Source organism: Rattus rattus, chromosome 5, assembly GCF_011064425.1.
Source record: "Rattus rattus isolate New Zealand chromosome 5, Rrattus_CSIRO_v1, whole genome shotgun sequence".
Taxonomy (NCBI): Eukaryota; Metazoa; Chordata; class Mammalia; order Rodentia; family Muridae; genus Rattus; species Rattus rattus.
In genome coordinates, this window is record NC_046158.1 from 111,216,214 (window position 1) to 111,268,713 (window position 52,500).

Here is a 52,500-nt window from a genome sequence, read left to right on the forward strand (position 1 = left end):
TTTAGTTGGTGGGTGGCACAGCCATCAGCCCATCCTGTTTACTCCATATTGACACACAGGTTGTGGTGCAAGCCTGTCAACAAGACCCCCCCACCCCCACCCCCGAGTGTGGGAGGGGTCAGGTTGCTGACACACACTGTGACCAGATTTGTTTGTTTCACCGGAGCCTAGGATGTGCAGTGTTCTGAATGCACCCGTGTTTGGGACAGTCATCGATGCTGATGACATCAATGGCCCAGCATGCTGGGTGGGTATGGTTCAGGAATCAGAACAGACCTCCTGAGTGAGTGCATATTCCACAGATCTTCAGAACATGGGGGTTACCTCAGCAGTGAGAAGAGCTGTGCATGGTGTGGGAACATTGAAAGGCCTCTTGTTCCACGTGTCTATTTCTTTTGAGGTACTTGGGTCCATATGAGGAAAGGAGCTGAATGAGTGAGTGCCTTCTCCATTCTCCATATTCCCTCTCTGCCCGCCTTCCCTTGACCGAGTCTCTCTCTCTCTTTTTTTTTTTTAAAGATTTATTCATTTATTATATGTAAGTACACTGTAGCTGTCTTCAGACACACCAGAAGAGGGCATCAGATCTCCTTACGGATGGCTGTGAGCCACCATGTGGTTACTGGGATTTGAACTCAGGACCTCTGGAAGAGCAGTCAGTGCTCTTAACCACTGAGCCATCTCTCCAGCCCCGACTGAGTCTCTTTTAATTAATGTGATTTGAGGCACCATCCTTAGGTTGGTATTTTTTTTTACCCCCCAAATCCCAGGTAATGGCTATGATTTAGGCTGTAAGTGGATGAAAATTTCTGGTTGGGTGACAGGAAGACGACATGCCCATGGAAGGATAGATGGTGGCAGTGATGGCCATTGACAAGGAGGCATGGTTCTTGCCCAAGACCACATTCCTAAACTCTGAGTAGAAGGGTCTGAATAAACAAAGATGGTCAGACAAAAAGCCAGGGCACAAACAACACTCATGTAAGCAAATCTAGGTGAGAGGCTTTGAGAAACGTGAGGGAGAGAGGTCTGGGGTTCCTACAGTCATTCAGAGCTTTCCAGGCCACTGGCTTTCTGGCCTGGTTGTACGCCACGTATGAAGGGGGAAATGTCAAACTGTCCTGACTTCCTTGTAGAAGGGAGAGCCCATATTGTGTCTCTTCTGCTTCCTCTGGTGGGAGAGAAGAAACAGTCTGTAACGGAGGGTGCTGCTGCTGCTGGTACTGCTCACTAGGATTCGGTATAAAGTTCCTGGCTTTAACGTAAACCTGCCTGCCCCAGCAATCTGTTCCTGAAGGTAAGAGAGAAGCATCCCTTGGGAATTTTCCTCTCTTGTCAATGACCTGCAAAGATGGCTGCCAAGGCTTCCTGCTACTTCTCTCTCCATATCTGTTACATGTCTGCCTGTGTTTTCCCAAAAATGATATGTTGGAATCCTATTCCCCAGTACTGCCAAGTCTGACAGTATTTGAAAAAATATATATATTCATCCCTAGAAATTATGCACGCACGCACGCACACACACACACACACACACACACACACACACACACACATACACACACACCTGGAAATATATATAGTCAGGGTCTATCTACATAGCCCTGGCTTTGGTGGACATCTCTATGTAAACCAGGCTGCCCTCAAACTCACAGAGTTTGTCTCTGCCTTCCTCCTGAGTGCTGGGAATAAAGGCATGTACCACTATGCCCTATTCTTTACAGACATAATCAAGGTGAGATGAAGTTATTACAGCCATTGTAGATGATATCTAAGACTTAGGATATGCATCTTGAAGTCACCCAAAGACAGCAGTTGCTTATACCTTCTAGAAGCCAGGCAAGAAGTGTGGGATGGATTCCCCCTCCTCAAAGAAACCAGTCTTGCTGACACCTTGATTCTGGGCCTTTACCTGCCACAGCTCTGAGACAGTGACAGTTATTTAAATGATCAAATCTGAGCTATTTCATAATCGTGGCCTTAGAAAACGCTCAATGCTACTGCAAGTGCTGCAGTGGGTTTACCTGTCGTCCTTTCTGCGTTTTCTTTTCTTTTTGATATTATAATATCAGTACACCGGTTCTCCCCTTCTTTCCTCCCTCCATTACCTTTCTTTTGGGAGTCCTAGCCGGCTTTCTGACTTTTGGCATAGAGTGCAGTAGAATTGATTACTTGGCAGACCTGGGCCTATGTCTTAAGATGCTTGGCAGCTTCTGTTTTCATCCAGCGAGGAACCAGGTTGCCGTGTTATAAGGAAGTGTGGGCTATTCTGCTGGAGATGTTCTGTGTGCAGCCAGGTTTCCGTTTGCTGGGCCTAATTGATACCATATGGCCGCCAATCTGTCCAGTGGGGTCCAGTCAACCCAAAGAATTGTGAGAAATAACTTTTCCTTAAGGTTTTGGAGGACTTAGGTGGTCGTAGACTCCCGAAAGTGCATTTTCATTTATCGTGGCAAAAACCACCGTTTCTACCCTTGCTGCTTTTCTTCTGAAGATGCTGGGTTTTCCGGCCCTTTGTTTTAGTTCCTTTTACATACAAACATTCAGTGATTTATCTCATTGGCAGTGTCTGCATTATGTGATCATCTTAGCTGCAAAGGAGCCTGGGAAAAGGCAGTTCTGGCTTTGGAGCAGGGACGTGGAGAAGGATTTGTGGCTTGGGAAGTTACTCGAACACAGATATTCTAAAAGTTCTGGCACCTTGTGCTACAGTCGTCTGGTTGGAGCCTTTTGTTTTACCCAAATAGAAATCCCAGGTAACTACGTCCACTTGGGATCTCTGGCAGCTTTTAGATCCCCCAATCCCGCCAGCCCAGGGCATTGGGGACCGTTAGCTTTGCAAATATTGGGGTGGCTATTTTTGGTGGTCAACTTGACCACAAAAAAAAAAAAAAAAAAAAAAAAAGCATGCCTACTGTGTAGGGAGTGGTTCTAATGCTTTGATCAGGAACCTGTGTGTGAACTCTGAGGGTCCTGTTCTCCAATTGGGTCTTAACTGATCAATAAAGATGCCAGTGGCTAATGGTAGGGTGGGAGAGGTGGGACTTCCAGGTTCACGAAGGCAGGCTAGGAGATGCAGGAGGGAAAAGGGCATTTGCCACGCTTTGGAGGGAGAGAGATCACCAGCCACGTGAGAGCTCGGGTGGAGTGATCATTGGCCGCTTCCCCAAGTAAGAGATTGGAAAGGCAACCAAGCTGAGGGCAGATGTAGGGCGTTGAGCAAAGAGTAAAGGAAAAGGCACGGTAGCCGAGGGAGACTTGGAAGGGCCCAGCCACTGAGCCACAAGGCAGGGTAAAATGAGCTACGTGTGCCTTTCATCTGAGGATTCACGGGAACCAGGGCGGTGGCTGCTAGCGCGGTTCTCCTAGAGCTTAACGTAGGGTAATAGAAACTACTCGCCACACTTACGAGGATTAAGCGGGAAGATTTACTTCTAATCCAGATCTTTTGAGGTGGGAAGACACACTTTTAATCCAGATCGTTAATTTAGATCTAATCGGGGCCACGCTTTCTGCTGGAAGCCTATGTAAGGACCTGGAAGAAGGAAGCTTCTGCTCTTTGCCTGCTTGGCCTCACCTTGCCAGCAAGTCCGTTCCTTCACTGGTATTAGAACGTACTCCTTCGGGATTCCAGAATATATCGAACACCAACTAAGATATCCAGCCTCAGGGACTGAGCAACTACTGGATTCTGGGACTTTCTGTTCATAGCCAGCCATTGTTGTATGCTATTCTAGTAAATGCCATATATATATATATATATATATATATATATGTATATATGTATATATGTATATATGTATATATGTGAATATATGAATATATGAAAATATATATAAAGAGATATTAATTTTATAAATTCTGATACTCTAGAGAACCCTGACTAACACAACTCCATAGCTCTTGGATAGGTCTAGGAAGTCGGGATTTCCTAGTCCTGGATAGCAGCTACTACAGCATCTGAGCCTTGGGTTAAAACCGTTGACTAAAACTCAAGACCAGACAGCCCCCTAGAACTCCTCGGTGACTGGGCTTGTGGTTTCTCGTCTCTGCCTTCTCACAGCTGGAGAGAATGCTGGCTCCTACTGCAACCTTCTCTAAAGCTCTTTAGCTCTCTGCCTCTTCAGCTGAGGAGCTGCTAGCTGCCTGGTCACGTTTGCAGCTTGGCAGGCTGATTGCTGAGCTATGGCTGCCACGGTCACTGCTGCTCTGGTCTTTCTGCCATCACTGCCTCCTACTGTGCCTACTGCTTCTCTCAGCTCCATTAAAAGAAGACAAAGCCACTTGAGAGACGCCTCTTACTGAGTTTAATGCTGCAACACCAGCGGAGGGAGCACGGGAAGGCATCTCTCAGATGATGAACGAAGAAGCGAGCCTGTTTTTAGCTAGAAAAAAAGAGCATTTGGACCAATGACAGCATATCTCGTGTACCAATGATGCTTTGTGTTTCCACCCAGAATTTACCCAAGAGCTTCAGCCCGTAAAGCCATCCCTACCCATTCCACTCTTTGGTGGAAGGAGACAGTCACAGAGGAGAGTGTGATGTACATACACCTGACATAATACAAATGGGTATTTTTGTTTACAGGCCCAGTATAGGTCATGACAGTGCCTCTGCTAGGCCACTAGGGGAAGTGTGCTCCCTCTGTCCTGGGTGGAGGTGGTTATAGGATCATCTGAGTTCATTTGAGCTTCTGATAGCAAAAAGTCTGTTACAAACTGAAACAATCTTGCCTGAGTTTGTGCCAGAAAAACCAGCCCATTCTTTGTGTCCACGGTGTGTTCCAAACAGCTGCAACCGGCCTAAGGGTAGTGTAGTCCGGCGCTTGACTGATAGCCTTTTGCTTAAAGCAATGAAGCCAGTGAGATAGAATCCAATAATTGCTAATTAAGGAGCAAAATCTCCCCATTCCCCAACATCTTTCTGACAAGAACATAAATATCAGCAGTATTTTCAACAAGAACGTAAAAACATCATTAAGAGTAATAGGGACGGTTTTCCCCTTGAGACAAGGTTTCTCCGTGTAGCCCACGCTGTCCTGGAACTTGCGTGCAGTTTGAGGATGGCCTCAAACTCAGAGATCTGCCTACCTCTGAAGTGCTGGGAATAAGGCATGTGCCAACATGTCCAGCTAGTAACAGCAATTTTAAAAACAGTTTGAACAATGCTGAACACTTGCAGTGCCCCAGGAATAGGTGGATCTTTTTTATCTGTCTCAATTGGAACATGAGTGTCCTACGAGTACCTTTAATGGCTTTTGGAGGGGAACTCAGTACAACTTTGGCACACGTAGCTTGGCACACATAGCTTGGCACACGTAGCTCTGGGGCCATTCACCTTCTGGTAGTAAACAGGGCCCTGTAATAATAATAATAATAATAATAATAATAATAATAATAATAATAATTCTCCTCCTCCTCTTCCTCCTCTTCCTCCTCCTCCTCCTCCTCCTCCTCCTCCTCCTCCTCCTTCTTCTTCTCTCTCTATCCATATGGCTTAGAATAGATGGACTGGCTCCAGGCATCACCTCAGTGACTGCCTTGGGATGACAAACAAACCAGTCAGAGCCAACTATTATTACTGAAAGACATGAGGGTGAGGTCTGTGAAGATGGAGCCCAGAGCTGCTGCCATGTTCCCACTGTAAAGAGCAGATAGGGATAGGAAGACCAAGTTTGGCTATTTATTTATTTATTTATTTATTTTGAGCTTGTGCATACCCAAGTCGGTTATACTGCTGGGCTTTTAACTGTTAATACGCGTAACTAAATTCCCTGATTGCTTGCAAGAAGTCCATTTGAATAGTTTTCTAAACAACGAGACCAGATTAATATTTTTGTGTAAAACAACTCCTTGGAGCAGATACTATTTACAAAGGAGAAGGGGATGGAAACAACAAGGCAGGAAGTAACTTGCCGACGACCAAGCAACTACACAGAGAGAGGCAGAATTTACCCAAGGGCTTCAGCCCTTAAAGCCATCCCTAACCGTTCCACTCTTTGTGACAGAGTCACAGAGGAGAGTGTGATGTCTACCTGAGTTTAACCCCAGGAGTGCGTGGTGTTTAACAGAGGGGTGGGAAGAGGGACTTCAAGTGTGGTGAATGACTAGACCCTTTCTGATGAGAAGAAACTTCATCTGAAATTCATTTGTCCCCTACTGAAGCTGGCTTTTAGGTGGGTCCGTTTGGCAGGGACCATCAACGCCCTTTTATGCGGGGCCACCTCTCTCTGGGCCATTTATTTATTTATTTATTTTTTAATTCAGTTTTGGGGATTGGCGCCAGAGCCTTGGATATGTTGAGAAGTGCTTTACTGGTGAGCCACATCTCCACTCCTTGTTTCTTTGAGGCAGGCTTTCACTGTGTGTCTCAGCCTGGCCTTGAGGTTGGTATGTAGCCAAGGCTAGCCTTGAACTCTGTGGCTCTCCTGACATGGCCTCCTGAGGTTGGGATCACAAGCATGTGATTCACATCCAGTTTCTCTCCTGGCTGAACCCATAGTGACCTGCGATCAGCCTTGGCTGGTTTCAGGTTGAAGTTAGGGGAGGGCACCCTCCTGAGACACAGTTCAGAGTAGGGACTTTGCTGCCACCAAGGGCTTGTATCCCCTTGGATCATGTGTTGACCTGGTGTAGTGCCAGCAAAACATGAAAAACTGATTAGGGGATACAGAGATGAATAAACAAATAATTTTCTTTTGGGTGGATGGGTGCGGGTTCAAGACAGGATTTCTCTGTTTGACTCTGGCTGTCCTGAACTTACTCTGTGGTCCAGGCTGACTTTGAACTCAGAGATCCACCTGCCTGTTCTACAGGAAATACGCAGCAGTCCTTAACCTGTGGGTCGCAAACCCTTTCGGGTCCAACGACCTTTCTTAGGGGTTGCATTCCAGATGTTTACATTACAATTCATGACACTAGCAACATTACAGCTATGAAGTAGCAACAATTTTATGGTTGGGGGGGTCACCACACGAGGAAATGTATTAAATTGTGTCAGCATTAGAAAGTTTGAGAATCACCGAATTGAAGGCATGTGCCACTACCACCGGCTAAAAATAATTTCTAAACAATTATATTTTTTTTAAAAAAGGAAAAAGTATTAACGTTGGCTTTTATTAAAAGTTTTGGGGGTTTTACTAGGGTAATGCACTTTTTAAAAAGGGCCACTTCAGACTATGGGCTGTGCATTCTTTTCCTTTCACCTGAGGTTCCTGGTTCACGCGGACACCCAACTGTGATCTGCAGGAGAGATAGCCCTGGACAAGAGGGGCCCTTTCTCCCTTCCTTTCGAAAGGGCGGCAGTGTCTAGGTAAACTGAGGCGGGCGCGGCGCTCCTACAGTGCCAGAAGACCTCTTCGGCCTCGCAGGGCGGGGCAGCGTGGGGCTGGCTCTGTTCCTGGGCGGATAGGTGGGTGAGGCGTCCCATTTGCGAGATAGGGGAGCGCAGGTGCCTGTGCCGCCGGCAACTCCAGGCTGGGTGGCCTCCGGCTCCCCGCCCCCGGTGGGCGGGCCCGGGGCGGAGCGCACAGGCGGGGTGGGCCGGGGACGCGAGGCGGAGCGGGGCCCCGCACAGGCCGCGGCGGCTGGCTCGGCCCTACGGTCCCGGCGGCGGCTGCAGGAGGAAGCCCGGTGGCTGCGGAGGAGGGGAGGCGGAGAGGCCGAGGCCGCTCGCGAAGACGCTCCCCCGCTCCGCAGGGAAAGGTACGGCGCGGCCTCCCGGACCCGGGCGCAGGCAGCCGCGGAGCGGCGCAGGCGAGGGGCTCCGGATGGAGGCCGGCGGCGAACGGTGGGCAGAGGAGGCTGCCCCGGCTGGCCCCGACCCCGGGGTCCGGGCCGCATCCCCCGGACGCCCCGCGCCGCGGCGCAGACAAAGCCGGCGAGGCATTCGGGCGGCTCGGAGGGTGTGCGCTGTGGAGGGGAGGGAACACAGTTTGTGGCGGCGGTGGCTGGGCTTCTGCCGGTCTCCTTGGGACAGCTGGAGGAATGGGGAGCAGCTCTTCCGCGGGCTGCCCCGGGGCTCGCAGGCTGCCCCGGGGCTCGCAGGCTGCCCGGCTTGGCCGGAGCCAGGCTGACGAACGGTAGGGCGCGTTGGAGCAGTGGCTTCGCCGGGAATGGGTGCGGAGGCCGGCCACCGGCTTGGAGGTGGCGCGGCTGTGGAGCAGGTGAGCGGTGTGCGGACCTTTGGGTCTTGTACCAGGAGCAAACCGCGCAGTGGCTGGCCCTTGGCGAGCCCTGCCCATAGGTTGTTGGAGGAACCTACTGTAGTGGCAGGCAGGGTCCCGCTTGGTGTTCACTTGACCGAGCTTGGGGGAAACAGCAGGTGTCACCCGGGCTGGGGGTAAAGAGAAGGTCAAGAAAGTGTGTGAATGGTCCTCATTTATTTGTGTTCTGCTACCTCTGTCCCTTTCCTCTTCCAGAGGAAGGAGCGTTACAGGGCTTGAGGGGCCGCTTCCTCTTGGGCTCTTGGGCCCCATGACCATCCCCTTATGTGTCCCTGGCATTTCTCACCCAGCAGGTCTTGAGAACAGTCATTGTCCGCCCTCTCATTTCAGTCTCCCCTTTTGGCTTTGAACCTCACCCCTCTTCAGCCAAGGACCCAATTCCCATCACAATGATCTTCTCGGAAGTGCTGACTTTAGCAGTGTCCCTAAGAGACAAGCACCCTTTCCTCCTCGCAGTCCATCCAGGGCCGCTCTAGCAGGTTTTGCTTGCCTTGCAGCGTCTCCTAGAAAGCTCTGTCCTAGAGTTGTATCTTTCTCTGTGTGCTCCAGTTCCTCCCTCCTGCCAGCCTGCCTTAACCTGCTCCTTTCCCCTTCATTTCGCTGTTAAATGTTGGAGGACCCCAGGGTTCTGTTCCCAGTACCTACTCTCCCCAACTTCCCTTCTCTCCATCCTCCGATCACTTTTTGCCTGTTTTCATTCTTTCTTATCATTAAAAAACAATTAATTTATGAACACAAAGATCTCTGTTTTGACTTATTTTATGCGCACTAGTATTTTGCCTGCATGTCTGTTTGTGAGGTTGTCAGATCCCTGGAACTGCATTTACAAGTAAGCTGTCATGTGGGTGCTGGGAACTGAACTCCTGGTTCCCTGGAAGAGCAGCTAGTGCGCTTAACCCATGAGCCACCTCTCTAGCCCAGAACACAAAGATCTTAAATGATTTCGTGCTCCCGATATTCAGTGGCAGATTTTGTCTCTGGCTTCAGCTGGTTCCTACCAGTCTTCTGATGTCCAAACGTGGACGGAAGCAGAATCCTAACAATCCGTGGGGCCGGATCCTCTTGGGTCCTGACATCTGAGAGTGGCTGGTAATCTACCCATCTCTTAGGACAGGCAGCACGGACTCCTTTCTACCCACCTTTCACAACCAGTCCTAGAACAAGGCCTTTTGGTCCTTTCCACAGAGCCCACCTAGGGCCTGTTCTCCATGCTGCGATTCCATTTCTCTCCCCTCAGGCTACTGCCCCATGCCGAGCCACCTTTTTAGTCTTCCTAAATATCGTAGTAGCCCTCTCCCAGTGCACACACACTTATCGCCTTCGCATCTATTTTTAACGGAGCAGCAAGAATAACATAGAACATTTTGATCAGATCATTTTATGCCTTGATGGCTTCTTATTACACTTGAATAAAAATCTCAGAGCTTTCCCTTGGCCTAGTTGACCCTCTGTCATGTGGCCACTGATGACCTCCCAGCCTTATTTGACTCTTGACACCTTTATATTCTCCCTAAGGGATACATTGAGTCACTTCTATCTCTTCAACACCCTAAACTTTTTCCTGACCTAGGGATTTTGCTTGTGGTATCTTCTTTGACTTGAAGATTTTTTTTTTCCTCAGTGCTTTTACTGGGCATACTTTGCTTATAATTTTTTAGTTCTAAATTTAAGTATACCTTCCCCCAGACACCATTCTAGCCTGTGTAGAGAGCCCCCCCAACATGACTCATTATAGAACTTGATGTATATGTAACTTTATTTTATGTGTAAGAGCTGATAACCCTTTGTTCTAGTTGTCTTGATTTTGTTTGGCTTCTTAAGGGCTAGAACCTTGACTGGTTGGTTGGCCCATGGCCATACCTGGGGCCTCCTGATTAGTGCCTTGTAGGTAACACTCAGGAAACCCTGAGTAGTACAGTTAGCACAGGAGACTCCTGTAGCTTTAAGTGATCCTGAAGGTTTTTATTTTGTTTCCACAAAAGCAGTTGTGAAAATTGATGCAAGAACGTGAGCCAGCCAGTAGGATGTGAAAAGGGGAAGCAGAGAAGATGTGGGTGCTTTGGGGTCATTCCTGTCTAACAAGGGGAGACCAGTCACATGGGGATCACTGTCAATTGCAGCTAAAAAGATTTCCTTTGCTTTCTTGTGTGTGTGTGTGTGTGTGTGTGTGTGTGTGTGTGTGTGTGTGTGTGTGTGTGTGTGTGAGAGAGAGAGAGAGAGAGAGAGACAGAGACAGAGAGAGACAGAGAGACAGACAGAGAGAGAGACAGGGGGCGGGGGAGATTGAAGCAGTGGGTATTAGCAATGTAGAAAGCAGGCTCTCTAATTCAGGACATGGGGACAGCCTGGTATTTATTTTCAGCCCATTCCCTTGGGTAGCTGCTGCATGCTCAGACCCAGGGTGGCAGGGAGTTGAGGGGGAGAAGAAGCTGGGTTTGAGGGGTATGCCTCTTTATGAACCCTCATCGTGGTATCCACAACTTTCCAGTTCATACAGAATAGTTACTGGAGTGTTGAGTCATGGGGCCAACACTTCAGGGTAGAGGGGGAGAGCCAGGGGACCGATGATATAGAAGGAAAGGGAGTTGGGATCTTGATGGATGAATCTAGGATGGACCCAAAGGTCACTCTGGGTCAGGTGCTGGACTAGGAGCTGACAATTCATATCTGAGGCTGGCATATCTAGAAAGGGCCATGAACTGGCATAGGTGTGAGCAAGAGGGCATCCCGAGGAAGGGGAACCGTAGCCAAGGGCAAGTGGGTAGGGCAAGGTCCTAGTGTGCTCAGTGGGCACTAGATATCGTTTTAAGGACTCTGCAGGTATTGACTCTTTCAATGCTCTTAGCAACTTACATGGTTGCCTTTTCTTCATTTGATTGAGGGCAGACTGGAGGCACAGTATTCCGATTAAGAGTGTCAGAGTGAGAGGTCTGGCTCTGGAATCCAGGCCACTTCTCCCATGGCTCTAGGATTTGGGCCAGTGGAGGGCTTCCTAATAAGCAAGGGCCTTTCCTGCCTGCAGGGTGCCTGATACCCTCTAAAGCTGGAGTTACTGCTTGGAGTGGGCTACCAAGTCTCTGCTTCTGACCTCACTTTCTCTTCTGCAATGAATTCGAGACCCAGGTCAAGTAATAGGGGTTCATGTACACTGAGAGCAGGTCTTTTTTTTTTTTTTTTTTTTTTTGGTGGTAGTGGGACTCTGTGATTCTAAACACTAATTAAATGTCACCTCTTGGTTTAGGTCCCTGTCTTTGCTTCTTTGAATTCCCCCTCCGTGGAGAGGACAGGGTTTAGGGGGCTCTGTAGACATCCAGCCTCTTTCTGACTCTGCCTAGAGCAGTGAGGTAGTGCTTCCATCTTGGCTCTGGAGCCCAGCTGGGGTCTGAGGTGGGCTATGCGGATACAGAGCTGAGGGATAGAGGAGGACTGCAAGTGCCATTGGCCTCTTTCTGCCTTTCTGTAAAATGGGGTGAGAGAGACTTTTTGCCCCTGGAGGCTGTGGAGGTCAGCAGTTTTGTAGGACTATGTTCTCAGGGGTTTTCTAAGGGGTACAGGTTCTGAGACCCAGGCCAGGACAGCAGTGTCTGGGAGCCTTTTCCAGGACACGTCTAGACATGACCACCCCTAGGGCCCTGGCTGGCTAAGGAGGGGCTGCTCACCACACAGACATGATGTTTATTACAAATCTTGAGCCCCAGTGTTTAGGGATTTATTTCCCCACTTGGGCAGATCCCCCATCCTAAGAAGGGAAAGTAGGACTGTTGGACATTCTCTTCTGCATTTAGGGAAACTGAGACATACACCAAGCACATCGCTATGGTTGTCAGGAAGTTGGAGGAGGGGAGAGGGAGGAGGAGGAGGGGGAGGAAGGGGTGACTGCCTGTTTATGCCTGTATCCTACTTTGCTGAATTGGAGGCGAGGGCAGAGTCTGAGCTGGACACTGGGACTTCTTAGATGTCATTGGCACTTGGGATCTTCCGTGCCCAGTCTGGTGTTCAGAGGCAGCAGGGACAAAGGGTGTGGTCCTCACTGTTCAGGAAATAAAGAGCCATGCCAGGTGTAGTTCGGAGACGCTTCCTGGAAGAAGTGGTGCTTTGAGGGTGTCCTGAAGTCCGAGGACATTACAGGGTGGGCAGGGAGGTCAAACCTGGCCAAGTGGGTTGAGCCAGGCTGGGAAGAGACTTGATTGCTCAGCTGCAAAGTCTGGACTTCTACCAGGCCCCAGGAAACCACCAAAGGTTCTAGGCCACGGCTGCCATGATATGATTAGAGCTGTGGTTTAAAAAAAAAATGGTTCTCAAACATGAACACAGATGTACCACCTGCTCAACTTACTAAAATGCAAGTCCTGTCTGATTGAGTGAGTGGGTCTGGAGTGAGGCCTGGGAGTCTACATGTACACATCTCTCTCTGTCTCTCTCTCTCTGTCTCTCTGTCTCTCTGTCTCTGTCTCTCTTTGTCTCTCTCTCTCTCTCTCTCTCTCTCTCTCTCTCTCTCTCTCTGTCTCTGTCTCTCTCTGTCTCTGTCTGTCTCTCTCCCTCTCTTTCTCTCTCACACACACACACACACACACACACACACACTCTCTCTCTCTCAATCTCTCTCTCTCTCTCTCTCTCTCTCTCTTTTCTCTGAGACCCGCCTGCCTCTGTCTGCAGAGTGCTGGGATTAAAGGTGTGCACTATGCCCGACTGGGACTCTGCATTTGTAAGTGCTTATGCAGAATTGCTAATCCATTGTTCACTGTCTGTGCAGTGAATTTAGATCTGTGTCCTGTGGGACAGACTCAATTTAGATGGGACCTAAAACGGGTCCCCTCAGTCCCTTGTGGACTGTTTGGCAGACTTCAGAGCTACCTTTGTGGGGAAAGGAGGGTACAGGATGCTTGGGTGGCCTGCGTGAAGTAGGGCTAGATGAAGGACCTATGGGGAGTGGGACTCAGAGGCTGGCAGCTCAGGCCTGATTTCTTAGAGCTTCAGGAGCAAAATGGGGTTTCTAGGGTGACTGGGTCTGACAGGGCGATGTGTCGATGGTAGGCAGGGCACCTTATCTCTGCTTGCAGCATAGTCTGGTAGGGTAGCCAATCTGGGGTGAGCACCCTTCCTCTAGCCAGGGCGGAGTGAGAGATGGGGCGGTAGCTGGCTTCAGCTCCAGCACAGCTCTGACACTTCTGACAAGCCCTCTGTCATTCTCCTTCCCTTTGGGAAACCCTGTGGCTGCTGTCCGTGGTCACGTGAGCTGCGGCTGTGGTCTTACTCTGCTCAGGTCACCTCCCCAGTGTCTTTGGGAGTCAGGGCCTGACTGAAGCACTGCAGACAAGTGTCTGCTTCCTTTGCCATCTCAGCTTCCTTGTCTGTAAACAGAGAGGTTCTGTTCCCCCATGGAGTGATGTCACAGAGTTTGTTGGGTGGGGCGCTGTGTATTTCCAGAGTAGCAGCTTAATACACCTAAGTTCTGGTTGACCATTAAAAGTTGTGTGCTAATGAGGCAGGAGACTGACTAATTTGTGTGGAAAACTGTCTGTCTTGCTTTGGGCTCTCCCAAGGCTCCTTGCTGTCCTGGCTCAGCACAGCCTAAAGTCAGTTGAGGTCCTATTAGATGCTGGCATCACCAGCATGGAGTCACCACTCTCCGGCAAAAGGTGGGAAGACGGACACTGAAGGTGAATGCCACCCTGTGCCCAGAGGGGCTGGCAGGGCTGGGGTTGGCCTGCTTTAATGTTAAGCTCTACAGGTGTTCTACCAACTCTTCAAAGAAGGGTACAGCCAAACCTGTCTCCCCACTTTGCCAGGCCTTCCTGAGGGGTGAGGGGGCAACATTTCTCAAAGGCTGCTCCAAGTCTCCTTAGGGATAAGAGAAGAAATGGGCGGGTCTTGTGGGAGGGTCACGCTGTGTTCATGAGAACTGGAGGTCCAGACAAGTTGTATAGGAAAGAAAGACGATCTCATGTTTCTCAGGATGATTTGGCTAAGGGAATATGTGTTTTCAAAGATCTCCTAATTATCTTACTGGCAGGAAAATTCTCTGTGGGGATGGCTGGTGTGGAAGGATGCTGCTCACTGGAGACCACAAACACCGTGGGAGGAAAGGAAGGTTGAGGGCTAGTTTCCTGAGAGAGGGAGGCTTGGTAGGACAGGCACAATCCACAGTCGGGCTTTGCAGGAGGGTTCTCAGCCCAGAGCTGGTCTTTGCCTCCTCTGCTCATTGCTGTCTTCGTCAGGTGAGTGACTGAGGGACCCAGAACGCCTAATGTGATGTCCAGGGCAGGGTGATAGCAGGCCCGGATCTTCTGATCCGGAAGGGGCTTCTGCCTGTGTTACACCACCCACCCTGCTGCTTTTTTGATGTTCTACTCCTCACCCTCTTATTCAGAAGTTACTTGAGCAAGGTTGTGATCTTTGGGCACGAAGCTGACGCTCCCTGTGACTCAGTTTCTTACTTATGCCATGGGGTAATATTGTCGCCTTTGAAGGGCTGTGTTGGAACACCGGCTTGAAGTTTTGACTAGTGTGATCAACACACGGATGGAGGGCAAGGTGGCTCAGTGGTTAAGAGCAATGACCGCTCTTCCAGAGGTCCTGAGTTCAAATCCCAGCAACCACATGGTGGCTCACAATCATCTATAATGAGATCTAGTGCCCTCTTCTGGTGTGTCTGAAGACAGCCACAGTGTGCTCATATAAATAAAATAAATCTTTAAAAAGAAAAACAGATGGAAGTGATGTCTCCAGGCAGAACCCAGGATAAGAGAGGCATAAAAGCTAGCAGAGATACCCCCAAGGTGGTGGATCCCTGCTGAACCAGTACATTGCTTAGGAAGAGGAAGAGTGGGAACTGTGCCACAGGGACTGGCTTCAGGAGTAGTGGCCAGTAGGGTGAGGATATAGGAGAGAGGGGTAAGACATCACAGGCTTGGGGCTGGGAGTCAGAGGATCCCTGAGAGAAGACAGTGACCAAGCAGGACATGTGTTAACTGTGTGCCATCCCAGGGCTAGGAAGCTGCCGAGAGTTTCAGGTTGGGTTATAGAGTGAGACCCTACCTCAGAACTTAAACAACAACAACAAAAAATTAGTAGCAATAACAGACAATAAAATATAAGAGACTGGTAGGAACCTTATTAGTTACTTAGGCCCTGGGGAGCCATTGAGGACAGTGATTTAGTGAGAATCACTTTTAGGGTACACAGTGAACAGGTGGGGTACAGGGTTCCTTGGTAGCTGTTGGATTGCTAATGTGACCCATATCCTCAGAGGCAGAATATTAGGATCTCACTCTGGCTTTCCCAGAGTGGGTGTAGTCAGCACAGGAGGGGGAAGAGGTGGTGTTCAGGGTGCCTGCCCCCCCACCTCCCTGTGACTGGTGGGGACAGCTCCGACACCTTTTCCCTCCAACAAAGTGTGAAGACTCTTTGTTGATCAGCTCAGGTTGAGAGACGAGGTGTGGCGTCCCAGCAGTCCTGGAGGAGGGTCCAGACTTCGCAGCGTCAGGTGATCACCCCCTGGTGCTGCTGCTTTGGTTCCACAGGAAAATCTTGGAAGAGGATGCTCAGTGGGACTTCCCGCCAGCCTCAGCCCAGCCCTGTGGTGTGTCTCCCCATTGTGTCCTTTGCCCTTGCTCTTGTCTCCTCAAACAGGCTGGAGCCCTGGGCTCTCTGTAAGTCCAGGGGTGAAGGACCAAGGTTAGAGGTTGAAGAAAAGCATTTGCATCATTTAAGCATAGCTGACTGGCCTGGTGTAGGGCATCATACCCCTGCCATTCATTCTCTGCCTGCTTCTTGGGGTTTATTAGAAAACACAACAAAGAACATAGCCACTGATGCTAGCTATGAGCTAGTGCCCCCACCCCTCAAGCTGAGTCCTGGGCTACTCTCTTGATAAAGGGGACACTGGTCAAACCCAGGTTCTGGGCCATCTGGCTTGATTCTCCTTATCAACTCCTCCCCACCCTAGAACCTGCACCCAAACCTTCAACTGTGCCCCACCCCTACTTGGCTCATATGTTTGCTGTCTTGATTCAGGAGCTAAGGTTGTTGGCCTTGGAAGGCTGGTAAAATCCTAGTTCCCAGTCAGATAGATTTTAGGATGATGCTGGCAGGAGACACCTAGGGTGTCGTGTGGGCAAACACTCTGAAGAAAGTGTAAGAGGAGGCTCTCGTTATTCGGTACATTATTACGGACTCACTATCCTTAACTTTGGTAAATGAACTTAGAAAGCATGCATCATGCAGGAAGGTTTGGAGCTTGAAGGGTAGTTTTGGGAAGGAGTCCAATGTGACTCTCATGAAAGTAAGAGTGAAGACCAGGCTTAGCAGCGTCTCCTAGGATGACTTATATAACCTTTCTGAACTCCCATTTCCTCCTCTGTGATATGGAAGGTTGCTGTGCAGACCAACTGGGACATTCAGCAGGAAGAAGGGGTTTGGCACTATTCTCTGAACCTTCAACTTGCTCGGTGACAATATTGGCAGAGTGTCTTGAGCAGACCTGACTTCAAAAGCAGGGAGTTGCTCAGTCTCTTTGAACTTAACAAAAGGACTCAGCGCCCTAACTCCCCAGGTGTTTTATGGGATCTGTCACAGGCCCTGGACCCGGCTGTAGGCTTTGCTGGGAACACCATTGAGTTTAGCCTGCTTGTTTGTGTGTGGGTTATGCTACCTGCTTGCATATTGTGAAGGGCCCTTTGGTGGCTGGTCCTGTGCACTTGTTAGCAGCCTGAAGTCACCAGGAGGGGGAAGTCTTGGGCTAGTGAGAGGAGGTGAATGACTTTTAGTGGGGGTCGTGGGTTGTCTTGGAGTTTCCATTTGGCCAGGCAAAGCAACATTGCCATACCCCATACCCTGTTTATGAAGGAGGAACCAAGGCTAAAGACTGAGTCCGACATGGTGTTTGCCTGTCTAGCCTAAGCTAGCCCCAGGGGCGGGGAGACTAGAGTGCCCTATGGCCCACCCTGATAGGTACCCAGGCCAAGAGGTGGCCTTCTAGTGACAGTCCCAGGTTTTGTCTGTGCCACTGGGTGAACTGCCAGGCTTTGAGAGGATTCTTCCTAGCCCCAAGTGCCTGGGATAATGTGTGCAGTGACAGTCCATGGAGAGAGAGAGAGAGAGAGAGAGAGAGAGCCATGAGCATGAGAGAATAGCTTGCCTGGGACAGCCCTTGGGATTGTTTCTCAGGGTGGGGTGGTGAGGGTGAGGGTCGGAGACCTGAATAAAGATCAGAATCTGGCCCTGGGTAGTCTCCACCTGTCTCATCTTTACCTGTTTCCTCATCTGTACAATGGGTGGCAGGGTGCTTGTGACCGTGAAGGATGCAGTGAACGGAGAGTCTAGCAGAGGGCTTGGTACAGAATATTAAAACCCAATAGCAGTCTGTTTGCTTTGGTGTTCATTTCTCGTTGGATTGGGGGGTGGGGGGTGGTTAGTTTGTTAATGCAAATGCTGTGTGTGATCACATACCTCAACTTTGTAGTTCATGGTGTAATGAGTGGACCTTTGAGCGGTGGTTTTGCTAGAAAGGGGTTTATTGAAGACAAGAACTCCCTCCTTGCAAATGCTCTCCAGATCCAGCCAACCTTAGACAGCTCTGTACTTTGCATGCAGGGAGCACAAGTCTTCAGCTGGGTGAGGTGGCGGCCCTGTGACTCAGGGGAGAGGATAGGCTTGTTGGAGACCCCTCCCCCGGGGCTACAGTCACGCACAGTTGGGCTTTGTGCAGAGTCACGAGGGCCACTGAGGGTGAGGGGGAGCTGAGTGGCTGAGTTGTGTTCACGGCTTCGTTTCTTTTTGCAAGTGGTTTTAAAGAGTCAGCAGAACGTGCTGACTGTGCTGGTCTCCTTTGTCCCAGCGCCAGCCTGTGGGGAAGCCACCCCTTCACCTGCCAGTTTACGTGTCCTAGGTGTCGGTCTTTCAGGACACCAAGGATGGGTCTGTTGTATCTGGCCGTGGGCCGGATGACTCACATCCGGAGTGGGTTGGCCTGTGTCTGCAGGTGATGGTGGGTACGTTTGCCTCTCGAGGTAGTGCCATGTCACTGCAGGTGACACCCAGCACAGCTCTATTGTGTTTTGGGGGTGTGCTGCAGACTGTGACTTGTAGAAGCTTGCCCATCTTTGGTGACGACCCTGGCAGGAGAACAGGGCTCAGGGACAGAGTCCAGGCTTTTTACCCCTTAGCCAGTGGGGCCTGTAGCAGGTATTTGGCCTTGGGTAGTTTTTTTTTTTTTTTTTTTTTTATCTCACTCACACCCTAGACTTATCACAAGGGGTAAAAGGGTCAGCTAGACAGATAACAAAGAATTAGTCTGGGTTTATCCCTGCAGTGTCATGACTGGTCACTGTGGTCATGCTGGCCTGCCTCGGCTCCACATCCTGCCTCTCAGTAAGTTCCGGGAGGTTCACACAGCATTCTCACTTCCTGTGTGCCAGTGCTGCCCCTGCCCTCCACCCTGACCTCTTTGTTTGTGGGCCTTGTAAGATCTGACTTGTCTAGCTTTTCTGTAGTCCTGGTGCCCAGGGCGGCCACAGAGTGACACTCAATAAAACTTGCTCAACGAATGCCCCTTCTACCTGGCGTTGGCTCAACATAGTTTTTCTCAGACTTGTTTTGTGCTATATATCCAGTCGCTTAAGATCTGCCCAGCCCAGGCCTAGAATACCCATGTGCTTTAACAAGAAACTTACCACATCCCACCCACATGTCCCGTGCCCACCCAGACTCCACATCCACTGGAACACAGCCTGTGGAGACTGAGGCCTGTATGCCCTTGTTTGAGTGACTCTATGACTCCTTTTCTTTTGGAGAGAAGGGGTGGGGATGCTGTTCATAGGGTATCCTATCATCCAGTGGGAGGGTGGGGTGGGCATGGGGCTGGTCTCTCCCTAGGAATAGCACAGGGCTTGTCTGTACCTCTTGTCTCCACGAGACTCATGGGTGTGGCTGAAGACTCTGAGGAGAAGGTGGGATGTGTCCTCCCCACTCATGTTGACATGTCTCTTCCCAACTCTTGAGGCATAGAAGGAAGGTCAGGTATGTGCGTCTGGGACCCAGAGCCTCGGGGCTCAGCAGGAGATCTTGGGTAGGGAAGACAGTCAGCAGTCTTGGTCTCGTGAGTTATTCGCATCAGCAGTATCTCTAAGTGCCACCATCTAGGAACGGAACCGACTCCTTCCCTGCCTGTATTAGGTTCCCCAGTCTGGCTCTCAGCTGCCTGCTGTACCTCTGAGTTAACCAGCTCTGAGCCTCAGCGCTGTCTCCATAATTTGATGTTCTGTCCTCCACAGGGTCAAATGCAGTACAAGGCCAGTGAATCTTACATGCAAATATAGATCTCACCGAGTACTTCTGACAGGGAGCATAGGAGCAGGCAGGCCAACTGTTACAGCTGTTTCTACTTTAGGGATGAGAAAGGGCTTTCCGGGCTTGTTCGGTTAGACTCCAGCCCGATGTCTTGGGGCCATTCCTGCAGAGGAAGAGGCAGTAGACGAGGGTGAAGAAGACATGGATGAGTGTGGTGTTATATGTAAGGGCAGTCATGGCCTGAGGGGTATTCCAGACCTGGGCTACCGAGGACTTCGGGAGCTAGACAATGCCAACATCAAAGGGGACCTTGACCATGGCCTGGCCTCAGCTCTGTCACCCTCCTCCTCTGATAATATCATCAGTCACCTGGCGTCTCTGCATTTGAAGTCTGCTCTAGAGCCTTGGTTTGAAATTAGCTTCACAGGTGATCCTAAAATAATACCCGTGTTTGTGTTCCTAGTCTGTGGAGTCTGACTTAAGTGAGTCAGTGTGAGTATAGGTGTTTGTAGACATCTCTTGGCAACTGTAATGTTCCTGTCAGAGGGGCTTGTAAACCATTAGGCTTGGTTTCTAGTTCTGGTTTTCAGACCGGTGGGGATGGAGCCCCCACGTGATGGAGGTATTACCTGGGGATCTCCCCCTTAAGGCTTCCTAGATAGGAGACCGAAGGCTATTCAGGGCAACAAATTGTCTCAAAGTTAGCAGTTTTAAAACAGTGAAACCATCACCCGTAGCTCTTCCGTGAGTCAGGAATGAGGATGCAGAAAATGAGCTGGGTTCGTTCTAGCTCAGGATCTCCCAGGAGGTACCGGCATCTGAAGTCTCTGGAGCTGGAGAATCTGCTCCCAAGCCAGGCCACTTCTGCTTGTCAAGGTGGCACGACCACTGTGTCTTTCATAACCCACGTGTAGGTGTCACATTATTTCTGCAATATCCTCTTAGCTACAGAGGTCACCTCAAGAGGAGAGGACTTCAGTAGGGGCATCTGGGAAGCCAGCGCCCATGCACTCAGGGACCTGGGGCAGGTGGGATACGGGCTGACCTTTCTCTTCTACCTTATATAAAACAGCAATTTTCCAAGTGGGGAGCCCTGTCAAGCTTCATATTCCTGCTTTTAAATTAATTAGTGTGAGGGGAGGATCTGAGACCTTTACTGGATGGTCTCCTTCAAGCTCCACCCACGTCTTTTCACCTGGTTCAGTCTTCTCCTGCGGAAGAATGAAGAACTCTTGCTGTTATGTGCGGGCTCTAGGCCTCTGCGTGCACTGTAGCACAGCCCATTTTGCTGATGAGGTCACGTACCAAAAACTAACTTGGGGAGAAAGGGTTTATTTGGCCCACATGTCCAGAGTCGCAGTCCGAGAAAGGAAGCCAAGGCAGGAACTGACAATGGGGCATACTGCTTACTGACTTACTCCTCAGGCTTGCTGGCCTGCTTTCTTACAGTAAGAACCCGAGACCACCCACACAGTGGTGACCCCACCCACAATGGACGTGACCCCTTTACGTCATTAATCAGGACAATGCGTTACAGACTTGCCCACAGGCAGTTTGGTCAGGCGAGGTCTTTTACCAATGACTCTAACTTGTGTCAAATTAACAAAACCCAAAAGTCAGTTAATCTGTCACCCATCCAGTAAGTGATGGTAGAAATTCCAGTAACCGGTATTGAAAAGTTGGTGACCACATCTCAGAACGTACATGACAACTGTGGTGGAGGGGCTATTTGTGATTATCAGTGAGTGAGAGCTATCTTTTCTTGGTGATCCCCCAGCTGGGCTTCCCTTTGGACCTGCCCTTTCAGGGAGCTATAAAAGTACTTGATGTCCATTTCTACTTTGCAGTGTAGCAGGGAACTGAGTCTGGCCCAGGGTGATCACCTCTCCCAGTGCACCTCCCACGCCTGCCTACTGCTTCCATGAGGGGGTGTGTACACTCTGTCCCTTCCACTCCAGTCAGAGCTGCCATGGGGGTAGGGGTGGGGGTGGGGTGGGCGTGGGGGCCGGCTCTTCTCTCCTTCTGAAACAGGTTTACCAGAAACTTTTTAGAACTTTTTAGAAACTTTTCAGAACTACATTTTGAGGGAAGATGTGCATAACAAAGGCTCGGTGCTTGGAGAGAAGCCAGGCACCAGGAGGAAGTTAGGGCTGTAGTCCTCATCAGGGCCGTCATGAGGGACGCTGCTGGTCTGTGAAGTGAGGTACCTGCTTCCTTGTTGCGAATTTGGAGTTGCTCAATGGCCATGGATTCTGCGTAGGATGGTCAGGCAGAGTCAGGGTTGAGGGGCTCTGACATAGACAGGATTGGGCTGGGAGTCAAGTCGTCAGGATTTGATTGACCTCAAGGTGAAGATCCTGTTTGCATTGGGGCTAGAACTGATGCTGGACTCTTGAGCTCAGAGCTCTGGGTTATTTTACATGCAGTGGGGCTTTGGGATCTTAGAGGGTGCCCCAGCCTCTGTAAGGGTCCTCTGGGGACCTCCTTTCTTCATGCTCCCTTTGTGAGATAGCACATTTCTCTCCTGTGCTGTCTTGTTTTAATTCTCCCAGAAGTTCACATGAAGGTGGACTTGCCCCATAGACAGATAGAGAAACTCAAAGACTGGCAGTGGTGTCAGGTGGGGCTGAGATATGTAACCCCAGGAGGTGGGAGCATATTTGATATTCTTGGGGTGAGTTCAGAAGCGTTGGCCAGATGAGGCCTAGGGAAAGGCAGGCCCTGGCCTAGGTATCCCTTAGCCAGCAAGTAGGATACTGAGCCTGGCTGCCCTATTCTGCCCACTGTGTTTACATCTCTATTCCTGTCCATTGGCCTGGCCCCTCTGGTTTGGTGGTGCTGTGCCTTGTACTCACTGTGACTGGCTGAGAAGGCTGGGAAGGGTCTGGCAGGGAGGCTGGGGCGGCCTGCCCCAGACTGGAGGGTGGGAGGAGCCCTGCACAGACACAGAGCCCCTTTGTTTGCCAGCACAGCAAGGCAGCTGGTGTGGGATTTCTGGGAGTGTTTTTCCCCCCTTCTTTCTTTCTTTTTTACCTTAGAAGAATAATTTCATTGTCTGGGGGGTCTCAAGATTCCAAATCCTCGGCAGCCCTGCCAGGCAGGCCGAAGATGTCCCCCTGGACGAGCCCCAGCTTCCTCCTTTCACCCTTTCCTCCTGCTAGAAGCTTGGAAAGAGCTTCCTGTAAGGAAGAAGCAGCTGGCCGTTAGTCCTACCTGTTGGAGAGTCACAAAGTCCAGGGTGCAGATACACTGGCTCCCACAGCTGAGGTCACCCGTGGCCTGGGTAGAACTCTCACGAGTGAGCACAGGGCTTCAGGGAGAGGAGGGATGCTGGTGAGAAGGGATGACCTAGTTCGGAGGGTTTCAGCTGGTGTGATTCTGGATTCTAAGGAGGTGAAGTGAGGAGGGGTCTGGTGACCTTGGCGCCTTCCTCTTCTGTAGGCAGCAGTGAGGAAATCCAGACTGGGTGACCTGAGAAGCACCTCATCTCAGGTGCCCGATGGAGGGAATACAAACAAACAGAAAACAAACATCCAAAAAACAGAAAACCAAAACAACAAAAAGCCTTGTGTTCAGAGGGTCCCAGGATGGGCAGGATGTTTTGTGTCTTTGAAAGGTGGAGGTAGTTGCCAGTGGCATCGTATTTGCAGCAGTAATCACAGTCAGTGACACGGTGACCTGTGGATAAGCGGGAGAGGCAAAGGTGGTCCCTTGCTGAGGAAGGGGTGTCTACACAGACTGGGCTGCTGAGCTGCAAGGTAGTGTCTCTCAGGCTGTGGCCATGCTCACTTCCTGTAGAATTACCAGTCCAGCCCGGAATCCAGCCTCGCTCAGTGACCAGGAAGCTGCAGCCTCAGTTCTGAGACACGAGACAGTAATCGATCTCCCCAGTGAGACACCCGTGTCCTGGGGACCGCTAGGTAGTTGTTCTTAAGAGCCAGTATGTGGGGCCTGCGGTCCACAGCTCCACAGTCCTGGTGAGAACTGTGTGGTCAGAACCTAGAGGCGGCTTCTTCGATGTAGGGCAAGGAAAGTGAATGCTTGCTTCCGGCCATTAGGTGGTGGTGGTGGTGGTGGTGGGGGAAGCCCAAGGCTTTGGAGGAGAGCTAGGGGTTTATGTTGTGTGTGGAGGGGAGTATTTTGTGAGAACTGAAGTCAGCAGAGCCTGAGGATAAATGGCTTTCCTGTGTTTGTTGTAGAGTAGGTGCTCAATGAATTGCTGGGTTGTAGTCTGGTCTTATTAGTGAGGTCTCGCCATAGCTCTCTTAGAGCATAGTTAGAGCAGGGGTTCTCAATCTATGGGTTGCAACCCCTTTGGGGTCGAATGACCCTTTCATAGGGGTCACCTAAGACAGTCAGAAAACGCAAATATTTACGTAATGATTCATAACCAGTCGCAAAACTACAGTTAAGAAGTAGCGATGAGATAATTTTATGGTGGGGAGGTCACTGTGGCATGAGGAACTGTATTGAAGGGTCACACCATTAGGAAGGTTGAGTTCAGAGAGAGTGAGCTGGAGGGTCAGTCCCTGAGGACATTGGGGTTAGAGGCGACATTGTTTGGCCTGTAAGGATGACATGGGTTGGCTCAGTGGACAAAGGGGATCTTCTGCTAAGGACACCCACAACTTTGACTCCGGGGGCTGTGGATGGGGTGAGAGCAGGAATATGTGTGCTACCCCAGCTGAGTTCTGGCATTTCTGGGCTCAGCAAGATCAGGTGTGGAGGAGGGGCTGACACTGGGAAGCTGGGGCCTGTGGCTGGGAAAGTGCTGTCTGGAGGCAGTGGGGTATTTTGAAGACAGGTATTCATGCTCTGGCTGACTCAATTTCTTGAAGCTTTGGGGCTTGGCCTGCTCGGGGATATGGATGCTGGGCAGGAAGCCCTAGACACCCCCCTTCCCGCCCCAATTTACCATGGAGGCCGGAGCAAGAAGGCAAGTGTCTATTGTTCAGAGCTCTCAGCTCCCCTCCTCCTCCCTCACTGCCTGGCTGAGCCAGCACTTTTTCTTCATTCCTTTATCTGTGGGCTGGTACAGGCCGTTCTGTTTCTCCTGTGCATACAGATCAAGGCGAAAAGGGGACAGGCATGCACCAAGGACTGTTTAAATTCTTCCTCAGTAAGACAGTTTCTCTCCTTCCCTCCCTTTCTCCCTCCCTCCCTCTCCCTTTCTCCCTCCCTCTCCCTCTCTCCCCCCTCTCTCCTTCTATCCCTCCCTCTCTCTACCTTCCTCCCTCTCTCTGCCCCCTCAAAGAAAAGAAAAACAAAACAAACATAAAAACAAACCCCAAAACAACCCAAGTGGGGAAAATGATAAAAACCAACAGCAAAGGTTGACTGAGCCCAGCACTGCAGGCTTTCTGGATATGTCTTCTCCTATTTTTTAGTTGGGTCTCAGGTTGTATAGACATAAGGTGGTAAGAGGGCCACGGTAGACATTCCTGTCATCTGTGGCTCTGTGTGTGTGGTGCCTCTGGCTTCTTGTGGGCAGCAAGGGTGGATGGAACCGGTTTGGGACAAGACTTACGGAAGACCGGTACTGTGGAGTTAGCTGTGAAGGGAAGGTCAGTGGTTCAGGGACCCGTAGGTCCTGTGCTGTTTGCATCTGATACCCATGTTCAAGGTCTCTGAGATGGTGTTGGGAGTGGAGGGTTCTTTCTGCAGTCATATTTAAGGTGGCCTGTGGTCCATTTCAGAACCCTGTCACAGTGTATCTGCAGCACACGTCCTTCATGTGTCAGGTCCTTAAATGCTGACAGTCAGCCTATGACAACTGCATTTGACAGTCACAGCAGTGTAGTGGGGAACATCCAGTCATGCTTAGGGGAAGAGTAGACTGTTCTGGTTTAGAAGGTAGTCTCAGGGATCCTGTGATAAACAGGACCCACCTCCCTAGTTTTTTTCTTTTTCTTTTTAGATAATATCTTTCCATATAGCCCAGGTTAGCTTGAACCTCATGATCTTCCTTCCTTCCCAGTACTGGAATTACTGGTATATGTGGCCACAGTCAGTGTGGGAATTCTAGTTCAATCCTTGTTACACCTGCTCTACAAAGTAGCATTTCAAGTCGTGGCTCCACTCATAAGCTTTACAAACACTGCCGCCTTTCCGCCCCTTTATTGCAAAAAAAACAAAAAACAAAAACAAAAAAACAAAAAAACAAAACAAAACAAAAAAAAAAAAACAAAAAAAAAAAAAAAAAAAAAACAAAAAAAACTAGGCTGTTGGAGTGTCCCTGGGGCAGGGGTGCTGTAAAGGGGAATCCCCACTCTTCCAGAATGTGGGCTGGAGCACGCAGCCGTGTCAGGTCTCACCTGGTGCATGGGCACTCTGGTATCCTTACAGCTGACGCAGGCCCTCCGCAGTGCTCTGTTTACTAGCTTGTCACGGCGTTGGCGGTGACTGGCAGACTTCCGGTGGCATCACCACTGACCCTGCCAGCGCGTGCAATCCGCCACATCCTCACCTCTAAATTTAGTGCACAGGAACCTGGGCCTCTAAAGGGGGGAGGGAGAGACTCCAGACAGTCCTGCTTGGCATGTTCCCTGGAGGGTGGGGGCCTAAAAGAAGGGGAAGAGGGTAGCGGAGGAGGAGGAAGCAGGAAAGGCTCGTGCCCACCTATTAGTGGCCGGCAAAGCCTGGATTGCCTGGGCGGGATTCTGGTTCTCTAGCGCCATCTGCCTGTAGTCTACCCTGACTTGACCAGTTGAGTCTGGGAGTGGAATAGGAGGTGCACTAGGAGAGGAGGCACTTCTGTCGAGGCCCATACATCACGTGGAATAAGTTGGGGGAGAAGCAGCCTCTTAGCCTGAGCATATTTAGGAAGCAAAGCACCTATTTTGCTAAACCTGCAAGTGTTAGAGGACACTGTCTCGGGGAAAATGGAAACGTCAGCTGGAAGTGGACATATCTTGACATGCCGTGTAACCTCCGTTCAGACCAAGGTAGATATGCTCCCTCCACTGCAGGAAGCTCCCTCCTTCTCATTCACCTCCACTTTCCTTTAATCTGTCCCCAACAGATTGCTTGCCTTTCCCCGAACTTCATGTAAATGGAGCCATACAGTAAGTGCTGCTAGGTGTCTGACCTCTGGTTCGGTCACATGTTTGTAGGTGCATCTGTGCTGTTGGAGCACAGCAGCTCTTTTCTGTGGTTGCTGAGTTTTGCATGGGATGAGAGTACTACATAGCCCATGCATCTGTTATGAGTCACCACTTTTGGGTAATTTTCCAGGTTTGGTTAGTGTGATAAAGCTATAAATGTCTTTGACATGTCTATTTGGTGGGATGTGCCCTGCATCTCCAGTTGATTCTTTTTTTTTTTTTTTTTTTTTTTTTGGTTTTTTTTTTTTCGGAGCTGGGGACCAACCCAGGGCCTTGCACTTCCTAGGTAAGCGCTCTACTGCTGAGCTAAATCCCCAGCCCCTCCAGTTGATTCTTAAAAGTGGATTGCTTTGTCTGGAAAAAGCCATGCTTGCTTCATGGGTGTGGGTGACAGGTTTTTATTTGCTTCTTGGTCTGTAGTCTAGCAGCTTCCATCCACCTGCATTTATTTCCTTGTTCGATCTTGGTGCTATTAAGTTCTGCAGCATCTCTGACTCAAACCTTAGCAAAGATAACTGGACTTTGACGTTGCTTGAGTCAGGGAATGTAAGGGATAGGGTAGGAGCTGAGTTCCAAAGCAGCTTGGTCTTTCTGGGACTAGAGGAGCAGTGCATTGCAGCCTGGGCCACCTTCTTGCCCCTCATTACCAGCTGCCCAGTCTGGCGTCTCTCAGCTGGCAGTGTGTAACTGTCAATTTGATGTCTGCTGTCTGGTGCCACGGGTCATCACAGTCCAGTGTTTCCTGGGTTCATTGCTGCTTTGTGGTGACTGGGGGCCTGGGTGGATGGGGAAAGGACCTGCCCAGAATAGCAAGGATTGTTGGATACTAGCACTTTCTGGAGGAACAGGGAGGTGAAGACTTTGTCCTTCCCACCACATTGCCACCTCACTGATACTCAGAAGGCCAGCCAAAAAGCAGAGAGGAGAAAGACGTAAGGGGGAAGAGCGTACTAGGGAGGTGCCAGGTGAGAGCCAGGGACAGAGCCCAGCGCTGTGTGTAAGAGTGTCCTGGGCTGGTGTGATCATTCTGGAGCCCGTGCAAGTATTTCTGGTATGTGTGAGTATCCTGATGTCTGTGTGAGTAGCCTGGGGTTGGCACAGAGAGCAGACACTCAGGGTTGAACAGTTGAACAGGACCTCGGGACTTGGTCATCTCTTCTCAGGTCACCTCTTGTCCTACTTTAGACTTGTGGCCAGGGAACAGGCACAGCTTAAAGAGATTTGAGAGTGGGATTGATGGATTTCACCTCTTGTTGGTAGATCCTAAAACACATTTCCTCCTTGGCTGTCCTATCTCTCTGCCCTTTCCTGTCTCCCTTTCTGCATTTTTGGAGGGTCTCTCTTCTTGATCAGGTCTTTAGGGAGTGAGGGCAGCTTGCAGTGAGAGCCGACCCCTACCCCTCCCCTCTCTTGTCACAGGCTCCTAGAAAGTGAGCACGGACGGTATGCAAAGTTGTGAATCCAGTGGCGACAGTGCGGATGACCCTCTCAGTCGTGGCCTACGGAGAAGGGGACAGCCTCGTGTGGTGGTGATCGGCGCCGGCTTGGCTGGCCTGGCTGCAGCTCGAGCACTTCTGGAGCAGGGCTTCACGGATGTCACTGTGCTTGAGGCTTCCAGCCACATTGGGGGCCGTGTGCAGAGCGTGAAACTTGGTAAGCATCACTCAGACCCAGGTACTGCTGTAGGCCACCTTTCCCCCCCAACCCCAGTCCTACCTCAAATCTTACTAATTTAATCTTTCCTTGGGATAAGTATTTGATCATGCACCCATGTGGGTGCTTTCCAGAAGCTTCCTTAGCCCCTTGCTCTGACATCCCATTTTGGAGAATGCTGCTTGGTGTTAGAGTTGGAGTTGGCAATGTTTGTTGGGGAGGACATACTATCTAAGAACTGTGGGTACTTACTTCTAATGTCACAGGAGGGAGGGTACATGTGTAAGTTCTGATTAGTCTTTAGTACAAGTTAGTGTATCATGACTGAGGACCAGGCAACAGGACTAGGGTTATTAGAGTGGAAGGGGGATTTTAGGCTTCCTTGTGGGCGATGTGTGTTAGGATTGTCTGTAAAGAAGATCTGTCCATGTTGCAGCCAGAGGAGAGACTTGCCCCTGGGCTGGGAAGAAAGTGCTCGGGTTCTAGATATTTTCTGAAATGGAGCTGGAGATCAGGGCTCCCACGGCCACAGCCTGTGTGAGGTGTTCGGCCAGTAGTGAGTCAAGTGAGTTGGGAGTATGAATATGACCCATTGAGAAAACGTGCAGTGACCTGGAGTATGTGAGAGATTTGGCTCCTGTGTGTGTGTGTGTGTGTGTGTGTGTGTGTGTGTGTGTGTGTGTGTGTGTGTGTGTGTGTGTGTCTGTGTGTGTCTGTGTGTGTGTGTGTCTGTCTGTCTGTGTGTGTGTGTGGGTTGGTGTGAAAGTGTGCTGCATGAGTGTGTGTGTGCTGTGCATGAGTGAATGTGTATGTGTGCTATGTGTAAGTATGTGTACATGCTATATGTGTGTGTGTGTCTGTGTATATGTGAGTGAACGTGTATGTGTCCGTGAGTGTGTGTGTGAGCATGTATGAGTTTGTGTGCTATGTATGAGTGTGAACTCTGTGAGTGTGTGTGTGAGTGTGCTGTACATGAGTGAATGTGTATGGTCTGTGTGTGTGTGTGCGCGTGCACGTGCGTGTGTTTAGACACTAGAGTGACGACATTGGTTGCCTTCCTCAATTGCTTTCTAACTTAATGTTTTGAGACAGTGTCTCTGTTTCCTCAGTGAACCTGGAACTAAAGTTTTCTGCTAGTCTGGCTGGCCAGTAAGCCCTAAGGGTCTTCCTGCTTCTACTGACTATAGGTGTGGAGTTTTTACATGGGTTTGGGGGATCTAACTGAGGCCCGCATGTTTTTGTGGAAGCGCTTTCAGCTGAGCCATCTCCCAGCTTCGTCTTCCGTTTCGAGACGGGTCAGTCCGTCTCCAGGGCAGGTGGGCCTTGGAGCTCCAGTTCTTTGCCTCCTAAGGCCTGAGCTGCCGCAGTTGCTCTCTAGAGGGTTTTGTGCTCCCGTGCACAGTGTGCATACTCACTTGCTTACACAGGTGGTCAGGCAGGGAGCCAGCGGGCATCAAGGACACACTCTCCTCTCATAGATCTCTTGGTCACAGGAACAGTCTTCCCCAGAGCCATGAGGTTTTGTCTCTCCTTCTCAGGCACAAACTTGGGTGACACTTGGCAGTAAGAATGAAAGTGCCGTCCAAAGTTCTTGTCAGGCTGGGGCAGCCAACGAGCCCCAGTGCTCTTTGCTCACTGTTGATTGGCTGGCTGGCAGCCTCAGGGAAGAGCAGTCCCATTTATGATTCTTGTGAGCTCTTCAGAGTTTGACATAGAAACAGAAGATGGGGAGATAGGTGGCCCAGTCCCTGGGGCAGCTGACAACTGAGACCATTCAGGGAGGGCACAGGGTGGCAGAAGACCAGATGGGAAACTTGCAGGGCAGAGAAGAGGGAGAGACTATCTGTGTGGAAAATACATGTGAAGGGATAGGGGAGAACATGCTGGGCAGGGCACCTGTGTTGTATGTAGACAGGTAGGCCAGAACCCAGTGTGTCGATGGCAGCATGGCATGGTGGCCATGTCCCTGTCAGTAGTGAGAGCAGGGGTCCAGAGCCAGCTCTGAGGACACCACTTGCTAGGAGGTGAGGAGGCACGAGGTGGTGCCTGGTGCCCTTGGGAATACAGGTGTGGCGGAGATGGAAGTGAGTGGGAGAAGCATCCTTGGTGGTGGCCATATTCTGTTCCTCTCACTCCTGGCAAACCTTGACCTGGCCCTGCTCTTCTCCTCATCTCACAGTTGAAGAACATCTAGAGACAGGAAAGGCCGCTCCTTGCTTTAACCCTGCCCAGTCTCTGTGTGGTTTGGAGCTCCCTACTGTGCCAGGGTAAGGGTTCGGTTCCTTCTCAAATGGCTGTTTTCCCTCTCAACTGTTAGCTGTTAATAGACTCTGGGAGAGAGAGCAACTACTGTGTTCACTCATTCTCACTGCTGAGCCCACCAGGCTCCCGCAGATAGCTCTGGACCTCTGGTCTCACCACAGAGTCCTGGTCAACCTCAGTCCAGTGGGTCACAAAGCAAGATGAGTAGTCATGAGTGAACAGTCAGGAGGGTTTCTGGAGAGGAGTGGGTGGCTGGTACCGTACTGCCTACATGTGCAGCACTGGCTAAAAACAAATTCATAGTAATTGTAATAGCAATAATAATATTGGTATTCTCGCTCTGCTCCTGTTGGGAGCTCAAAGTAGAACAGACACTCAGGGGACTTCCAGGCCTGAGGCTCTGGAGTGCCCTCCCTGGCCAGCAGGCAGCTCCTGTGGGCAAGGTCCTGGACTTTTTGTTTTTGGTGTCCTTTAGTCTGCCTACTTTTCCTACACAAGGGGGCCTGCCTCTTTCCGAGACACCAGGCAACTCTTCTAGCTACAGCATGAGGCTGTTGTAGGCACATTCATGTTGCAGGGCTATTTTTAGGAACTGGGGCTTAATTAGAAACATTCCAAGAAAGGGAAGGCATGCAAATAAGGAGGACCTGCTTACTCCTTGGGGCGAGGGCAAAACTACTGCCCTTAGGCTGTGTCAGACAGCTATGGAACAAGCCACCCCAGATATAAGAGCTTACGAAGTCAGTTTGTTTACTCAGAATCTGTGGAATGGACATGTGGGCAGGATTCAGGTAGCTGGGTCTTTTGGTGGCTTTGCCTTGATTCCTGCATGTCGGGGTCACTTGGAAATGTCACTCAAGTTGGTTAGCATCTCGAAGACGGCCTTACTGTCTTGTCTGGTAGGAAGTGTAGGCTTTGGTCTGGGCTCATATTCCTAGCAAGGTGAACCTCTGTTTCTTTCTATAGTTGTTAGTTTAGAGTGCTGGCTAGTTTTTTGTCAGCTTGACACAAGCTGGAGCCATTTTGGAGGAGGGAACATCAATTTTGAAGCCACCCCACACCCTCCACTAAATTGGCCTGTGGTACATCTTGATTGATGACTGACGTGGAAGGGCTCAGCTCTCTGTAGGTGATACCACCGTGTGCAGGTGGTCCCGGGCGCTATAAGAAAGCAGGCTGGGCAAAGCATGGAGCAAGCCAGTAAGCAACGCCCCTCTGTTGCCTCTGCATCAGCTCCTGCCTCCAGGTTCCTGCCCTGTTTGGGTTGCTGTCCTGACTTCCCTCAGTGATGGGCTGTGAGGTGGAAGAGTAAGCTGAAGCAAACCCTTTCCTTCCTGAGTTGTTTATGGCCGTGGTGTTTTATATCAACAATAGAAAGACTAATAACTAAGTCAGGCCCCTCGAGCTCTAGGCTCTGAGGCTGCAAATACAACTCCTACCACATTCTGCTAGTCAGAGCAAGTCGTGAGTTTAACCCAAATTCAGGGGGTAGACCCTGCCTCTCAGTGGAAGGCAGGACAGTTACTTTTGTCCAGAGGAGTATACATGAAGTAGGAGACATTATTGTGAATTTGACAGAAAGTTTACCATCTTGAGCCTGACCACTACAAACTGTTTCTCTGCTCTCTGCACTATTTTAACCTCTCTGGAAGCTAGGCAGGGAAAGCTGCCTCACAGCTTTATGGCATCTGAAGAAGAAACTGAGGCTCAGGTCAGAGACAGTTACCTCAGATCTGCTGCTATTGCTGTTGTGGCCAGGGATGAGAAGGTGGGGTGGATTCCTAGGCCCCTTACCTCTTGAATCCAGGAGTACTCTTAGCCCTCCTTGACAGAATCTCAGGGCCAGCCCCACGGTGTGGAAGGATCTCCCTGGAGATTGGGATTGTATTCCTCCATCCTAGGAAAATGGAGTTGTCCTCTCTTCTGTCCTAGAAGTGTTGGAAGGGGGCATCTTGTGCTGGGAGGAAGGCTTGGACTTTGGAGCCATGGGCTGTTGAGGTGCTAGAATAATGGTGGGGAATATCCTCTTGAGGAGGATAGTCGGGTGTCTGGCATGTAGTACTGTCTTAGAAGAAGGTTAAGACTAGAAAAGGAGAGGCTTCTAACTGATGTCTCGAGGTGATGCTGGGGCACACTCAGGAGTCACTCTGGCCAGTGCTTCTCCCTGATGGACAGCACTTCATCTGCTGTCAGGTGTCCTCTGTGGGCTTTGGCTGTTCCTCAGAGAGAGCTGCCAAACCCCTTCCTGCCCTGTTGTGTATATGTGGGTGGGGCCCTCTTAGAGAAGGAAGGGAGGCAGTCCTGTCCTTCTCTAAAGAAACCTCTGCCCTTCTAAGGGTCTGTTGTCACCACCAGGACACGCCACCTTTGAGCTGGGAGCCACCTGGATCCATGGATCCCACGGGAACCCTATCTATCAACTAGCAGAAGCCAATGGCCTTTTGGAAGAGACAACAGATGGGGAGCGCAGCGTGGGCCGCATCAGCCTCTACTCCAAGAATGGCGTGGCCTGCTACCTTACCAACCGTGGCCGCCGCATCCCCAAGGACGTGGTTGAGGAATTCAGTGATTTATACAACGAGGTAAGGGGAACATCAGGACAGTGTAGGGATACCACTACACTGTGAGCTAGGCAAGACACTGGTAGATTTTCTCAAAAAGGCCTTTAATGTCATTTGCTAGACTCTACTAAGTGTTTGGGTTGTGGTAATTGTTGTCACTATTTTTTAAAATAGATATTCAATATTTTTAGAAAGCATTCTAATTATTCCTAGTTTATAGCAATAGAACTGATTTTTGTGCATTGATCTCAATTCTCTGGTGATTATTTTAGTAATTCATTTATTTATTTAGTTATTATTAGGATGCTAATAATAATTTTGTTATTATGAGTAACCAGCACTGTTCAGGAGACCCTTTTGTACTGATGGAGCTGTTTCAGAGCTGCACCATTCCGTATGGTAGCTTCTAGTCATTTGTGGTTTTTGAGAGTAGCTGAATGTAGGTAGTGAAACCATGCAGGAACTAATATAAAACTCCGAATCTCAACAGGTATCTAGTGGTTACGATAGTGAGAGTCCAGCCTCAGAGTCCTTACTACTCTTAGTGTATTGGTGAGCATTGCAGTCTATTTTAGATAGAAGTAGCAATTCTGTACATCATTGAAATATCCAAGCCTTAAAAAATGACCAGTGTCCTTAGTATCTCTCAGGAGCACTGTAAGCTGCACTGTGAAAGCAGGTAAAGAATAAGAAGTGTTATTGTTGTAACGACCCCACTCCAGGTCAGTAAATGGACTGCTAAGCACTCATTGCACACTTGCCTTTGTACACTTGTGGCACTCCCTGGTGCCTGGAGGATGTGCACACCTGTTTTGTGTATGGACCGACAAGATACGTGAGGCAGTTCAGATAGTAACCTGCGTTCTTCAAAGTAGACCTTACTGGCCTACAGGCTGACTCCTGGCTATTGTAAGTGCTTTAAGCACGAATACTTGTGTTTTTATTTTTTATTATTTTTTAGATAGGTCTCATATAGCTCATCCTGGCCTTAAATTTGCTATGTAGCCAAAGCTGGCCTTGAAGTCCTGATTCTTTTTTTTTTTTTTTTTTTTTTTTTTACCTTCCAAGTACTGGGATTATAAATGTGTGCCACCATGCCTGGCTATCTGGATACTTCCTGAGAATAACCCTCAGTGGCTGTGACTTGTTCTCCTTCCTGTTGGTTAGTTTCACTTCTGAAAACCAAGACAGGGGGCTGTGGAGGATAAAATGAACAAAGTAGTTATCAAATTGCAGTGCTGCTTAGTGTCTGAAGGAAGAAATGTAGGTCAGGATTTACTTGTGGCTTTTAGTCGATACTCGGTGACCATTCTAAGTTGCCAGGTGAAGCCATGCCTAAAGTTAGCTTTATAGTAAATGTTTCCAGCAAAGATGGCTCTGAAGGGCCATTCATATGGGTACATTTTAGTGTATGTGTGTGGGCCCATAGGTCAGAGGTCACCATTGTTCCTCCTTACATTTTGAGACAAAGTCTCTTAGTGAATTTGAAGCTCACAGTTTCAACCAGAACAGCTGGCTGGTGAACCCTCTAGATCTACCCTAGTCGAGCTGCCCAGGGCTAGGTTTGCAGGTACATGCTAGGGGTCTGAACTCAGATCCTCATGATTGAACAGGAAGTACTTTACTTGTTGAGCCATTTCCCCTGCCCTGCTTTATTTGTTTGTTTTCCCTCAGTGCTGATTGAGCCCAGGGTCTTGTTTGCGCTAGGCAAGTGTTATCAGGCTGAGCTGTGTTCCCAGCATTAGATAGAGACTATTGAACACTTAAGCTATAGCCTCTTGGATCCCCAGTTTTCTCATCTGTAAAATATACATGGCTGTGTCTACATCCCAGTGTTCAAGGATTGTAATCCCAGTGAAAAGTATTTAAGAATTGGTGTAGTGGTCGTAGACCTGTGCCCTACACTCTGCTTTCATGTTCGGGAGGAGACCATAACCACATGATAGTCCTAGTTGGTGGTGGCTACATTTGTTACTCCTTGAAGGAACCTATGGTCTTCAATGACGTGAGCTGAATACTGGTTACTATGTTGCTTATCTTTTAGGGGAAAACCAGGGAGGAGAAGGAGAGTCCCCAGCTTGAGTTTTTGGCAGTGATCCTATAGGAGGAATTTGCTGAGGCTCCAGCTACTGCTGACCACCCAGCATCTTGTGACTGTAGGCAGGACAAGTTCCTAATATTTTTCTCTATAATTTATGCCGCAGAGGCATCTTTACTTCATGTGCTAGTTGCGTGTAGAGGCTTCTGTCCTGTGGAACAGTGGGAATGGAGTGTGGAATTGTAGCCGCCCTTCACTCTGGCCCCACAACATTTCCTAGGGCTGCAGTGCAGAGAAGACATCTTCTTTCCCATGGATGCATGCTGATGGAATAGAGACTCTTTTTAAGGAGGGAGATAACCACTCATCAGCCCGGCCACAAGCAATCATCCACAGCTGAGAAGCTCTCTGCTATATATAGTCCTAGAAATGACAGCAGTGGGTGGGGCTCCATTCTCACAGGGCTTCAGGGCCTTGGCATGATAGCTAGCCTTCCTGCCCTGACACCTGACTACCTTCCCAAGGCCATTCATTTCGTAGGGCATTCTGCTTGCTTCTTCCCCAAACCAACCCCTTTCAAGTTTCTTGACTGCCTCACCCTCCATCTTTGTGTAGTGTCTTCTGCTTGTAACTCTTTCTTCTCTCTGTCTTTGCCAGTGTTGCTGTATCCTGATGAGTCAGAATGAGTCCTTGGTTGACTTCATATCTGGTTTCTTTCTTGTCACAGTGTATCTTGTAGAAATCTTCTTAGAATGTCTCATCAGCTTGAGTTTGGGCAAGGCTCGGGACTTTCTCTTGCTTAATACATCATGGCTGTGAAGCCCACAAATGCATGTTGAGTGAATGTTAGTGAGTGTCTAGGGAGTCCTAGTGAGTGTCTAGAAGTAGACTTGTTCAGTGTTTGGGGGTAGGGTGGAAGGATTATGGGATGGGCTGGCAGAAGAGGCAGACCCTGTTTCAAGGGACTGATGGTCACCGTGGATAAGGAGTGGGTTGGTTTTTGGGCTAAAGAATGCTTGCCAAGTGGTTTCTGTTTCTTGGCCTGCTGGGGCCTCCCAGAGATGCTTTCTGCCCCCTGTGTTGCTCTCTTCTCTCTTCCTTCCATGTACTTCAGACCAAATGAAGGGGCTCTTTGTGGATCTGGGTACTGCAAAGAGGATGTCTATAGGGGATGAGCTTTCTGCATCTTGTTCTTGGAAAAGGTGATGCGTACAGATCAGATTCTCCAGGGAATGGGAGGAGGGCTCGCACACATGTGCAGAGCCCACCAAGAGGATTCTATAGCTCTCAGACATTTGCAGTGTGTTCAGGAAGGGCCCCCAAAGAAAGCTTTAGACCCATCACATCTCTCTTAAAGGCTTGGAGGTGAGGAGCTGGCTGACTAGGGCAGGTACCTGCTTAACCATGCAGAAGCCACCGCTGCACCAGGGACACCAGGGAATGGGTGGTCTTCCAGTTGTGCCCTCTGTAGAGGGTGATAAGAAGGCTCAGTCTTTTGGGTCTCTTTGTCAGGTCTATAACTTGACCCAGGAGTTCTTCCGGAATGGTAAACCAGTCAATGCTGAGAGTCAGAACAGTGTCGGGGTGTTCACCCGGGAGAAGGTGCGGAATCGCATCAGGGATGACCCTGACGACACAGAGGCCACCAAGCGCCTGAAGCTCGCCATGATCCAGCAGTACCTGAAGGTATCTTTGCTGTGGAGTATAGATGCCAGAGTGAAAAAGACGAATTCTGGGGGAATCTGGGTCCAAAGTACCATGCCGCTCAGAGCTCTTGTTGCTTGCATGGCCTGGCTCTGCCTCACCCGGCTTCTCTCTGGGTCTTCCCACAGGTGGAGAGCTGTGAAAGCAGTTCTCACAGCATAGATGAAGTGTCCCTGAGCGCCTTTGGAGAATGGACGGAGATCCCTGGCGCCCATCACATCATCCCCTCCGGCTTCATGCGAGTTGTGGAGCTGCTGGCTAAGGACATTCCCCCACATGTCATCCAGCTGGGGAAACCTGTCCGTTGCATCCACTGGGACCAGGCCTCGGCTCGACCCCGGGGTCCTGAGATCGAGCCCCGTGGTGAGGGTGACCACAATCACGACGCTGGGGAGGGTGGCCAGAGTGGAGAGAATCCCCAGCAGGGGAGGTGGGACAAGGATGAGCAGTGGCCTGTAGTCGTGGAGTGCGAAGATTGTGAAGTGATCCCAGCGGACCACGTGATTGTGACAGTTTCCCTGGGCGTGCTCAAGAGGCAGTACACCAGTTTCTTTAGGCCATGTCTGCCCACGGAGAAGGTGGCCGCCATCCACCGCCTGGGCATTGGTACCACTGACAAGATCTTCCTTGAATTCGAGGAGCCCTTTTGGGGCCCTGAGTGCAACAGCCTGCAGTTTGTGTGGGAGGATGAGGCAGAGAGCTGTACCCTCACCTACCCGCCTGAGCTCTGGTACCGCAAGATCTGTGGCTTCGATGTCCTTTACCCACCAGAGCGCTATGGCCATGTGCTGAGTGGCTGGATCTGTGGGGAGGAGGCTCTCGTCATGGAGAGGTGCGATGACGAGGCTGTAGCTGAGATCTGCACGGAGATGCTTCGACAGTTCACAGGTGGGCTCCATGTCCGTGCTGCTCACTGAGGCTTGGGGCCGTGTCCATGTGGTTCACTGAGGCTTGGTTACTTTCTCAACTCCCAGGTCTGTAGCAGTTTTACCCTTTCCAGATTGTGGCACTGAGGTGGCTGTGCCTACTGGGAGAGCAACTGCAGAGAACCATCTTTAGCCTCTGTCTCCTCAGTTGCTGGCACTCTCATTTTGTAGTTCAAATGACTCAAAAGGACTGCTCTTTTCACTAAGGGCCTCATGGTAAAAAGGGCTCCAGTGTCACCGTCACCACAGCTGCTCATTTCCTGTTACCTAGCATCTTATTCAGAGGTAGAATTGTTTTACTCTGTTTTTTTTTTTTTTTTTTTTTTTTTTTTTTTTTTTAAGATAGGTTTCATTGTGTAGCCCAGGCTGGCCTGGAACTCACTGGGTTGTAGCTACTTGCTTTGAACTCAAGATCCTCCTGTCCTATTCAGCCTTCTGAATGGTAGAACGACAAGCATATGCTATCATACCCAGCATCTTTGACTCTTTTAATTGGTTATTTTCTGCGCACAATTGCAGGAGAACTTTCCAGGAGCCCATGAAAATAAAAAGGGAAGCATGATTATCTGAAATTGTTTTGAATACTGCCTGGACTGAGGGCTAACCATGAGCTCTACCACTGAGGCACCCCCCCCCCAAATACTTTAAAGTAGGAAATTCAAAGGCCTTGAGATATATAATATTTGTTTTCTGGGGATCACTAGGAAGCGATGAATAGGAAATACAGCTTGAGCCCAGCCCCCTCATTCCTTCCAATCTTTTATGCTTGCCTCTTGGCTGCTTGATTGTTTGGGGTGCCTTCCCTATATAGCTATTTCTTATGTTCCCTTTTCTTGGTTCTTTTGACTCCCCAACAGGGAACCCCAATATACCAAAACCTAGGCGAATCCTGCGCTCAGCCTGGGGCAGCAACCCATACTTCCGGGGTTCCTATTCATACACACAGGTGGGCTCAAGTGGGGCAGATGTGGAGAAGCTGGCCAAGCCCCTGCCCTACACAGAGAGCTCCAAGACAGCGGTGAGTGGGCTGTGAATGCTGTGGAGAGGCCTTGGAGGGGGTGTTCTGCATGTGTCTGGTCCAGGGAGGAGGACTGGAGTAATGTCCACTGAGGGTGTCACGGTGAGGAACAGTGGGGGTGGCTCCCATGGTGAAAGAAAACACAAGGCAACAAACACTTAACATCTGGAAGAAAAAAGTAGAATCACGTAGAAAATTAATATTTTCTTGAATCTCTGAAACCTGAATCATTGCTTGCTGTGCTAGACAGAAACCTTCAGCCGCAGCTAGATTGAATTCATTAAACAATTAAAATTAATAAATTAAAGTTTTGGTTCCTTGATTGCACTACTTACACTTCAAGTTCAAAGCCGCACGTGCCTAACGTTCCCGCAGTAGAGTCCGATGGGACAGCAGAGGGTTATGTCCTTGATATGTTTTAGAGATTAAATTTGAGGGACTAGGGTTGTATCTTAACGGGTAAAGCACTTGCCTGATATGTCAGAAGCCCTGGGTGCGAAGCCCAGCACCTCAGAAACCCTGCAATTCTAGCACTGGAGATGTGGAAGGGAGAGGCGCAGCCGTTCAGAGTTATCCTTGGCCACATCGTGTAAGGTGAGCCTAAGATACATGGACACTGTCTTAAGGCAGAGAAAAACTTGAGAAAACTGCCCTGCCTCAAAGCAGGTCAACTGTACTCGAAGAAAATAAATCTGAGGCCAGCAAGATGGCTTGGTGGGTAAGGGACTCACTGCCAGCCCTGATGACTGCCCTGGCTTCAGCCCCTAGGACCCATGCAAAAGATAGAATCATTGATTCCTGCTTGCTGTCCTGATTTCTGTCTGAGCATGATGGCATGAGAACATGCACGCGCGCGTGCGCGCGCGCGCACACACACACACACACACACACACACACACACACACACACGCACACACACACACACTGTTAAAGACGGACAGAAATATGCTCCCATAGTATATTTTGTTCACTAACTGTGAACATACATTAAATGTTAAAATATAATAATATATTTAAAGTACTTCTTTGGAGTTATTGATGGAGATTTCTGTCAGTGAAGGTGTCTGTCTAGCTGTGCTTAGAGAGGGCATCTTCCTACAGAGGAGACCCCCTGGCTGTGACAGAAGCAAAGCAAAACAGAAATCAGCAGCAAAACTCTGGAGGATGGTGGTTGGGGAAACACATATCTTAGCTCCAGGCTTCCATGTTCAGGAGTTTACCTCGTAGTCCAAGAACGAGGGCTGTAAGAACATGGCGCTTATGTCTTCAGGTAATAGCTACATGGACCGGAAAGGGGATTCCTTGGACTGAGATAGCAGTACACCATGAAGCCTGTTGGCTAGAATTCAGCCACAGGTTTACACACTGCTGACAGAGAGGCCGAGTCATGTCATTTTTTTTACTTTGAATAACTTTGGAACCAGTTTAGAACTAGAACCTGAGCTGGGAGCGGTGGGCGACTCACAGTTTTAATCCCAGCACTCGAGCGGTAGAGACAGGTGGGTCTTTCTGAGTTCCAGGCCAGGCAGGACGGATATGTACTTTGAGACCCTGTCTCAAAACAAACAAACAAACAAACAAACAAACACAAAAGGAACTGGGGCTTGATGAAGAAGGGCGGAGAGGCAGCCTGAGCTGAGCCACACGGCCCATCCCTGAGACTCCCTAGTCCCTTATCAGTAGGTGCAGTTTACAAGGCAGCTGGCCAGGGTGCTCGTTCCTAGTCTAGACTTGGAGTCAGCACTGCTCTCTTGGAGAAAGTCCACACACGAGTTTGATATGCAAGACCGAGCCAACCTTGGATTCACCAGGACACCTGCTTTCTTGAGATTGAGCGCTGACTAGACCAGAGTTTCCCTGTCTTCAGTGTGGTGACCTTCCCCTCTGGCGGAACTTCTTTTGACTGTTGTCGACTCACCAGCATCCATCCTTTAAGAATCAGTCAGAGGTCCTGTTCTCTGGGAAGCTTTGTGGGATTTCCCAGACCTCGAACATCTTTTCTGGGCTTTCAGCACCTCACCCGAACACCCACCATCACATACGACACTGTTTAGTAACTGGGTTTCGTGTCTGGCTTCCCCACCAGCATGGAAGCTCCACAAAGCAGCAGCCTGGTCACCTTTTATCATCCAAGTGCCCAGAACAATCCCTGGACCCTAGTAGGGGCTCCATAAAGGTTTGTTAAATTACCACCTAACTTTGTTTACATTCTTCCAGATTCTAAGTGCTTAACGTGCATAGCTTCATTTACTCTCTGCAGCTCAGCTAGCCTCAGAGGCAGGTGGTATAAATCTCTCTGTCTGATCAGAGAATAGAGGCTGAGGAGGGTAGACTATTAAGAGGTGAATGGATTCTTTGGGACTATCGAGCCAGGACTTCTAACAGCCTTGGGACAGAAGGAACTGAGGCGTGGGTGTATGGGGAAGGGAAGGGGGCAGGTGGGTGGGTGACCCTTCACCCCATGGAAACAGCAGTACCTGCATCCTGTTCACTCGTGTCTGCCTTGTAGGAGTAGGGGTTCCGGGGCTGACAGGGAGCCCGCTGCCTCTGCTGCTTCCCCACCCTCACTTCCCCTTCCTCCTGCTTAGCCCATGCAGGTGCTGTTCTCCGGTGAGGCCACACACCGCAAGTACTACTCCACCACCCACGGTGCTCTGCTCTCTGGCCAGCGTGAGGCCGCTCGGCTCATCGAGATGTACCGAGACCTCTTCCAGCAGGGACCCTGAACGGTGTCCTCACTGCCAAACGTGTTCCTTAAAGAACCACTAACTCGTGACTGCTGGTCCCCGCCCTTGCCCCCGTGCTCTTAATTTCCTCATTGTCTGTAGAATGGGATTCACCTTCTGTAGTGGACACCGGGCCGACTTCCGACCTGGCTCTATAGCTTTTCTTTTTCTCCAGGCTGGGTAACGACCAGGTGGGATCCTGCTTCCTGCTTTCCTCCTCTCTCCATGTTCTTGCAAGTGCCTTCAATACTTCGCATTTTTGGGATAATAAAAGAAGTGACCCTTCCCAAGCTCCTTCGCTTCTCTCCTCCATTCAAAGCCTTTGTGTTTGTTTGTTTACTCTCATCTCTGACTAGGGGTTGGTGCAAGGCGTTACAGCTGTGCTCCTATAGAAGGGAAGGTGCTTAGGGTTATTGGGGAGATGTCCCTTTACCCGTTCTGTTTGTCTCTGTTCAGTGAGATCCCCTGCCCACTGCGCACTTCCTTAGGGTGGGCAGGCTGTGTGGAGTGAAGGTGAATTCTACAGGATGTCCCATCTGTGGCTCCGTACCAGGGCGCGATGAATTTATTGCTGGCCACAGGGCAGTGAGTCTTTAACAGTATGTGTCCGATGTCTTCCATCACAGAACCTAAACGGCATGCTGTGGGTCCTCCTTTGGTCACACCAGCTCCCTTCTCTCTAGCCCAGTTCCTTTGTGGGAAGCCGCCCTTACTTTCTGTGAATTTGATAGGAGGTTCTGACTCACTTCCACTGTCCCGGCTTTCTCCACCGACTGCAGTAGGACAGACAAAAAGCAGCCACAAGCTATAAAGTAGGAGGGAAGTAATTACCAGGTGTCAGAGTTGTAAAGAACACCATGGGGATCAGATGGCTCAAAATGTTTCTTTGGTGACTGCACATTGTGTGTATGGGGGGCATCAGGTATGTGGGGTAGGAGTGGGGTGGGGGGAGGGAGAACATTCAGCAACACCACCAGTCATATGCTAGCATGGTATCAATCATAAATAAGGGGCACATTGTTTCCTTTTGTTAATTGAACTCTTATGTGTGTGGGTATTCTGCCTATATGTATGTATGTGCACTATGTGCGTGCCTGGTACCCACAGACCAGAAGAGGGTGAGGGATCCCCGGAACTGGAGTTACAGATGTTTATTAGCTGTCATGTGGGTGCTGGGAATTGAACCCGAGCCCTTTGGAAGATCAGCCAGTGCTTTTAACCTCCAAGCCATCTCTACAGTCTGCATAGTTTCCTGGCACAATGGATGCCAGCCCCGGTTGGAAAGGATGATTTCTCTCTTCCCCAGGTAAGTAAAGCTTTACAGTTAGTGTGCTTGTCTCAGGTCGGCAGTGAAGTCTGCCCTATGCTGTAATCCAGGCCATCTATTGTGTTGTCCTTGAGAAGATAAGGCTGGTACACCAAACTAATCAGAAGCCATTGTTCCAGATCGGGGGAGCATAGGCACAGCTGTACCTGAAGTCTATGTGGCAGATCCTATCAACGCTGGCCACTCACCCGCCACATTGAGGAACCACACTCCTGATTCCTACCCCAGAGAGAGAAGTACAGATGCCCATTGAAATGATGAATTCATCATTGCTAGAAACTGGAAACAGCCTAGGTGTGCCCCAACAGGAGAAAGGATGAACTAATGCATGCGTGTGAATCTATAGAGTTCTTCACAGTAGTAAAATAAAATAAATGGCTGTTGGCAACACAGACTAGTCTCAACAATACAGAATGAAAGAATATAGACTCTGTATTGGATGCTTGTTTTCATTAAAAGTTCAAGGAGCTGCAAAGCTACAGTATCAACAGTGAGAGGGGAGATAGTTCCTGGAGCTGTTACCTTTATGTGTGGATAAGGACGCCTTGGGTTGTGCGCTGAATTTCTGTACTTTTACATGTGCCTCAGTTTAAACAAGCCACATTTGAAGGTTACTTTCTTGACCCTCCCAGCTCAGAGAGCGGATAACATCTTGAGAGCAGATAAAGGGAGGAAGGATTTATACCCTGTGTCAGTTACTTTTCCATCACTGCTAAAATGCCACCATCAAAGCAACTTGTAGAAGGAACCGTTTAACGGGCTCCCACTTACAGAGGGATGCGAGTGGTTGACGGTGGTGTGGAAGCGGCTGGGGCAGACACTGAAAGCTCACGTCTTAAACTGCAAGCTGGAAGCAGAGTGGGATGGGGTACAGCTTTGGAACTTCAAAACCTGGGTCGGGCTGGCTGGTCTGGTGGTTGGGAGCACTGGCTTACCTTCTAGAGGACCCCAGTTCAATTGCCAGCACCTATATCGTGACTCATGACCATCTCTAACAACTCCAGTTTTTGGGGTACAACCCCCTCCTCTAGCCTCTGCAGGCACTGCATACACATGATACATAAAACACCGGTACACATAAAATAAACTGACGTTTGACCCCAGTGACAAATGTCCCTCAGCAAGGCCACGCTGCCTAAGCTTCCACAAATAGCTCACCAAGTCTGGACTAAATGCTTGAGACTGTAGATGACATTTCTTATTCAGACTGTCACATAGCCCACTGGTGGCTTGGTGATGAGGACTAACCTCGAGCTCAGGTAATAGGTGGTTATTATATTTGGCCTTTGTATCAGTAGCTGTGTGAGAGAAGTCAAGGCTTCAGCAGAGGGGACTGAAGTTCTTAAAAGGGCTTAGGTGGGGCTGCCCTGGGCCGCACAGCTTAGGGGACATGCTGGCTCATGAGGGGAGGGAACTGAAGATGCCGAGGGACCTTTGGGAGATGTGGATGAAGACAGATGCAGGGGTTGGGGGTGGGGGCTGGGGGCGTGTGTGGCTCTGGAGAGAGTGCTGAAGTGGTCAGGCCTCCAGATGTTGCCTCTTATTGAAGAGCTGTGCCCTGTGTGCATGGCTCATAGTCCCCAAAGCAGGTCCGAGGCAGGTGGACAAGGAGGAGAAGAGTCCTCAGAAGGAGTCACTACCTCTAACGGAAGGTGGGGTGCTTCCCTCATGCTGACCGAGTTTCCGAAAGCAGATGTGGCACCCGACCCTGTCAACTCCCCCCGCACCTCCTTCCCTCCCCATTGCTGCCATGTCATTTCCATTGCATAGAGGTTCACTTGCAGAGAAAAGTTATTCCTGCGGTATCTCATATCCTGGAGTCTGTACGTTTAGTCGCCTGGTATCTTGTGTCATAGACACTGGGGGCTCCAGGTAAGGTTTTCAGCCGTTGCTATGTGAAAGCCCACAGTGATCTGGATCCCTCCCATAAGACTCGGCCTCTTAAAGGTTCCGTCATGTCTCTGCAGTGCCACAGACCAGGTCTTTACATGTTGGTCTTTGGAGGACAGTCTAGGTCTAAATCATAGCGATAACTGCAGTTTGCTTGGGCCTGTTGGGATGGGGAAAGGGAAGCTCCTAGGTGTAGTATGAGCAAGCCAGTGGCTGGTTTTTAAACAATCGCCTGTCTAATGGCAGAGCAGCAGGAGGCTGGGTTTTCTCTGGGCCAGCCTGTCTATTGAGCCAGTCTCTCATTTGTATAGGGCACCAGGCAGGAAGAGTCTGGCTAAGGGTAACCATGGCAACCTTATGCAGTATACTTCATACTAGGCAGAAGGGTTGACCACTGCCCCTTTTCATCCCCCTACAGCAGAGGTAGTGGAGAGAGGGACATTTTCATGCCCTTTATTCTAGTGTTGCTGATAATAATGGACACCCTGAACCTGCTCTCAGGGAATTCGAGTTAACTGTTAGGCGTTTTACTTTACAGAGCCAGTGCATGTGTGATTTGGGCCTGTTGGGTTTGGGGTTCACTCCACCTCACCCTCTACTTCTTTTTGTCTTATGTCTACCATCACCCCTACCCCAACATGTGGGGTCACACGACCATCTGGATACCTGGCACCGCAGTCCTGTGGTTCAGGAGAACACCCAGGCCGCTCTCCACTCCTCCTCATCTGAGGTGCCGTAGGCGAGTCTCATCGACTCCTCTTACACATTCTCCATCTAGTTCTCTGAGACACCCCACTGTACCTGCCTCTCTGCCTTGGTGGCCGAGCCAGCCTCCTAGAGGGCTCCTGTATAACCTCCTCTTTGAGCCTGTTTGCCCCAGGGCCAATCTAGCCGTGTCAGCCCCCATACTGGAGAACCAAGGTGTTGCTCTCAGTCATCCTGTGAGAAGTTCTAAGCTCTACCTGCTTCCTCGCTCTCCTTCCTTCAGACCTGGCTGTCCTTTTCCACAGTTACCCTATTCACCCCACCCTGTGCGCCCTTTTTTCACAGCCGTTCTTTTCTCCCTTTTGTTGTTTGCTGTCCAGTTGCTTGCCCATCCATCTCGCTACTGTGGAAGTTCCATGTTCACTGCTGCGTACCTCGTGCCCAGTGTAAGGCAGGTTAGCAGTAACGTTTGCAGAACACTAAGGGAAGGAGGACACTGTGCAAAACTGATGTGAACCTGAAGTACTGGTGGCCGCCCCTTAGGTTCCAGAGAATCTTCTCCTTCCCATAACTCTAATTCTCTTTGCCGTCTCCAGGCAATAGACCCTTCTGCCCCATAGACAAATAAAAGCTGACTAGGTCACTTCCTCACCCACACAGAAAGCCCTCCAGTCACCCGTGAGAAGTCTCTTAGGACAGATGAGAGTGGTGGTTGACCCCCTTCTTTGCTTTGGTGATCCCCCACCTGTGTACTCCACCCTCTAAGGCAGGGAGGGACCTTTATCGTGACTTTCCAGCTGCCTGTCCCTGCTCTTCTCCACAGGGAAGCTTCATGTGCACTGGTACTTTATACATCCCATTGCGCTCACACAAGCAGTTGGTGGTGGGGATTTTCCAATTGCAAAGATAACGCAAGGACCAAATGGGCTCCCCTTGGAAGGACAAGCCGTGGACCAAGCCATGACCTCTAGCACCCCCTTCTGGCCATATGGGAACACAGCACTTGCTGCCCTGAGAGGATTTGTATTCTCTGAGCCTTCCTCAATTCCAAAGAGTGAACCAAGAAAGCCCTCACAGGACCCCATTTAATAAACACTGAACAATGAATAATAATATTGTATCTCTTCCTACGTTGCCGTCGACTTTCCCATAACAGTCAAAAAAGAGGCACAGTTGGTGCCTCTAGCATGAGGGTTTTGTATTTTACTTTTGTTGTTGTTCTTGTTCATTTATTGAATCATTCTTTTTTTTTTTTTTTTCGGTGTTCATCTAGTAGATGTTTAGATACTTCACTTATTATGCAAGAAACTTTTGTTATGCTTCAGGAAATGCGTTTACTCAATCAATAAATCAGAAGTGTGACTTCAGTTTACTCAAGTGAGGCTGGTGTCAGAGACCCAGACACAGTGCTGTGTTGATGGAAGCTGCACCGGTGTGAGGAACAGCACTGCGTTTACTTACTGTGGCCCGTTAAATCTGGCTACCTCATGGGGACAAAGTAAGGTTTCATACGTAGTATATAAAAAAATAAATGTATTTCCTGGAATGTAGTTGTGTGTTAGTTATTCCCCTGATGCTGTGGTAAAACACCATGGCCAGCATCAACTTGCAGGAGGGTTTATTTTGGCTTCTGGCAAAGGGACGAACGTATCACCACCTCAGTGAGGAGGAATGGCAGCAGCAGGCACACTGCTGGAGCAGGGAGCTGACCGTGCACATCCTCAACCACAGGCCGGAAGTGGAGAGGGAACTGGAACCTCTCAAAGCTGCCTGCAGTGAGGAACATGGTCCAGCAGGGGGCGCATCCTGACCTCCCCAAACAGCACCATTACCTGGGGGCTGTGTTCAGACGTCTGACGTAGAGGGACGTTCTCATTTGAAGTGTTGTGGGAATCTTTCTGGAATCGGCACTCTGACACCAGTGACTGGAAGGGACAAGTTGTCACTAGTGGACTGAAGCCAGGACAGATCCAGAAAGGCTTTGATGCCAGGCTCAGTGTGCACTCTCATTTTATATTCTAAATACAAGGCAGGCTGGCAGGCAGGCAGGCAGGCAGGCAGGCAGGCAGGCAGGCAAGCAAGCAAGCAAGATTTTACAGAAGTGTTTGGGGCAATGGTTCATCTCTCAGCTATTCCTCCAGGCCATTCTGTTCCAGGTAATAAGCAAAGTCGTGCTGGGCAATGAGGCAGTAAAGCAGTGCCTTTAGTAAGCCATTAGATACATTAATATCTAATAGTAAGGTTAATGACTGGGAGAAGCACAAAAACAACCCCACTTTTGTTTCTTGATGTTATGCAATCAAGTTCAAAGTCTTAAGCACAGCATGCATGATCTGTGCATTGTGTATGCAGTTTGTGGTGGTTTTGAAGTAGAATAATGTAGAAAAGGCCAATTCCTAGACATTGGTTTGCCAAACATGACTTCACTTGCTAACTAAAACGGTGACCTGCAGGAATAGCTGGAACCATGAGCTGTTGCCCTTAACAACCTGCTGACTGCCACGTATACTTCTGTAAGGTTAATGTGTTTGGCAGCTTTCCGCACTGTGACAAAACAATCTGAGACGATTGGCTTGTAAAGTGGAAAGGGTCATTTTGACTCCCAGTCTAGGGTGTTTTAGTTCAGGGCCCTGCAGATGCAATGGCACTGCTTTGGGCTGTGGTGAGGCATTATGGCAGGAGAGAGTGGAGAGAGCGGGGGAGAGAGAGAGAGAGAGAGAGAGAGAGAGAGAGAGGAGAGAGGAAAGAGAGGGAGGGAGAGGAGGAGGGAGAGAGAGAGAGAGAGAGAGAGAGGAAAGAGGAGAGGACAGGGGAGGGAGGGAGGGAGGAGGGAGGGAGACTGAGTGATCACTCATATCTTTGGGGGACATTTTTTAGATCCTAATCAGACCAAAGATCTGTCACTCTCAAGACACTTGACATCTTACTTTGAACTTTGCTCATTTCTTTAAAAAAACCAAACAACTATTGAACAATATTTTTAGTTTTATTTTATATGTATGCATGTCTGTTCACCATTTGTGTGATTGGTGCTCACAGAGTCCAGGAAGGGAGTTACAGATGGTTGGCTGTGAGTACGTGTGGATGCTAGGAAGTGAACCTGTGTCCTCTTTGAGAGCAGCCAATGCTCTAACTATTGAGCATCTCTGCAGCCCCAGATTTTCTCATTTCTGCATTTAATGTAAACACAATGCCTTAATTTCTTTTCCTGTTGCTGCAATAAAATACACTGACAAAAGCAAATTTAAGGAGAAAAGTGTTGGTCCCGCCTACAATTAAGATGAGTTGCCTAAGAAGGAACACCCATTCAGAGCCTGCCCCACATGTGGCCCATACATATACAGCCACCAAACTAGATAAGATGGATGAAGCAAAGAAGTGCAGGCCGACAGGAACCGGATGTAGATCTCTCCTGAGAGACACAGCCAGAATACAGCAAATACATAGGCGAATGCCAGCAGCAAACCATGGAACTGAGAACGGGACCCCCTGTTGAAGGAATCAGAGAAAGGACTGGAAGAGCTTGAAGGGGCTCGAGACCCCATATGAACAACAATGCCAAGCAACCAGAGCTTCCAGGGACTAAGCCACTACCTAAAGACTATACATGGACTGACCCTGGGTTCCAACCTCATAGGTAGCAATGAACATCCTAGTAAGAGCACCAGTGGAAAGGGAAGCCCTTGTTCCTGCCAAGACTGAACCCCCAGTGAAAGTGATTGTTGGGGGGAGGGTGGTAATGGGGGGAGGATGGGGAGTGGAAGCCCATATAGAAGGGGATGGGGAGGGGTTAGGCGGATGTTGGCCTGGAAACCGGGAAGGGGAATAACAGGAATAACAATCGAAATATAAATAAGAAATACTCAAGTTAATAAAGATTAAAAAAAAAAGATGAGTTGCCTAACATCAACTCACATAAAAAAGAGAATCCCGTTTGCTCAGCAGCCTATATTCCAGGTGCCTGTAGGCTTTATCAAAGTGATAGTTAGTACTGTTATAACTTACTGCTTAGCTGGACATTAAAGCATCACCTTTTTCTCGTTTTCCTTTTCCTTTTTCTTCATTTTTTCAAGACAAGGTTCCTCTGGGTAGCTCTGGCTGTCCCAGAACTCGCTTTGTAGACCAGGCTGGTCTAGAACTCAGAGATCTACCTGCCTCTGCCTCCTGAGTGCTGGTCACCAGGCCGGGCTCAAAACATCACTAAAGCTCTAACCTTCTACCTTCAAGGTCACCTGTCTCATGAGCTCATATGATATGGTATGTTTTGGTCCAACTTTAAAGTCCTCATAGTCATTAACAGTTCTGACACTGTAAGGTTCAAAGTCTCCTCACTGTCAGCTCCTATAATATACAAAACAGTTTATTCCCAACATTTAATAACAAGGAGTAAACATCCATATTTCAAGGGGAAGAATTGGGGCAAAAACAATCACACTAAAACAAAACCAAAATCTACCATGGTAAACACCAAATCCTAAGTTCCATGTCTGGCATCTGGGACTCAAAATTGAAAGACTTGGGACACTGAGTCAAATTTGGGAGGGGTTATTAGAAGAGTAATTAATGCTATAGACAGCACGGTGGGGGCTCCGAGGAAAAGTTCAGATCCGTGATCTCTTACAGGTTGCAGGAAAAGTGGGGGTAGTCCATAGTCTACCATAGTCTAGTTCTTGTAGTAAGGCTGGCTCTGACTCCCATGGGTCCCCTATCCCAGTTCCCAGTAGACTTCCTGTCAACCTCAAGTCAGGCCTCCCTTTCCCACCTTCCTTTCAGCATCCTTGCCTTCTGAGCTCCCACCAGAGTGACCATTAAGCCCTTCCTCCACCATTCAGCGTTGTCTTGTAATCCAAAATGCCAAGGTCTCCCATAGTCCTACCACAAAACAGTTGCAAAGGCTAAAGAACCACACAGTCGAGCTTCTTCTACAGTGACCCCTACTCCCAATTCTTTGTAGCAACTTTCATTCCTAGTTTCCTTTCTTGTTTCTGTAGTAAAATACACAGACAAGAGTTTAAGGGAAAAGGGATTTATTCAGGGGTATAGTCCACGACAGAGGGGAAGTGAAAGAAGCATGACCTTGAGGTGAGCAATGGCTGAATGCACACATGCCAGGGTGCAGCCCAGGACCCACCCACATTAACACTGTAACCACAGATGTGCTCAGAGGCCCATCTTCCAGGCGATCCCAGATCTTGTCTAATAACATTATAAACTTTAGCTTATACTGTAGTTCATCCATGTGGTCCTGTTCAGTGATTATTTGTCCTGACTGCAGATCACAGTCTGTTTGTGATGACTTATGTATGCATTCTGGTGATATATGAGACATTAGATTTATTTCAAGTGTTTGGTTGTTAGACTAGAATGGCTGTGGACATTTTAGTATATAAATATACTCATGAATAAAAGTATTTCTATTGAGATGTATCTAGGTGAAGAGCTGATGGGTAACATGGTATGAGTAGGCTTAGCTTTAAAAGTTCAAGGTGTAGTGGCACCAGGCTTCTGAATTTATGACTTCTGTGTCCTTTTTGTAGAATAAAACTTCTCAGCTCCACTCCTCTCCATCCCTCTTTTCCTTCTCTCTTCTCTGATTCTTCCCTGTATTTTATGAGGGTTACTTATAACATTTTGCAAATTCTCTCCTCTGCTGAACCTGGGTCTGTAGAAGCATAGTTTTGGCATCTCCTGGCTCTTGCCAGAAACATGAAGTCTCAGGCTCCTTTTCCAACTGGAATCTTAGACTCCTTTCTTTTCTTCTCTCCTCTTTCTTTCTTTTCTTTCCTCTTCTTCCTTCTCCTCTTCTCCCCCAACCCCCTCTCATCAAAACCTGGAGCTCATTATGTAGACCAAACTGGCCTCTGCCTCCTCAGTGCTGGGACTGAAGCCATGAGCCATCATGCCCAGCTTAAGAAGCATTGCTTTAAAAAGTTCGTCTAGGGGCTGGAGAGATGGCTCAGTGGTTAAGAGCACCGACTGCTCTTCCTGAGGTCCTGAGTTCAAATCCCAGCAACCACATGGTGGCTCACAACCATCTGTAATGAGATCTGATGCCCTGTTCTGGTGTGTCTGAAGACAGCTACAGTGTACTCATATACAATAAAATAAAATCTTAAAAAAATAAATTTATAAAAAGTTCGTCTATCTATCATGCGGACACAAAAGACACAGCTTTCACCTTACAGGGAATAAGAGATAGTTTGATCTAGAGCCATTTTGAGTCACATGACTGGGTTATCCCAAATTCCATGTTCTAAAGTAGAAGTCATTTCATGAAGTTTTTTATAGTTCTATGGAACAAAGAAAGTAATAAATTAAGGCAAGATTAAAATACATTGTGGGGGTTGGGGATTTAGCTCAGTGGTAGAGTGCTTGCTAGGCAAGTGCAAGGCCCTGGGTTTGGTCCCCAGCTCCAAAAAAAGAAAAAAAAAAAAGAAGGAAAATACACTGGTGGGTACATGAGGGAGGCAATTATAGCAAGATGCGGGAAGCTTTTCTATGGTCCCAAGGTGCTATCTCATGACATTCTTAATTTTTGGGTTGGAGGCATCTAGCGGTCTGCTAAGTTGATAGATTCTAAGAGGATTTCATCTATTAGTCTGTGGTGTGCATTTTGGGATCCAGCTGTGATTCCTCATCTTTCACTTCTTCCCTTCCACCAGGCTAGAAGGCTGAAGCAGAGTCTGGAACAGTGGGGCTCTGCAGGATCCCGGTCCAGCTGGGAGTGAGTGCCAGGGTGGTGGTGGTGATGGTGGAGGTGGCGGGGGAGAGAAGGCCTTCTCCGATGATGTTAGTGTTATAGCTCTTTCCGATGAAGGCCTTCTCTCACTATCTTCAGTGAAACAGCTCTCTTTGAGGATCCTAGCTTGTGTGCATACTTTTATTCAAGGTGAACCAGGTTTGGTATATATGGACCTCGGAGAGTGGGAAGGTGTTTTCAGGGTAAATGAAAATCACTGGCTAGAGCTGAAAGTTCTGAGAACGCCTGATTTGTACAGAAAGGCATTCCAGGAATCCCAGGTACTTGCTGGGTAGGTTCTTATCATCAGGAAAAGAGGAAGTTGAACTTG

At 49.3% G+C, this 52,500-nt stretch overlaps 1 protein-coding gene across 2 annotated transcripts; it reads left to right on the forward strand.

The window, feature by feature from the left end:
- The first annotated feature begins 7,530 nt into the window (after window positions 1-7,530).
- Smox (spermine oxidase) lies at window positions 7,531-41,820 on the forward strand. 2 transcript variants are annotated; one of them, XM_032904251.1, is made up of 8 exons: window positions 7,531-7,704; window positions 28,040-28,273; window positions 32,891-33,117; window positions 36,647-36,820; window positions 36,967-37,726; window positions 38,622-38,782; window positions 40,869-40,958; window positions 41,371-41,820. In XM_032904251.1, the coding sequence occupies exons 2-8, from the start codon at window positions 28,066-28,068 to the stop codon at window positions 41,506-41,508; spliced, it is 1,758 nt and encodes a 585-aa protein (XP_032760142.1). In that variant the 5' UTR covers window positions 7,531-7,704; window positions 28,040-28,065; the 3' UTR covers window positions 41,509-41,820. The 2 variants fall into 2 exon arrangements, with proteins under 2 accessions (XP_032760142.1, XP_032760143.1); XM_032904252.1 differs by lacking the exon at window positions 40,869-40,958 and having other exon boundaries at window positions 7,532-7,704.
- The last annotated feature ends 10,680 nt before the right edge of the window (window positions 41,821-52,500 follow it).

Coding starts and splice junctions, on each gene's coding strand:
- Smox (XM_032904251.1), top strand. CDS start 28,066: ATGCAAAGTTGTGAATCCAGTGGCGACAGTGCGGATGACCCTCTCAGT. Junction 37,727..38,621: donor GATGCTTCGACAGTTCACAG/GTGGGCTCCATG, acceptor ACTCCCCAACAG/GGAACCCCAATATACCAAAA. Junction 40,959..41,370: donor CTAGTAGGGGCTCCATAAAG/GTTTGTTAAATT, acceptor CCTCCTGCTTAG/CCCATGCAGGTGCTGTTCTC.